This window comes from Diuraphis noxia, unplaced genomic scaffold (genome assembly GCF_037042655.1).
Source record: "Diuraphis noxia isolate RWA-SAM2 unplaced genomic scaffold, SU_Dnox_SAM2 contig0001, whole genome shotgun sequence".
In the NCBI taxonomy this organism is placed as follows: domain Eukaryota; kingdom Metazoa; phylum Arthropoda; class Insecta; order Hemiptera; family Aphididae; genus Diuraphis; species Diuraphis noxia.
Genome location: NW_028301711.1, coordinates 36,706,208 through 36,778,296, shown reverse-complemented (window position 1 = coordinate 36,778,296; position 72,089 = coordinate 36,706,208). Strand labels below are relative to the sequence as shown.

General features: G+C 31.4%; 1 protein-coding gene across 1 annotated transcript; it reads left to right on the top strand.

Annotated features, from left to right (window-relative positions):
* The first annotated feature begins 15,855 nt into the window (after positions 1 to 15,855).
* LOC107165870 (uncharacterized) lies at positions 15,856 to 51,413 on the top strand. The gene is made up of 2 exons (XM_015514300.2): positions 15,856 to 16,290; positions 47,317 to 51,413. Exon 2 carries the CDS (start codon positions 47,357 to 47,359, stop codon positions 49,235 to 49,237), a length of 1,881 nt encoding a protein of 626 aa, XP_015369786.2. The 5' UTR covers positions 15,856 to 16,290; positions 47,317 to 47,356; the 3' UTR covers positions 49,238 to 51,413.
* The last annotated feature ends 20,676 nt before the right edge of the window (positions 51,414 to 72,089 follow it).

Here is a 72,089-nt window from a genome sequence, read left to right as displayed (position 1 = left end):
ATATAATGTTATGTTTTATTATATAGTTCGATTATGGGTTTTATACAGTGTTAAATAATCTTTTTACGCAGACGCAAAGTAGTTAAACTACTTTGTAGTGTCTTTAATAGACTTTAGAAGTAGGTACGTGAAATAGAATATATTGAAGTGGAAAAATGGTAAGTCAATAAACAAATGACAACCAACTGAAACGCATTAATGCCAAAAATCAATTAAGTTTTTTGTGAAATTGTATGCCAAAATTATTATGTCAATTATATAAATCATAATGAACATTTCGTGTACAATATGTTGCGTTCGCAATCCCAAACCCTTCAATTATGATTTTGGTCTTGAGGTTTTATTTTTCCAAAATTTGCGTTGTTACAAAATAGGTATCCAATATTGGGCTGGAGCTAATAACTCCATAAGTTATATTCATATTTCATATATAATGTGTTATCAGCCATATTAAATTATTGAATTTTCTTTCTTTACAAAGTTCAATCTAATATTCGTGGTACACATTGTAATTATTCTATATTTAGATTTTCTCTGGGCTTAAAATATACTTTTGTTAGGATATATTAGTTAATTGTTCTCCTTATTACTATCATATTATAAATTGTTGGATTCGTTTTTTTGTCCGTTATATAATCCTAAATAAAAAGCATACTGAGTACCACAAAGCCTTTCAAACGCATATCGATTTCGTAAGTTTAAAATTATGTTTTCTCAGAATTACTATAATATTAAGGGTGGATATGTTTTTGGTTTTATTAATATTTGCGTTATGCCACGAGCTACGACATATTATCCTCTACACGTGACCGCGTATAATTCCATGTCAAACACAGTATAGTTTAATATTGTATAATAAATGGAACATACAGTGGGTGTACATTACATCACTAATAATAAATATAAATGAAATTGCTTCTATAATCTTAGAGGAAAAAATGTTTTTTTAAATTTTAAATTTTTTGTTTACCCAAACAAAACATTATATATTATTTTGATATTGGTGGATGAATGCAGGTGCATTAAGTGAAGCGCAAACTATGTATCTACAGATAATAATATTTATACAGCGTGTACACGTGAAAACTTCAAGCCCATAGGCCTACTGACACAATATCGTATATACCTACGGCATTGGGTGTTAACGATACATACACATTATACATATATCTACAATATAATATATTATATTATACATAAACAATACATACGCGAATCGTATACACACAACGATGAGAGTGCAGATAAACTGCAAAACACTAATGTATACACACGGGGTCTACCGACGGCGGTGTTCCGTTCAAATAGCGTTTCGATTAATCATTTATACACACACACACACACACATATACGAGCATTTGAACGCACGCTGCAGCACACGTAGCTACGTATAAAAATTATACAACCCCAGCAAAGTACACTTGACTACGGATTAATTTTCTCATACTGTCCGCGCGTGTATACGGAAAATGCTTCAAACCAGTGTAGGTATAATATGATAAAATGAAAATATATAATATAATATATGTGCTCACATCCACACCACCCACTCACTTCGCGGGGCACCGGGTGCATGAGGGTTGTGTGCGATTTTATATTGTGTATCGATTACCACCGATATCCGGACGGACTCTTATATCCGTCGCTCAAGCGTTATTCGAACCGTTAAGATTTAGCGCGACGTGCCCAGCAAAGTACATAATGATGATGACATACAAGCATATAATAAGTGTACCTCAAACTATACTCGTGGCGTAATAAGTAATATTATGACGTATTATATTATGCTGTCATACGGCCACGCGATGTACATTGTTTCATTATTGTTGTACAAAATATGACAATATTATAATAATATACGAGTATGTACGTAGTATACGCTGCTGTTAGTGTAGTTCGAAATCGGAATAGTGCAGGTACAAAATGAAAAACTGTGTTAATTATTTTAGTGTTATGTTAACTTACCATATAGTTAAAACTTTAATTCTTTTTAGTTTTAAATTTTAATCTGTTAGGTTAAATCTCTCTACCCACCTCCCCCGACAATCCCCATTAAAACTCCAAGAAGGTTAAAACGTAAATGATACCGTGACTTGTTTGATTAAAATCACGTTATAAATAAATAAGTATAACCAACAAAATTAAAAATATATATACATATACGTATATCAAAAACAAGTGAAAGTGTCACTAATGAGTGGCTGCTTTCCTCAAACATAACATGTAATTTATTGAAAACTGTTTATTTAATATTAATATTAATATTAACTATGTTTAATACCTTATAATATAGTTATATGTCTATTTTGTATCACATTTACTCATTGTGCCATAAGGTATAGATTGTAAATTACATATAAAAAAAAAATGTGTTGGATAATTATTACTTTAATAAATTAATATATATGTGCATAAATATGCATGTGTGTATATGTGTTTATGTTATACTTTTAATTATTTTATCCTGGTGACGATTTGACAGGTGAAAATTTATGTAGAATTTTTAAATAAAAAAAAATTGTTTTAACTTGTATTTTATTTTTAGAGAAGGAAAACTCATATTAAATCAATTGAAATCATAAAATAGTGTAGTACGAAGTTTCATTTTTTCATTTTTTTTTTTTTTTGTACGATTGTAATGTCAATGTTGTTCGCATAATACATTAATAATGCATGGTTCGTACATATATTCATGATAGTCTAAGCACGGTTTTGAAAAAAAAAAAATCACAAAATCAGAACAAACACAGCACGCACGGACATTTATGTACAATGCGTGAATGTGATTTCGTTTTTATCATTTCTTCGAAAATTATTAGTTATTATACGAAACGATATTTTGTTTATTTATTTTTTACATTATATATATTATTCCCCACTTTCGGTGGAAAAAATCTTCAGTAAACGATTTTCAGGTTTGTCATTATTTGGTTTTTTTTTTCATTTCATGGTGACTTCGCGTTTTCTAGGCATCCCCACGCCGTCTACCAGCCGATAAAAATGCAAAAGTCGTGTCTCGTGTTGAGGATATATATAGGTATCTACATTGAACATATTATTAATATTATACAGGGTGTATAATGCGTGTGGTCATTTTACCGCAGCGAGTATAATATGTTGCAGTGGATGTCACCACTATACCTTTTCTGTAGGTACCTATACGGCAGGATAGTGGCCATATCGCGTTACATTGACGCTAAACGCTGGTGGGTATGCGTGCACATCAGTCAGACAAACCGTAGGACGTGCCAGAATCGAGGACACAAGCACGCCAGAAATTGCCAGAGATATTTTTACCTATGTGAGCTATATACGCGTAGTCATTTAAAATTACGTGTTCGCTTATGTTCATAGTATCACAGATTAAACGGTATAAATGGTCATGAATTTAGGAAAATTATATGTACTTACTTTTAATTTATTTTAAAGCTATGCTGAGCCTATAAGGCATATGTGTGATGGGCTACTGTAAACAATATTTAATATACCTAGAGACGTATTTAGGAATTTTCGCCTCAGGTAAGAAAAAAAACGCCCCCTTCCAATCTTTAACAATAGATGTATTTGTGAAAAAAAAAACATGATAGTATATTAGTATCCGAGTGTCATTACTTTTTTTTATCACCCAAATTACCTAGGTACCGTTTTATATCAAAATGCTCTCCAAAATTTAACGTCTGAGGCCCAAGCCCTCTTGCCCCCTCTAAATACGTCACTGAATATACTTGCGCGTTTTCGATTTCTATATTATTATTATTATTACAATAAAATGTATAGTATTATTATTCTTAATAATCGATAATATTAAGTCACTGAGAAAACGTTAGGATAAATGTGTGCCTGGCGCCTGCAGTATGGGCACCAAGCAAGAGGCTGTCAAACCGTACAGAACACTACCCACGTAATCGTAGCTTTCCGACATTATAAGACGTCACATACTATGAATGGCTTATTGTCGACGTTTGACCTATTATCTGTATATATTGTACTATATTCAAATTTTTTCTGCACCATCGTCAAACAATATTAATTATAATATTATAATATATATTTACGCAGTATAAATCGAACGAGTGCTAGAGAACAGAAGCGATATTATAACGATAGTGGCGGTGACCTAGTGTAAACGATTCACGAGCGCGGTGTATATTAAATAATATAATAATTTTATTTGTAAATGTTTGCGAGAGATAGAGACAGACAGATAGATAGTTAGGAGAGACAGAGAGAGGGAGACAGAAGGAGACAGATACAGAAACAGAAACAGAAATTTCCGTGCTTAATATTTTATTGTATTGTACCTATTATATTGCGCAGACGATGATATTATTAGAATTTCCGCTTCCGAAGTACAATCGTTTTGCGGAAAGACGAGATGTAGGCGGTAGTCAGTCGCTTTGTTGGCGGATCATATAATTATTTTACCTATATATTATTATCATCGTATAATATGCAACAGTACTATAATATTATCACGACTAACCACATATGGTTACCAAAATATTTTAATCATGACCCTGATGAGCATTATATAATAATAATATAATGCAATATAATAATAAATATACAATAATTAATTGTTATCAGACGCGACCAATGAAAATTGTACATGGACACGCACACTGCAGGTTGTCGTCAAAGATATAATTAAGTGCCATGCATTATAATGAACTGGAACAGCTGCAGCCGCACGCGATCTTTTACCGAAATCGTCACTGCTGCTGTTTCAGTGGCGCCCGAGTGTTGGATTTTTCGAGAATTTTTTTGTTGGTAATAAAATCTTTTTCGAGACCGCACTCGTTCATACCTATGCATATACCTATGCAATATTATTCTCTCGATTATTATTATTATTAAGATTGGTCTCGTGGACTGAACTCGACAGCAGCGGTTATATATTATATTATATTATATATTTACATAGAAATTGTTATATTATAAGTTTAGACGTGTTTCATGTATACATATTATTATTATCTTAAATAGGGAACGTGATTTAATTGTAAAAACTAAAAAGTTTGGCATCGAGCTCAACTGTAATAAAGTGAGTTGGAGTGTACCCATATATATATATATACACGTGTGCGAGTTCAGAGCAGGGGTAGGCCTCTTGATCATGGGGGGGGGGGGGGTTGACGGTTAGGTTAGGACGTTGGAAGCACTGATGGCAGAAGAAATTCGTAATTCTACAAGACGCATGCATTACCGGTCGAATTTCCCGTTTGTTCGCGAAACATTCCACAGCCGTCCGATCGGTATACTCTTATTACGTATTTAACACACGACACGACGCAATAATAAAGTTCGTTGTCTCCGCATGTACCTGTCTCGCCGTGTGCGTGTGTGTGTGTATATAAAATATTGTGCGCGGCAAAATTGGATTCCATACACATCGAAAATCGCAAGTCCCGCCAGAGTTGACACAGAAACGTGAGCGTGTTGCGTGTATATATACTTACTTCCTATATTATAAACTACACTGCTCAGGCCTGTTATAAAATGTATAGAAGAATGGAACTCAATCTATAAGCACGTCGTCGTCGCGAGTTTCATTTTGTTTTTTTCAAACGATTCATAAATATTTAAGCCGTTGACATTTTTTCTCTCACCATATTTTGTATTATCCTCCGCGTGAACTCTATAGGTACGTGAAATATCTATGATGTCAGGCATGCAGTAATCGCTGTTATTTTAAAAACATTTTGCAGGCATACCTATATGATATATATTTTCAAAAAATAAAAAATACTACACCACGCCGCCTAGATTAATAAATTATTCTTTCTTTATCATTATTTATTAATTTATCGATGAAAATAACTATAATTTGTTGTAAATATTATAAGTAATTATTACGCTTACATTATAAATGTTAAATTTTCTATTATCTTATCAATAAATTTGATGAACTTGTATGTCAGAAACACGTTATAATAATATATATAATATATCTGTAGGTTTTATGTTATTTTATATATGCAAAAAAAGTTTTGTTACTCACGTTTTTTGTGCGTATAAGTGACAAATAACCCGTAAACGTGACGTGTCTTTGCTAATTGGTTTTCTAAAAGTAAAAAATAAAATTATAAATGTAAAATACAAACCATTTAATAAGTATTAGTGGGGCATAGTGTTTCTCGATGGTTGGCCGCATTCAATAATGAGTTTTGCGGTCAATTATTGACGGCGTCACTTAAAGCTCTAGGATGGGTGTCCACACTGGTTTTTAGTAACGAATCCTCGCCTCCCACATGTTCCTCAACCAACCGTAACTCACTCCAAAATTCTAATGGCCCTATAGTTTCTGATTTTTAATTTCAATAAAAACAAAAATAAATAAGTATTATTTAAACCTACATTCTATAAAGAATAATCACCGAAAAAAATCCGAAAATCACTCTACTGTATGGTGCACTTTTTAAGTGTCAGGTGTCTCAGTTAATGCAACCATCGTTCTGCTCAAAATCTAAAGTGACGAAAATATTGACATTTTTGACACAATATTATTGCCTTATTGGTGCACCAGGGTCCCTAGATGGATTGCGTTGTCATAAAAGCAATCGTCACAAATGTGATGTGTTGACTATTTCGATACTTTATTTCGAGCAAATAATTTAATAAGTAAAGTGAAAATGTAATTTTACTAGTCCAAAGTTTAAAGTTTGCCATTAAATGCCCCAACACATACAATAATATTGATACAACTTTGAGTTATTGCTTTTTAAATATTCAAATGTGGATGGCAAACGTTTTTAATTTAATTATATAATATTTTTCTTTTTAAATACCTGTAATGCTACGATGAATAATATTTGAACAGTTTTCAGAATACAACTATAATATACATAGTTTTAAATCGATATAAAGTTAAATAAATAAACATCATCTCATAACAATCAACGATTTTGTAGTTTGTAAAATGTCATCTGTGGTCTACATTTCCGTCAATAAAATAAGACGTGTCTTTTAAAATGTTGGAACACTATTGTTTGTTCCCAGAAAGTATTTTTAAAGAATAAACAAACTTATTGCAATGAAATAGAATTGATCCAGACTAGAAATCTAAAATGCATTAGATAAAGTTAAAAGATACGAAGATTTCTAAAGTGGTGAAACCTATGAGTAAATATTATATAGAATTTATTCGTTCAAACTTTTCAAGTTTGTGTACCTATACATATGTTTGTCGTATTTTAACAATTTACAATTGTAAATAAGTAAACTTTTATTAAAAAATTTTCAATGATAATAATATATCGTATCCATTATCCAGATCACACTTCATATGGTAGTAAATTAATATATATATATATATATATAACACATGGTTTTGCATTCATTACGTATATTATTGTGTACATATTATTATATAGGAATGCTACAATGGCCTTCTTATTTATTTTTTTTATCTTTACTAAATATCAATAGATTAGTCGTATTTTATATTTTTTTATACTAAACGTAGATATGGTATGATGTAATTTTTAATTCTTTCCTTTCTAGAGGAATATCCTCTTTTTGGTGATATTTGTATCATAAATGGTGGATATTATAATTTTGATTTATTTTTGGATAAATCAAATATTTTAATAAACTATACAATGCATTAACTTAGTGTGAGTATTATTATCATACTCGGTGAGATTAAAATAATTTTATATACCTATTATATTGTTTTGTTTTCAGTATTAAACTAAAGTTTTAGGCTTTAGCTTATAAGCCTGTTTTGTATTTATTATATATTCTTGATTACATTCTTTTTTTTATTCAAATCAATATAACTATTTTAGATTTTTTGCGGGGTAACAATTTTTTTTTATTTAATACATTTTTATTGTATGTCTTGAGGTACTTTTTCTAGTAGGAACAATTTTCCAATCATCAACTTCGAGGAACGTCTGTGATGGTATCTGGCTAGTTTATATTTTGGGTGGCACAAATGTAGAAATTTATCAGTAAGTTTTAAAGTAATTGGAAAATATATTAGTATATAATATTTAAATAAGAAAATTAATTCCAATCTACGCTTGCCGTATATAATATATCTAACTACAGTGTTAAAATACACGTATATATATACGTACTTTAATATTATGTAGAAGTACAGAGGATGTGTTTATGAAGTTCAGAAACCCTAAATGTATATAGAAGGGATCACATATTATGATAACATACAACAATTTAAGATTAATTTGCACGTTATCATATTCTATAATCCCTACCTGCAAGTTAAAGTTTCTACAACTTTATAAACACACTGTATAATATTATGATATGTTTAAAACATGAATATTATTGTGTTTACAGAATGATAATTTTTTTAACTTTTAATTCTATCTACTTTGGTCGATGCATTAAATATAACGTTGTGTGACGTAGTTATTTTTCACATCGCTATATATTTTTCATACTTACGCTTATTGTCTTTGATTCTGAAGTGTCTGTGTCGAACTGGTATTTTATTATTTTTTTTTTTGATAGCTGTGTATGTAACGCATGTCTTGTTGTGTTTTCGTTTTTTTTTTTTTTTACGCATTCGATATAAAAATGTACACACGCTTTATTCTAATAATAATAAGACAAAACAAAAACTTCAACAACCAATTTTCGTATAAAGAGTTGTACCTACGCGAGGTTCGTTTTACGTTCTCGAAACAAACGCGTATTATTAGGTACTTGGTTATACGAATTTCAAATTACATATTTTTACTATAGTCGTTTTGAAAATAATATATATGAACGTATAATTGGTGGAATTTCTATTATACCATATCCGGGTGACCTTTACACAATACAAAACCGTGTGAGAAAAACATATACCTAATATATATATATATATATATTATATATAGTTATGTATGTATAGGTATATAATAATAAATTATATTAAACTATAAGTACCGATGATATTAATATCTGTACAGTGAATGAGAAAAATTACTACTTATCTGGTCCACTGCTTTTAAAACTTACAGTGGCCGTTGTTACATTAAAAATAAATAACAATATATGTGGTATACGGCCGGTAGGTATAGATACCGCGGTAGAATAATGCTGTGTCATCGGTTAAAGTGGCTGTGAAAAAAAAATATAGAAAGGTGATATGGGAACGATATTTTACTCGGCCACGATAGTACAATATATATATATATGGACTTGAGTATAATTATAAAATTGTAAAAGCCGTACGATATTGCTACCATATTTTGTTTTTCGGTATTAATATTCTATTCTATTATAAATTCACAACTATATATATAATTACTACCTAAATTTGTATTTATAATATAATTAATAATCTTTAAATTATTAATCTCAAAATTTGTACGCAATACGCTTATTTGTGTATATTATTTTTGACTTTGAAAAATCGTTAACCACTTAATGCTAATGATTTAATGCATTTCAACAAAGAAGACCTGGAATTAATAATGGCTGTCATTCGAAAATCTATCATTTTTAAACTTAAGCAAATGAAAAAGAAATCAAAATGTGTATCTACCTATCTCTCAATATACGCGAAACCAGACTATAACGAATGTTTCTGTAAATAACCATTATAATAATAAAATGTGTACGAACACAAGACTATCCCGTAGATATAGTTTTTAACCAATTTATGTTTTAGAGATTTTTTTTATTTCAGACGCAACTCATTAATGATGAATATACATCCAATATAAAATGCATTACGTACCTATAACCTATTCAATGAATATTTTTAAATTTAATGAATGAATAAAAACAACAACATAAAAAACTCGTACTATTAAGATTAAGTATACACTGATACGAACGTTTGTGTGAGGTACCATCAAACAAACAATAATTAACAGTACAATAGATGGCTATTGTACGCGCAGATCTAAAGAAAATACCCTTCACAAAAAACTCGTCATTAAAACGCGTTTTTATGCTTATAAAAAGTTTCTTTTTTTAAAAATTAATTTCAGGACAAAATATAACTAATTATAACGCCACAATTGTTTTCTACAATATTATCAATATTTAATTTAATTATTATGCAACTATATAGCATACCTAAAAATATTCAATTTATTTAAAATTTAAAAATGTTGTGCTATTGTCAGTATGATTATACCCATAATAATTTATTTGTTTAAGCCAATAATTACAAATATTAAAATCACAGTTAATAATAAGTATTAATAAGAAGGATATTATAATATTATAATAGTATGTTCAATATGTTTTATACATAATATATTTTGTTGTTTTAATGTTTATAAGCCATAAGCAGTTTGAAAACCATCAAAATAATATTTAGTATGAAAATGAATAACATATAACTTAACTTAAAACATTGGCACATTAACAAGTTTTTTCACGGGAAATTATGTATAACAAATAATCTAATTTTCAGTAAATATGTATCTTCTCAACCGAAAATTGAACCCCTTTTAACCCCCTTCAACTAATACAATGGGTAAGTAAACCCTTGCAGGTTGAAGGTATTTTAACCCTGCAGAAATGACACAAAGGTTAATATGAGAAAAGTTAAGAACAATAAAAATCGTCGTTAAAATAGCTCGATCATCGTGCCAACTGATGACATTTATAATAAATTACTATTTATACGAGATTTTCATCAAATTCCTCCTAAAAGCATTTGAAACAATTCGAAGAATTTATACAACTTAAATTAATTCTCTGTAGGTATATAATATAATTATACCTACTACATATATATTATGTACCAAATTAAACGGCAATTGAATTTTACTTAACTAGCGATTATAACTACTACCTACTTAATTGCCACCCATATGGGTTCCAGTCACAAAAAAAAAAAAAAAAAAAAAAAAAACAAAAAAAAAGTGAATTATATTTCCAATTATCTTATGTGAGAGTTTCTAAACCAGAATTATTTTAAAGTCAATTTGGCGTCTTAGATGTTTCGCAATTGTCGAACCGAGGACGTAATAAAAATATATACATTTTTAATGCTTTACTTAAGTAGCTAATAGCAATAATATTACATTTTATTATCGTCGTTTTCGTACGCTACTACAGCGCGGTGGTATAATAATATTATAACGGTTGCCCGAACAACGCGTCGTAGTAATCAAAGTAGTAGTAGTTTAAAAGTATGACCGTTAAAAAAATAAATACACTGCGCAGTAAATAATGAAATAGACAACAACCCTCGGACGGGTATGCATATGCAATTTATAGGCAAACAACAATAATCTGCAGATATGTGTTTATACATTATAAGTTATAAGTGGTTACATATAGGTAGGTATAATATTATAAACGCATACCTATAATAATAATATATAAATCGCACGAGGCGTAGGTACTTATTATTACGCGTGATTGTCCTAAACCTATATTCTATAAAGCGTCAATGTTTAGAAGAAAAAACTAATAATAATAATAATAATAATAAATTGCAATTTAATACGATTTCTTTGTAGATGTACGCGCCGACGCCCGACACAATGAATATACAGCGTATAACAATTTTATAGTATATAAGTATATATATATTATTTTCTGGATGCGATTCCTTCATAATTATTGTTTCTCGAGTGTTACGGTCACCGACAGAATGCCATTTGCCGACAAATACGGTGCACATTATAAGGCAGGCAGCATGTGCGGTGTCTTTTATAAAGTATATATATATGGTTTTGCAGTTAATTAAGGTACTGTCCAGATAATTCATCGGTAGCAAGGTTATATATTATTATTTTTTTTTTCCTTTGGTGCGATACTATAATATATATTATGACGCCAAAAATACAAAAAAAAATCTTATACAAAATCAATTTTAGACGCATTGCCGTTTTAAATGAGACTATTTTCTCATTAAAAAAAAATATATATGTATGTATATACATACAAGAAATAACAAAATGGTTAATATGTGCTGACGATACTTATATTTTTCATAATACCAATCGGTTCCTATAGCTTTAATAATTGTATGACGGTTCTTGCAAAACGATACGCAATCTTATTGGATACCTATTGGTATAATGTATATTATACCTTCTCATATTATTTTTCATCATTTTTACTAGTATTTTACTATCTAATATATGTATATAAATATATATAATGTAGGCACATTATATGTATATAATATGCGATAACTACAAAAATGCGAAGGAAACTACCGATTTTGTCACACTTTGTTTTATATCGTTCCCGTTGCACGTTAATGTCATCATTATTACTTATTATCGGAGTTAAACGAATCTGAGGGGCCACTTTAAGATTCCTTTATAAGGAAGCATAATATTACGTACGATGGTCTCTGAGGTAAAAAAAAATAATATAACATACTATACATATATACAATGTATGTATGTATATGTGGATTCTGTATATACCTATATAGTATATAATATACTCGTATATTATAATTCTTCGTCCGTGTTCCTCAATTTCGTGGTCTAGTTAATAGTAATTCGAAGGATCGTTGGATGATTAAGTTGTATGCATAATTTATTACAACACATGCGGTAGTGCTGTAGATTATAATATATTATACCGTCAACAAAAACAAACACCGCGCCGAGGACAGTCACGGAGGCGAACAAAAACCCACAATTCGATTTGAATTCGCAAGATAATCTGCCAACGATTTGAAAACGAAAGACCCCATTGTATCTGCTGTACGCTGACTTTTGTTGGCTGGTCGTGGCTTCCGGCAGTCTTATGATCGATCCAACTCAAACACTTCACCCCTTCGCCGGTTCTAAAAAATGCCTTTGCTTGAAATGTATATATATATATATATATATATATATATATATATTTATATACGAAGACAAAGGAATAAACAGCGTTCGCTGAAATCCGGTAGGATTGGCGAATAATATGATGAATTGATGAATATATTTTTCACACTCATTATATTCGTCGTTTGTTCTAATGCACAATTGAATAATATATCATTTCAATTGTTTAAATTTACAATCCGACATAACAACAATTATAAAAGAAAAAATTATAATTAAAAAAAAAATATGTAATGACACAAAAAATTACGATAGTAATTACCATATTATATAACTATTGTCTTGTTAATAATTTTGTATTCAATAATTATTATTAAGGTTCATAGTTTATCTGCACATACATACCTATTTATTTTTTCTAATATACTTAACTTCGAACACCACATAATTAATATCTATAGGTCTCCAAAATGTTAAATTTCGTCGAATTAGATCTGATTAATATAAATCAATAATTGGCACGTAAATCATAAGATTTACAGGTACGATTTGTTGATGAGATAACAAAATATTAAAGTTATCACCTATATAAATATGGTTTGTTATAGCTCAATATAGCTCATGGCCAACTCGTTAATTCAAATTAATAAATTATGTACGAGTAAATAACAACTAATATAATGTTCCAAATCGATTTGTGTAGACTTTGTAAAGATACTTGTATGTTTTTGTTTGCTAAATATTTTGTTGGATCGCATATCCTGAAGTCTTGTTCCGTTATTTGGTAATTACTAATTTTTATGTACTGAATGTGTCAATGTAGAGTAACACATTAATTGTCGATTCATTAATTGCCAATTGAAGTGCAATAAAAATCAAAACGAAACGTCATCAACATAGAAACATTATTTTATAAATTTTTATAACATTTATATAGGTATTAAATTGTAAGCTCAGGGAAAAGAACTATATCTACTTCTACAATTAAACACCGGAAACTAAAATATGTCAACCGAATCGGAATTTCCGGAAAATCTCATTTGACAACTTTTAAATGAATTCAACTATAACGGAGACGCTAATGTAGATAATCAATAGACTATACCCTAAAAATGCGTTTTTTAGCATTATCATATATGTGTATATATGATTAGATTTATAAAGCAATATCATCTTAAAGAACTTCCTTCGCTGTTTTCCAACAACTCACCTGTCAAATCAACTTGTCAATAGGGGTTAAACCAAATTCCGTTACGAACTTTATCGAACCATGCTAAAAAAATAATCTGAATCTGAACTTGACTAAACTTGAAAATAATCCGATCAGATGTTTCTGATCGAAAATTAAAATCCCCTCAAATCGCTACAAGTATATTTACCGGCTGCGTATATATACTTGACTTAACCTAATCCCATTTGTGTATGTTTTATGGGAAATTTTTTGCTGCAACGACGACGGCAATCGGTATGGTTGTGGGCGGGGAATCGTTTGATCACGGCCGCTGCACGGAATCCGCATCGGACGGAAGTTTGATCTGTAATTTTTTTCTTCTCGACGACATGGCGGGCAGACGGCACAGATAGCTGATGAATACGATTGAAGCGATGCTCGTGCTTTAAGCCTTTATCGTACCTATGGAAAGTCTTCCATCGACGGACTCGAAAAAACACAATATTTATTATGATATAATATAAAATATGATATTACAATTATTTAAATATTTATCTATAATATGTTACGCGTATTTATATAGCGTTCACGTTTTAATTTTCATACATTCTGGTCCGCAAATACATATTTTGCCAATAATATATTAAAATAATATAATGCCTATATGCGGGACGGGTATTCCGGGTGTTCTGTACGACATTTTCACACCGACTTTAACCGCAACCGACATCGATAAACGCAAAAGACAAGAAAAAATATTCAAGGGCGACGTAGCTGTAGGCCGGCCGCCTCGTAAGTAGAGTACCTATATATACCTACTGCAGAACAACGCATTATACGGAACGGGCTGGGCATATTGTTATATTATGTCACGACGTTCGGCTTATATTATCGTATATACATCGTATGCACGTGCGTAATAAATTGTTATTCGCTGCGATATTCCAGATAATGGGAACAATAATAACGCAATAATATCGACTACCATCAGCCACCGTTCAGCCGCCATATATAATATATATTATTATGATCTGCAGTGGCGTAACTATATATAATAGGAAGTAGGAGGGATCAAAGGGGAATACAGCGGCACCCAAGTTCCAAACACTTATACAAGGGACCCGTTATTGATATAATATTATTTGTTGATTTTTTCGTCTTGTATTCCGATCAAAAATACTACCGCGTTTCTAAATATTATGCCACCTATATTTTTCAAAGTTCAAAACATTTCAGCACATAACATTACTTTATTTTACTATATACGAACTGAAGGGAAAACGAACTGTTCACTCCGATTTCTTTCATTGTGCAAATCACCTAATGCTCGAGTCTAAAATTTTCACCCCCAGGCCAGAACACTGAAGTTATACATTCGAGTATGTGTGTAGAATAATATGATAATGATAAGAACTACAGCGCAGAGCTCTACACGCGGGCGGCAGAGTGTCGTGGTGCGGCGGCGGTGGTTCTCTCGAGGGGTTCGTGAGTTTTGATGGCTTAGCCGCTTAAGGTCCTTCCCCTTCGTCCACCGCCCCCACATCCGATCGCGTGGGGTCCGGATGCTGCGCCGCCGGAGAGTCGTAATAATGTATTATATCACAGACGACGGGGGCCGACGACCGCCGACGACAACGCGCTCATCCCGTCGTGGCAACACTGCCGGGCGACGGGCTTGCTTAGCCCCCCCGAAGAACGTGCGTTTTTTCCGTACAGCTTCGACGGCGTACTGGTAAGTGGTAACGACGACGGCGACGACGAGCCCAGGAGAAAGGCGTCGGCGGCGGCCGTCGTCTTCAACCGCCGTCGTTACGGCCGCCGCCGCCACCGTCGTGCGCCGTCGTCGTCGTCGTCGTCGTCGTCGTCGTCGTCGTCGTCGTCGTCGTCGTCGTCGTCGTTGCGAGGCAGCTGCTGCCGCTGCACCGACCGCCCGCCCGTCCGTCCGTCCATCTGTCCGCCGCCGCCGCCGCGATTGTGTTGTTGTCGGTAGCCGCCGCCGTCGTACTCTCTCGCGAGCGCCTCGCGCATTACCGCTACGGTACGCTCGACGATCAGTTCAGTCAGCTCGGCCGTACAAGCTCGTCGTCGTCTTCGTCTTCGTTGTCGCACTCGTCATCGTCGTCGTAGTCGTCGTCGACCGGTGTTTTGAATTTTGCCTCTGCTCGCTGAAATCCAATCGAACTTTTTAATTTTTTTTCTCATGGGATTAACAACGTGAAATTTATTCCACATGCGTTTTCCGTCGTATTTTTCGATAACGTAATATTATCCACACGGTATATACCATAATAACCGCTTTCGGCACCGTTATTACATAATATTTTCCGAGAGGAAGCTGTGAAGCACATCGAGGATCACGCGACCAGAGATATTGGCCTCTTGGTGGGCATATTCCGTTTGACTACGGTAAGGCGACTAGCTTCACTGCTATCATTATCATTACAAGAAAGCTATAATTTTTTAGTTATTCGTAGCTAACAATATTGAATGTGGTTGACAAAAACTTACCTAATCTTACATGTATATATCTAGATTTTAAACATTATAATTATTATATGTAATACTGTGTTGATGCGATTATTATTCAATTCAATAATACGATTCGGAAAATAATAAAACCATAAAAATATTATTTATAAGTTTTCTGGACATATATTTTTTTTAATTTACTTAATTTGTAAAAATATGAGATTGGTTTTCCTTGAATATTTTGATGAAATTTCGAGTCATTTTAAATCGAAAGTATATACGTTTTAATATACTTCAAAATAATATACTTGCAAAAGAGCATCCACAATATCCATACATAAATATTATGAATTTATTTAAAATAAACATGTTGGTATTTCGCAATTAAAAGTAATTACAGCATTTCGAAGGAATTTTTAAAATAGTAATAACACAAAAAATATTTAGATGACAACCTACCTACTGACTTTGGTCATTTTTGAATCAATGTTCATGTTCCGGAAAAATAAAATTTGATCAAATAAAAATCTATTCCTATTGTGAAGAAAAAAAATTAAAACGTTGTCTTAACTTTTAATCGTTCAAAATAGTTTTCCGGAAATAAGATTTGATAAATCATTTATGTTATTGATAGTTAACCAATAAATTGAATACAATAATTTAATTAAAAAAATATTCTAAGCATGAATAATTTTTTTCAAAAATATAATATTTTTAAAATCTCGGTTGCAAAATATAATTAAAATAATAAATGGTTTTACTTCTTCTATAAGATAGATTTTAAAACAAAATTAATGTGATTAAAATTTAAAACATCACTGAAACATGTTTTTGCACATAAAGCAATAGTGTAGAACTGTTATTTTAATTATATGAAATTTAAGTATTGATGTTTGTAGTATAATACTCAAAACAGTTATATGAAAGAATGCTCTGAAAAATATGAATATTGTTTTATTTTGTTTAAAGGCGAAGTCCAAAAACCTTTTCTCTGTTAAATCCAAAAAATATATACGTATTCTAATAAATTGCTTTGAAAATACAAATACCTATTTCATAATTTTTAGGTACCTATCTAGTATTTACTATCTAACATTCCAAATTTGTTACGAAATTAAATAACACCCAAGTACAATACAAATAAGTTATTCTTTGTATTTATAGCTAAAGAAACTTTTATTTTCTAACTTTATTATTACAAGTTAGATTTAACACTATTATAGATATAAATTGAATTAGTTAATTCTAAACAGTTTTCCGTTAACAAATACTTGATTAATAATATTTACAAAATGTGTTACGAACTTCAACGGCTTTCATCAAATCTCGTTTTTCTAATAAATACATAGACATTTATCACTATTAATTAAACGTTCTGTATTTTCCACGTTGGATCATATATTTTGTAATCAATTAAAATTCGATCGTTTTCAGTTCAATGTCATGTTTAGTAGGAGTATTTTTATTTTTTGCATTGTTCTTGTACATATTGTATTTCCTGATTGTCACGATTTATTGCGTCAACGGTATTTTATATATTTGTTTTATTATCGCCAACACTAGCACAAAATGTATTTATTTTATTTCATGAGTAAAAATATATATATATTTTTTTTATTGTATAGGAACCTAGTATAAAACCATTGCATATATTTTTTTTGGCTAAACCGATTTTAGTATTTTACTGAACTATCTGTGAGAACGAACGAAAAATTGGGTATCTATGTCCCGGGGATGCGTAAAATGCATATAAACTGCGAATATAGAGGTTTACCTACCCGTACTTTTTTTAAACTTTTTTTTACTTATTTTTATTATTTTTTTTTATTTATTGAAAACGTTCTGAAAGAATTTTACGAAACCTATTTCTTTCGAAAAATCGTTTCCTTTTCCAGTCATAGTCTTCAGTAATAATATATTTTGTTTAATCTATATACAATTCATGTAGCCTTATATAACAACTAGAAGATGATGCTTTCTGATTATGGAACTTCAAATATTATAGTTTTGTGGTTATCTGAAATTGACTCCACATAATAATAATATTCTCGTGCATAATATATAATATTATATACACTACTTGTAGTAAGCATAACGTTTTTTTCGATCTATTCACAGTCATTAAGTTCCTAGCGTTCGATCCAGTGTGTGAAATTATGAGATGATATGGAAGTTGAGAGGCGAGTTCTCTTTAGTTCTCGTCACGTTCGATGTCTTGGAAATCCGGTTATAATACGGGCGATTGACCACAAATTGTAACTAAAAAAAATATGCATACCTATCCAATTAAAAATTAAATTAAAAACATATAGGAACACATTAACGAAAAAAAAATAACGATAGGTAGTATTTTATGATTATTATTATGTAGGTACTTGTTTCTTATTGTTATTATTATTACTGTTGTTGTCTTTAATTTTGGTCGTATATGATACTAAATGGATTATATTCGTCGACAAGTAGATGTCATGAAAAATTCCCTATAACACTTAGGTGTGTTCCCTGGGACTGTATACGTATATAAAGCTAAAACGATATTAATAAACAAAACAAAAAGCACGTATACAGCTATCAGCTGGGAATACGCTAGAGACAGAGTCATTAATGCTATATAGGTTGGGTAGGTATCAAACTATATTTTCTACAACGGTCGTAACATATTAGGTTTTGTTATGTGTATGCCACAGTGGACTTTAGAATATAGCTCATAATATAGTGACCCAGATCCCATGAGGAACAACATGCAGTACTGTTTAATATACGAGTATAGAAGGAATTCGTTAGACTTTAAATACCTTTTTGTGAGATATACTTTGTTGCGAAATGCGCATGAACTATTTTTTCGAAAAACCAATATAGTGTCGATGTGTACAACTTCGGCTCAACACAGTGATCTCAAGGGCATTCTTAGGTAATATAATATCTGTATAAGCTATAATATAGTATATTATACCTACAGTATTACTGACGATATTATTGTTGTGCTATTAGCACCTATATGATAGCATCGAATTAGCAAACCAATGAACTATCTAATTTCCATTAAAATTGATATGACTTTTGCTTATACATGTTTACTATAATCCATTAGGTATACCTACACCGGTGAATAGACTTTTTTTTAAATGAATATATATATATAAGTAATAAGTATAATACTAGTTGTATTTATTATTATTATCATTACTACTGTTTAATCATACCTATCTACAATATTTAAGTATTAAAATTAAATCATTATATGTTATTCTGCAAACCAGTTAGATTTTTGTAAATAAATGACGTTTTTTTGTATTTTTAAAACAGTTTCCGTTCCAAAAACCGACGTTGTAAAGTATAACAGAGTTGACGTATTATCTTTCATTAGGGTGCAATGAAATTATTCAATTTGTATATACAGCAAGAGCAAGTTCAATATTAAACATAATCTGAGAAATTAATTACATCGATATTCGGTTTATGATTATAGCCAGTATATTATAATACATTAATACTGTCATTCCCAACATCACAAACTCGTAATTTAATAACATTTTGGTTATCGAGTCATTTCCATCTGACAGATACAATTACCGTATACATACGCAAGTTTCCTATTATTCAGTAATTCAATGCTATAACATAATAAATCAAATTGTTTCAAGTAACATATATCGATATCGTTAAACATAGGCTAAGCTGTTGAATGCTAATAATATTTGCATATAAATATGTATAGCTTCGTTAAAAAAAAAACTTTTTTATGATTATTATCATTCATTGTATCTTATTTAATAGTTGTTAATTACTTTTAAAATTATGATCTTTTGTGCTTTTTTAGAAAAAAATTAACCTAAGATGTATATTTTTTCATCTTTTCTAGATTGACGGAAAGTTGTAGTTTTTATCTACCTATTAGAGATTACAAGTTTACCAAACAATATATGTATATATCATATATTATGCATAGTAAATTGCTCGTCACTTAAACTTGTTCATATCGAAACTTTGAACTTTCCCTTCCACGCATTCAAAACTAAATTATTCTTGATGTATAAAAACAATACTTCCTACACTCAAAAATATATGTTTTGCTCTGTATTTGACAGACGATATATATAATTAGTATACTCAATGTCAGTAGTTTTTGAGGTTATTATAAGCATACCAATTACGTTAAAACCTAAGTATTTTTTATGTTTGTGGTTGTATAATATTTTATTATGTCACGAATTTTTTAGTTTAAAAAATATAATAATAATAATCGCTACAGTAAACACTATTAATTGCACATTCAACAATGGCCGCGCATTCCATATTAAAATAACAACGTATGTATATATACTTAAAAGTAAAGATTCTAAGTTTTGATTAAAGTCATGATTCAACTTATTTCTATATGTAAATATTTATAAATAAAAACGTGATATTTACAAAATATGGTACAAAACTTGGTATCCCTTCGTGTTTTTAGGGGTAGCTAACTTTATATTACCCTCATTGATTTTTTTTTTCATTATTTCATTCTTTATTTTGAAAAATATTCATTGAAAGTAACCTCGTAGCTTTTGGGTGACGTTTTGCGTACTGGTATTAATGGAGCATGGCAGATCGAATAGCAAAGAGCATATACAATTCACCCGCGACATAATATCCAATAGAATCATGTGTTCAGTGTCCGGAATAGGGGTTTGCTGAAAATCTTAGTCTGCTGTGCCACGCTCCCACTACCGCATAGTATCCAATGGCAACGTGAAATATAAATTATGTCTGTTGCGTGTAATGAAATGCGGGTGTTCTAGAAAATTTTCGAGGACGTCCGAAATCCACCATTTACACCCCCCTTGGCGTGAAAATATAGAAAGAATAATTAAAACTCATTAATTGTATAACAAAAAAATGTGATGTATTATTAAACATTTTAAAAAGGAACATCACATGTTATATTATTTTGTGTGTGTGTGTGTGTGTGTGTATAGCTGCGCAGTACTCTTGAATTATGGAAATATTTTATAATTACCGTAAAATTTAACGATGACTATATATACAATGACAACTTACACACACATATATAAATATAAACATAATCACACACACACACACAGCCGTTTGCCGTCATTTTACTGAGAACGCGTTAAGTGCACAACAAAATAAAAAAAGAAACTAAAAAAATTACACTTGCGTTCCTTCACTTAGAAATAATATATACAAAAGAAGTTCTCGCTGCTGCAGCGTGCGAAGGTAATTAATATAGCAAAAAAAAATGTGAAAAAATTTCAGGAAAAGGCTATGAAAACTCATATTTTACTGCTGTTTCTACACAATAGATATTTTTAGAAAGGCTACCTACTGCATTATATATAAATATATACTTGTGACTTGTGACTTGTGTACCTATATGACGAACAGCTCGCGCACGGTGCTATGATAATATATATTTTATTATTAATATAATAGATATGTGAATTTGATTGTGTATGGGTGTTGTGTGTGTGTGTATTTTTTTAGTTATGAGGGCGTAAATACGATAATTCACGTGATTTAGGGTCGACTAATCCCCTCCGGGGCGATTATTATGTTTTAAATATATTGTGAATTTAAATAGGACAATGCCATATTTTAGCCATTGGTTAATGGTCCGGTTAACAAAACCTTCTGTTTATTATTGATATGCTCTTGGATTTTGCTCGTTTTGGCATTCGATCCCGACGGATTTATTTTCATATTTTACACTATTAATAATACGCATCACTGTCAAATATCATATAATCGATTTCAATACTTACAAAAATATCTATAATATTTTCTACATTGAGCCATAGTTATTACCTATTATATAACTTATATTACAAAACTTTTAGTGAAACAAAAAATACACTTTTAATTTAATTTCACATAAATACATTTAAATTATATATAATACAAATGTGTGTTTTTGAGATAGAATATGTTTTGAAGTTTAACGCCCGTATATACCAGAGAAAAGGTTGTGTAGTGCGAGCTTACTGCAAAGGATGTGTGTGACAGCGGTTAGCTCCAAACTTTCGAACCCAGCTTAGACGTTATTGAGTTTTAAAAGTATTTGACCAAATAAACATTTTACCAAGAATATAGAAAAAAAATTGAAGCTGGCTGCAGATAACTTTTGAGTATTAAAACCAAATGTCTAAAATATTATATTAAGAAAAACACAATCCACCCGGATGTTTTGTGACATGCTTTCAATTCTATCATAATACACATTATATAGTTGACGTGAATTATTTACATTCAGATAAATGTTTGTAAAACAAAATCACATAATTCCAAGGAATGCGTATAGTTCAAACTGTTTAAATATCAACGCCCATATCATATGTATATGCATAATGATTATAACATTATTATACGGATGTGATTACTTCGCGTTATTTTGTAACAGTTTTCGTCCACCGATGCAGTTATTCCAATAATAATTTTTAGTTTATCACGCAATTCGTTCACATTTTTTGTTCTAAAGAAAAATTTTAAGATAATATAATATGTATCGCTACAAAACTGCAGAAATTGCAACAACCGATCTAAATTGGTTCGGCATCACAGCATGCAACCGTCATCGTTCAGTCCTCGGCTGGTATAAAGAAAACATGTGTAATTGTGTAAGTATCGAATTTACCGATAAAAAATGTATAAAGTCCATTAAAAAATAAAAAGATGGCTGCTTTAGTGGCTCTGGGTTAGTGCTGAACGACACCCGAGGGACCGACCATAACGTCGGTGCCGGACCGGCTCTCTATCACTCTCTGTCGTGTTCTTATAACCATGTTCGGGAATCTCATTCGGTAAACACGGAGTTTGGTAAAAAATTATTTTCACATTTCGTAAACGATATTATATGTAGTTACGGTTCCTAGGCAAACCTCACCAACCCCTTTTTCGATCCTTTTGAAAATCCTGCAGAAATAACGTTGTCAACTCAGTTATGGTAACCATGCCACTATATATATTATATATATACAACCCTATATAGAAGCCGTCCGTGTAGATACAGGTTGTACATGAATGTGTAATTTACTTACCATCATCGATGCCAATCCTCAGATCCAATCACCGGTTCGTTTACTGTCGAAATTTTTGCTCGAAGAATATATAGGTACATGAAAACTAATAGGCGTCAATGATGGAGGCGATGACAATAATATGATGCGTTCTTTGTTATAAACGAAATACGGACATAATCCATGAGGCGGTTTGCATTATAATGTACATAAATAAGTAATGCGAAACCTTTGAGTTTGTATTTAAAAAGTTAGACCACCGCTTTATGGTTTTGGGTGGTTGTTGTTTTTTTTTTAATTTTTCCTTTCCACTAAAACTTTTATACTACTGCGTTGTCGTCGCCGTCGCACCTCATTTAACTTAAATTTTTTTTATTCACGTTTCGGGTCGTTTCCACTACGCAGTTGTCTCCATGCGTAAAAACACGATTTTGACGAATATTACTAACGTTTCACGATGGTGGTCGTCGTAGTGCGCCTTCGCATTTATCTCGCTATTACAATATAATATATTTATATTATTATACCACGCCCTAGAGTCGTGGAATTCATGCGAGATATTCCGTTTGGATTATGCGACACTATTACGCGCTTTACCTTATCAATTATCACATTAAGTTATACTATACATCATGATATATTATAGTATAGTGTATAGTATATTTTACTATTATTTTGCATATCATTATATAGTTCGGTATGAACTCATATAGGTATACACGTGCAGCAAGTAGAGAATAAAATAAACTCTTGTTTTTATTGTGTGTATATAGTATTAAAATAGTTACCTAGTGAAAAATGTCACGTGCTGCTGCTGTTAGGAAGCGGAATGAAAGGAGCGGTGATGGAGGGCGAACGACTTAAAAACGACTGACGGAATAAACTCGGTTCTGCGGAAAGCCTTTATGACGTCGCGTGTAATGTTCCACAAAAATGTGTGCGCGCAGGGAACAAATAATTATATACACAGCGTCTATACTCCTACACCGCCTCATTGTCATTCTTCGCTGCAGCTGCTTAAAACTCCCCTCTTACACACACGCGCGCGCTTATATATATAATATATATAGGTAGTAATCAACAACTTGATGATTGTGTGCATATATGCATGAATTGTATATATACACGAGATTATGTAGTGTATACGCGACTGTCCACTAAGTGTGTACAGTGGAGCCTATGATTGGATGTAATAATTCAATACCATATACCATAATATACTATTACACGATACCACAACCCTAGAGGGGGGTGTGGCATTATTTGTATGACAAAAAAAGATTTTTTCCTTGCAAAATAGATCAAAAACTAAAACTGTTAGCCGCACGCACGTTCGAGTAGGTGTAACTATAATTGAATTAATTCTCCGCAGCTCGTCCAATTTCCCATCTCAACCTCCCTCCGCATTGTACTCGGCAGGCTAAAATAAATATCACTTTTAATCAGCGACAACGAACGCGGGAGCGTTTCAAGTAAATCAAATTTGTTGGGACAACGTCGTCTGTTTTCACTATGTTGTACCCACCCCGCACCGTCTAAATTGATTGTTGATTAAATACCTAAAGGTACACCACTGATGCCACCACCATCAAAAAACGACACCATACTAGTTACTGCACTTACAATGAAAAACACACATATATATTAATATAATACCTAAATATGCCCTTTAGTATGATATTACTAAAATTGCCCTGAAAATTGTTTATTGTATTTGTATAATATGATATTTTACCGATATGACGTTAAATTATTATTATTTCGGTTAACGCTTTCGCCAAGATAATTAATTGTGTATACCTCGCTTTTCACGATGAAGCATCGTTCCGAATTAGCGCTAAATTTTTTTTCGCAGTTAATATAATACCGTACAATAATAATTAATAATAACCTGCTTCACGGGATATAAATATAATTAAAGACCAACCGTTCTACTCCCCCACTACCACCAACCGTAAAGTTATAATCGGGTTTATATCGCTTATTTTTGATGGTTGTGACGACGGTCTGTATATATACGAAGTATAATATAAAATATATATATATATATATATGTATATATTATTATTAAAATGTTGTTCTTTCGTACCAAGTCGTATGATTATTAACTATTATTTATTGTTGTTGTCATCGTTATACAATCTCTTAAAACAAACTCCGGATAAAACGGGTGTAGTCCACCTGCCCCTTCAAATAAACCTTTTTTTTTGTACCAATAATACGCTCCTTGCTAAAAAAAAAATCGAACCTCCCAATTGCACTTGAAACGGGTCGACTACCCTTGCGTTTTATCCCTATTTTAATGGTTATAATATATTGAATTATTAACTTCAATAATATTAAAATTCACATCAAACAATACCCGATGTATATTATGTACATTTTTAGGTTATATTAATATAGGTATAATATGTTCATTGTTTTCCCTAAATTTTAATATTGTAAAATGATTCCACAACAATTATAGTTTAGTGAAGTAGTTTATATAGTTAGTATGGTACCTTAATAAAAGGTTAAATAAATACCCAATGTAATCTTAATTTTTTGTATTTTAAAATTTTAAAAACTCTAAATAGGATTCTAATAACGCTCGAAATTAATTTAATAATTAATAATGTTGTTTTAAGACTAAAATATTAAAATAATTGCTCGATATGATAAAATTTTGACGTTGGTGCATCTTCTTTTTCTCTCATTTCTATAGGTTGGTGTTTTGTGTTGTGAATTGTACATTTTAGTTTTAAATGATTCGTCAATAACAAAGCGACATTATTATAACCTCCTCTCACCAAAATGTTTCCAAACTTTTCGTTAGTCATGTGAATGTGTGATATATAATCGTTATTTTCTGTTTATTTTTATTCTTTTTCCTATAAGATTAGAATATTTTCTTGAAAATACAACAAAAATATAAAATATCCTATACACATTCCATATAATTATTATATAGGCATGATTATGTCGACCATATATTTTTGTGGTTTTTACAGAGGTTAATGAACTTTTTTGCTTTAAAAAAGTGAATACTGCAGAGGTGATGGTTACCCAACATCAAAAATGTAAGATTATATTATTATTATAGTATAAAACTATAAACCTACGTAACCCGTAACGTTTAATTTAAAGGATTGACTTACAAAACTCTGAGTACAATTAATATTTAATACATTTCTTATCAATAGAAATTATCTTTTTATTGTTTTACCGTAAACAATTAACACGTTCACCTCAGAGTTTTTAAAATCACCACCGTGGTGAGCAATTATTTTCATTTATAGCTCATGAGTGGGTGATTTGATAAAAACACATACACCGGATATTATAATATGGCCAACATACAGCAGCAATAAGAACGGTTAGTGTGGCACGTGGTTTTACTTTAGTGTTATACTACTTATACTACATCTAGGCCTGCGGGTATATAGAAAAGTTGACGCCGCGAGCAAGAAACAAACTTGCCGTAAAAGTTGTTTTAAATTTTAATAGCACATATACCTAATTAGGATTTTTTATTTTCTTAATTTTGTTTTCTTTGTAATTTGATATACTCATTATATAGATAGGCGATAGGCATTCATTAGGTATATAAATACATCATATTGTACATTATAAATTTTATTACAATAATAATAGTAAAAAATATATATATTGACGCTCCCCGAGAAATGCCGCCGGGGCAAATTGTCATTCCAACACCAAAACCACCTGCCTACCAAACCCAAACACAATTCACTAAATATAGACCTGTTTGAATAATAATAATACAGTAACCGCGTTTATAGTAGAGGCTATCGACATTGGTATCGCGGCGCGCGGCGCATGTGCATACAATATACATATTATGTGTTCATTATATAATATTATAATTATACGCGCATATTATAATATATTGTGATAACCATCGTTGCACATAGAATGAATGACGTTTATCGAAAATCGCCACTCCCTATAACTACGACGGCGGCAACCCGCCACAGCAGTTATTATATTGTTCAGCCCAAGTCTGTCATTATCGCCTTCTATAATGTATTTGTGTATAATATTGTAAATAATCGATTGACCGGTGCCATATTGTTTCATACCTATTTATAATATTTTTGTCCATACGTAATGTCATGCCCTATGACTGTATAGAAATTACAAATGTTCAATGGTAATAATTAGGTATTACGCGTGAAAATCATCGCTTTAACGTCTCGACGAACACGTGCGACGAGCGCTCACGATTTCCTCCTCACGCCCGCGCGACCTATACCCTCCGCGTTTCATGTATTTATGTATGGTTTACATTAGATAACCGTCTTCGGTATACATATTATATACTTACCCGTGAATAGCGCTTATACGAGTTACCCAAAGTATTTACACCGTGTATGAGATACATGTACGATATTATTCTATCGTGTGTTGGTCCGCGTTGTATAAAATATAATATATTATAATATTGTGTGCAGTTATTATATGTACACTAGTCGATCGTTGGTGTCACGAATTTCACCATATTATTATTATAATATGCCCACTACACGCGCCGCATGATGCGTATTTACAGATAAAAAGTGGCTTTTATATTTTGACATGAAGGATTTTCGGGGCACCCCTTCGCAGGGTTAATATTATATATGAAATCGCGTGCGCGGCTCGCCCGTCACACCTATATGTGTATAAAATATTATGGCGTGCATGATAATGTGCGCATCATATTATGTATACATTGTACATTTAATATAACGGCGCAGGATATGTACGGTGCTCGTTTTGACACGGAAAAGCAGAGGCGGAGGACGAGAATTCGGGACGGTTAAAAATGAAACATACCCCCCCTAATAGTAATATAGCCAGAAATATCGCTCGCGAAGGGTTAACACTAAACCGTTCGCTTCTGCGGTGGGTAAACACGTATAATACCTACGTATATAACAATATATTATATTCGATCCGAGTACGAGCTTTTCTGTAGTGTCCGTGTGTGTATATAGTAAGTGCGTGCACGAGAACACAATACTACTCAACCATCATGTACGGATGTCACTTTATATCTGTCATATGTGTAAGACCTACCACCGACCTACCACCGACCGAGCGCCACCTCCCCCCTCCCCAGGATCATTGCATCGTCGGGGCGTTTTGGACGAGAGTGAAAATAACGCTTTCTGTCCGGCAGCGTTGGCTTTCGCACGGCGGTCGACCGTGAAAAGTGTCAGCCAAAGTGAAAATTTCTCTTTCCGTAATGCGGCGCAGCATGCCACCGGTCTGTGGTCGTATACTATAGTGTTATTAAATGTACCTATACTGTATACAATATACACACACAAAAGCTGCCCGACTTTTTGAGTTCAAAAACTTAATTCGTATAATACATTAGGTACCTACTTTAGTTTTATCGAAAAAAACTCGTGTAATATCATTCATGTTTCAATTTATCATATTATTACAATATTTGCAATGTCCGTGGCGGAAAATTCGATTCTGTCGAATTTTCATCGTTTTCGCCCCGGACCGACGGCTGCTGTTTGTAATATTCAATAAGTACGCACCGGTGCGAAACGCGTTATTATTATTATTATTACACGGAACCCGCAATCGTTCGGCCGATTTCTGTAACCGTATATCGCACACTTCCGCGGGGTTGGTTGGTTAGGTTATAGTTATATTCGCTGAGCCCATAACCACTCATCGCACCGTGGTATACGGGTGACGTGGAATATGCGTGCGTGCGTGAGCGTGTGTGTATATAATAATATAATAATATATTATAAACCCGTGTGTATATGTCATGTAAATATATAAAATATGCGAGGACGTCTTCTCTGTACCGCAAATATGTATATATATTAATAATAATACCATACAATATCGATCTGCAGGGCGCGCACGAAACTACCACAAGGGCGGGTGTGCGTGGTGGTAACTGCGGTGGCGTTCGCATGCCTTTCGAGCCGATTCGGTCCTTGCGCCGGAATCGCAATAAAATAATTCGCCACAGATCGTCAACGTGGCATTATACCGTATATTTTGTATTTTTCGTCCGTCCATCATCATTATTATTATTATTTCTATCAGATATCATTACACCGTATTATATAATGTACTTACGTGATTTTTTCTTTCTTTTTTTTTTTTGTCCGTTTGGTACAACGACTGCACGGTCTTTGCAATCATTTTTGCTGTATATTATTATAATAAATAACGTGTACCGCGTAATACCATTCCACGTACACCGCGATCCACTATATAGTCAGCACAACCCGTTTTCGAGAGTCGGGAGACGAAGTTGAGGTATATTACGAGTCACAACAACTTGCAGTGTACCTATAGGATGTACATCTTATACGAGTAGTACAACTGAAACACTGAGGTCGCAGCGTAAGACCGCGATGCAACACCGGTGGAGGTACATAATATAATATTATTTTCAATATACATTTTTTTCTGCGTACGTGGCAATGATATACGGCCGTGTGTAGGTATTATATATCACCGAGACCCGTTTTGGACGATTTATCGGTTTGGCAGCGGCATTTGCGGCCGCGTTAATATAATACAAATAATATAATAATATATTATAGTCTACTGCACACACAGCTCGGGTATAATAATATGCATTATAGCTGTATGTGGAGTGTTCGAGCTAGTTTTAAAAATTGTCCCATGAAGTAATTATTTTCGTAATGTATACAATAGTATAATGTGCACGCTCTAATTGGGTTTTAATCCGTGGTACGCAGTGTACAGCCGCGACGTGGGTATAATGTAATGCCAATTTATTATTATTACTGATTTTTTAATTTTTTTTTTTCAATTAGGTTTTTAATACTTAAATTATTACCATAGTTCTTCGTGCCGATTTATTATTAATCATCGTTTATGATTTGACCCCTCGTAGTATACGGTTAATTGTAACTGGGTCGATTTTAAGCGCGATTTCTTCGAATTCCTCGTGCGCAGCCAGTTATTATAATTATTGTATCTACCTATAATATTATATATTCAAAGAATGAGGTACCTTAAGCAAGTACATTGATTTCGATCTGCGATGATTGAAAATGGTCCGGATTCGATATGCATTCTATAATAATTGAGTATAGTATATTTCATGAATGTTGTTGACCAAATAAGTACAAAAATCGTGTTCTGTTTAATTGATCGCGTTCGTCGAGTTTGATTCTGATCATTGGATAATTATTATACCTACGCCTACATTGCGTGCATATTTTTGATGTGATAGGTATAATAATATTGTTATATCACTAAATTAAAGAAGTTATACATAGGTACTCGCACTACATTACTACTATAAGTAGGTACCTATGAAATGTAATAAATAATAATAGCGTTGCAATATCTGCATGGATACTCGATCGTGTAATGTAGCGTTTATATAATATTATGATAGGTTGTGTACAGCCAATATTCTGCCAAACAGAGTGTCCCTCGATTGGCTTCGAAGATTATTCAGAACATAGCCTACTTCTAACCTTTAAGTGCCTATAATCATCGTTTGAATTAAATAATATCATAATCTATAATAATAAAATGATAAATATTTTTATTATAAAAACAGTAAAAAGGCGAATAAAAACTAAATAATAAAAAAAATAAAGAAAAAATAAGTAAATACATAATAACAATAGTATTATTTATATTGAATTATATAGACTTAAGCATATGCTTAATAATAATAAATATTAAATATTATATATGTATATATTGTTTTTATTTCAATTTTTTTTTGCAGTTGTTTTTCTACATTTATCTGTTTTATTTAATGTAAACAACTTATTAGAAAATAATGTGCTTCAATCAAGTATATTAATTATATATAATAACCAATCATGTGTCATGCAAAAAAATAATAAATTTATGGTGGTTTTCTAGACGTCAATCGTGAATATTATTATTACTAATTCTATAATATATCGGTGCCTAGTGCTTACATTATAGTTTCATATGGATTTTTAATATATTTTACTACGTGTCGTCGACACCACGACGTGGCCATGTAATCGGTATAGGCGGCGTCATTTTAATCGGCGGAAGTTTTTATGCGATCTAAAAAAATATTGACATTGCGGTGTGAGACGATCGTATCACCACACTCGCGTCACGTTGAATTACAATGTCTCAGATTTATTATGTGTCACCAGTTGTAGGCCTCGCGAGATAACGTACAACGAGAAATATATTCACCAAACTACTTATAAATAAAATATAAATTATACTCAGACACAACGTTTTAAAATACCTTATACATGTATAATAATATTTCATATTATATAAAATTAATTAATATATATATATATAAGACATGAACGGTGTGCACATATTATATCTAACTATAATTTATTCACAACGAATATACAGAGTATAATATTGTAGTAGAACCGTATATTCCTTAAAAAATATATTACAATAAATGATATTATAAGACGCGTATCATATAACTGTTATAATAGTAAAGTGTATAATTGTTGAGCTGACAAAAAGCTAGTAAAAAAATATTTAAAAAAATATTACTTACTAATCGTGTGTTTTGTTGTGTTGTAGTGATACACTTGTGTTAATCGGGCAGGGAAATTAGTCAACTGTTCGTTAATGTTCGATATGACCTGTTTTAACATGATGAGTTTATATAATATCTATAAAATGCATTATTATAATATTAAATGCATATAATATTATAATTTTTTTTTTAAATTCGAAGAGCGCACTTGAGTTTTTTTATGCCACTAACGCGATTATGTCGCCATTGTTTTATACGTACCTATGCATATTTGTGTACATTATGATAAAAAAAAAAAAGAAACTATAATGGAGATAATAATAGTAATAAAATATATAATAACGGTAATAATAATAATGATACACATAATACGAGTATATGGATCAACGCAATGGGACGTCGATAAAAATATGCGTTTATTCCGAACGCGTTGTATGCCCATGTATCTAATAAGTGTATTATACAGAACAATAATAATAATAACAACACGAATTGTGAAAAAAAAAATCATCTCTGCAAAATCTTGCAGCTGGTGTTTGGCTGGGTTTTTTTCTATAGGTTTTTATATTCCCATACAAACGCCTACTTGGCATTGGACAACAATGCCTGATATGTGTAATAATATGTGCGAGTGTCTAATGTGTATGTGTGTATATATATATCCAAATGTTATATATTATATACATATAATTGACGAGTCTAAATTTAATTTCGCTCGTAAAGGTGTCGTACACACAAAAGGAAGAGTCTTTTTGTTTGGGCGTTAATTCGGACCGGTGAAAAAAAAATAAACCGCATAGGGGATCGAACATTTGGTAAACGTCCAAGAGAGCAACGCGCCTTAGACGGATTTTGTTTCACGTTGGAACGTTTCAACTGTTTCGAGGGCTTGAGAAAAAAAAACCACAGAGACGAAAGAAAAAAATAAACCAAGAAATTACTTCTTGTCTCAGCAACTATTAGGTGCCTACTTACTTATTTTGGTCGTTTGACACGTATTCTACAAAAATGATAACGACGACCCAGATACGCGTATACAGGGGGTGAAATTGCGTTTTTCTGTTTTTACACATATAAACTCAACAGGGAAACGTATAAACGCAATGCTCGAATAGCACACTCTGTTTATTTATATTATATTCATATTATTCAAGTCGGTCGATCCGCAGCTAAGCTCCGCCAATATAACTAAATTATTGGATAAACGACAGTTTTCTAAAAGTGGTAATCTCCTCTCGAATTTCTGGGTGAAAAGTTTTAAAACTAATATCAGTCAAAAGAAGCAAACTCGCCGAAGTTTTTGCGAGCCAGCAGTTCTATAGATCAATTTAGACAAACGCTTATAAACGCCGCAAAAGTCGTGAACCGTAAAATTCCATTAGGTTTTAATAACCGCATTCTTCGGTACATTCTTTTCGATTGTCTACTCGCTTTTTTTTTTGCGCTGTCGACAAGAAATAAAAATTAAACTAATTTTGTCAATATTTTATTTCAAATCGCTCGTGAAATTGTATTGTAGTCCCGCAGACGTGTCCCCTGTAGTGATTTACTGATTTAGCATTTTGTTTTTCCCTTGAAAGTATATAATATGCACCCGACTTGCTATTTTATTTACGCCTGTAGGTGGTTAATTAAAATAATTTGATTACTGTACCAATAACTGAATACACTGCAATGCGTACGGTTGCGTTGTGGAATTTTTATACTTCTAAAAACGTCATTAACATTGGCGTAGGTATAGAATTTAAAAAAATTAATAAAACATTTTAATATTTACATATTTATTAGAATGTGATGAGATGTGTTTAAATTAAAACTAATCAAAATTCTTAGGAAATATTATTATTCAGAGTGTGTAAAAGTAACACAGTGTAACACGCCGTTTCTTCATTTCGATGACTGAATGTTTAAAAAGTATTATAATTAAAACGTTGTGGAACAAAATGTAAAATATTTTTTTTTCAAACAAAACGAACATCTCATTGACATCGACGTGTTTTGAAGGACAAAACCTACCTAATGTCCTTTCTGAAAAACGCCTATGCAAAATTTACTTGACAACGTGGACAACTTTAAAAAAAAAATGACGTTAGACACATTAATATAATAATGGCGTCGTAATACGATGATGGATATAATATTCATTCATTACATTCATATATTATCATTGCCATCAACATCATCCTCATCATCATATTATTGTTATTATTATTTTCGAGTAGGATGAAAAATAAATAACAAACGGCTTTAACAAAACATTTACGCCGCTCAAACTATTAAATAACAATTAAAAACCATTATTCATCCCGTTTTAAATTCATAGTAATCTCGATTGTTTTTTTAAAACGCTCGGCCCGTCGTTGTCATCGTCGTTTCCTGCCACCACCGTTAAGTGAAAAGAAAACTTTCCTAGCAAGCACGATGTTTTCATGAAAATTATGCCTTGTGTGAAAACCAAACAAAAATAAAAAAATAATAGTAATAATAAAACTGTAAATTGTAAACTTGTAAATGTATAATATGTATTACGATATATTACAATAATATTACATAACCCTGCACTTTTTACGACGCATATTAATTGTATAATTAGACTGTTATTGAATCAGATCGATAAATCAATTACCAAAATTAACATATAATTTTAAAATGTTTATTATTATTGGATAGTTGTTTGATAAAAAAAAAAAAAAAAACATGTAGGTGCCATATAATTTTATAACCTCATCGGTTTTTATCAAACACTCTATTATTGTAATATCATATTACACTACGAAATCATTATTATTATTATTATTATTACCTATAATCTTCAATGTTCACTTTTTCCTCTCACCAACGATAACCGATTTCGAGGTTGACCAATTTCAACGCGTTTACGACAGTTTAACACACCTACAAGGTCGAAACACTTTGGCCCTATCGTTTTTCTCTTTAAATCCGTATATTACGTGTGCTTGCAGTGCCATTAAGTTATCTCGTGTATGTGAATATGTGTACAATGATACACGATATGGCTATCGTAAATTAACAAGAAAGCATAATATCATAAGCTGTTTCGTTAACCCATCACAATCACATAATTGATAATAGTGCTATCTACGAACCGGTGAAATAAGTATTTGGGATCACACTGTAAAATAGCGTTCATTTATAAATCGACGGAGCACTTTTTTCTTCATATTATTACGCAAAACCTGTCGATAATCGTAACATTGCATAAACGCATTGTGCATTATTATATTGGTATACCTCTATATGGCTCGATCGTCGTTTGTTAGTTACCGTTCGTTTCTCCAAAGCTACACCTACCCGCCGACCCCCCAACCGCCCACCCAAATCCCTCGTGGTTTCATCCATTTTGGTTTGTTGTACCGGAGGGATTTCCAAAAGCTCGAAGAGTATATTTCATTTTCGACAAATTTACTGCGCTGTAGTGCCGTCCTAGGAAAAAACATCGGAACTGAAATGCTCCCCTTCGCCATCGTCCGATTCGGTGCAGTTGACGTGGCCCGCGTGGTCGTAAAACTCCGCGCGCATTTCCCGATTGTTCCGATTTCTGGCGTCGTTTAACAGCCGAAATATAAATAATGCACGATAGCGTATTGTAAATTTTAATGCCAACGACATATTATTATTATTATTATTATCATCCCAATGACGACTGCACTGTGTATGGCGGTATTGTTATTGTTATATATATAGTTCCATTGTCAGGCCTATTCCGAATTGTATGACAGCTCGAAAATATTATAATATTATGCACGAGAAACGATCCACAACGACGGGATGATATTATATGCTTATTATGCTTGCAGTCGGGCAAAAGAATTCCAATAACCGCGTGAGTCGGATTTATTTATTTATTTTTTGTCAACAACAAGGCCGATCAAAACACGTGACGGCCACATTTTATTATTATTGTATACAGTACCTATACATCGTGTACACTTTGTATTTTAAACATGCTTAGGTCGTCGCGATTTGGCCAAACACTCCGCGATGTGCACCGTGTATGCACACATTACGATAATAATAATAACACTATGTTTACTATACCAGTGGCTATACATATTATACCATATAATATCATACTCGAATACAATAAAAATATATTTCTGCGAGTATATTATATGTTTCCGCGTGAGTGTGTGTTCTTTCGTCGCCGCGGGGGTGGGGAGCTCCCGGACGCGTACGTACCCTGAATTTAATAATAATGCAGCTGCCGTCCACCCGGCCGGTCGCTTTAACGCTCGTACGCACTTCCTATAGGGTGAAATAGAGTGAGTGAGTGCGAGTGAAAGAGAGTGAGAGAGTGAGAGAAAAGGAGTCGAAGAAAAATAAAAACCCGGTGGCTATACGATGGACGGGTGGGTGAGCGGGTGGGTTCGCGACTCTGCGGCGAAACGCACGCACAAACCATGCTCGGCATTAACCGCGATTCCGCCGCGGCCGTTTGCGCGGATCCGGTCACGCCTACCCTTCTGACCCTGCTGCACCGCTGCCGATGATATCGCCCATACTAGGACCGTGTAAATAGCGTGTGTGTGAGAGTATAATTTATACGGCGGCCAGACCCGAAGAGAATTTCGTATATTATTATTATTGTGCTTTCTGATATTATTCTGACACCCCTCCTCACGACGCCGCAACACCACCACGGTCCGTCGGTCGCCGATATTATCTAATGTATAATGCAATACTGCAGTATAGGTACATTATGTATAATATATACATGTATATATGTACAGTATACGCCAGTTGCACATGCGCTTTTTTCGTGTGACGTCCCAGCCATATACTATATTATATATATTACCTTCATCGTTGATGTTTGTTGTTTATTTCGCGAAAAAATAATTTCGTATGCCCCCCCCCCCCCCCCCAGACCCCTCGACCATTCGCCGAGACGCGAGAGATGCTGACCTCTCGAGTTTACGGAGTACAATATATTTTAATGCGGTATATTATATTGTACGTATGCGCGTAAATATATTATACTTACCTATGTAAAATATGCACATATAATAGGTACGGGTATCTCGTCTGGGCATTCGTCTGGGGAAATCAAAGGCGATAATCGTTCCGTGACCGGATCTAATAATTAATAATATGCGATCCACATAATAGTTTCGCACAATATCGCCGTACATCAGTCGATTCATATTATATACTATTATTATTTACAGACATTTATACGATGTTCATCGGTATTGACTCTAGTGCACGCGAAAGCCGTGTTTTAGTTTCCTGTTTTTCTCCGGCAAATAAGAGTGTGGTATAATTCACACTGCAGCATATATATTATTATGCACAATATATACATTATACACCATCACGCGTATGATGTTTATACAAAATACGGTACGCTTATTAAAACATGCGTGCACAAACACAATTTTTATGGGCCACCCCATCCCCGCCGTCACCACCAATCATAATATTTTCATGACGTTTCTATGCATATATATTTAGGTATGCACCTATTTAGGGCAACACATATGCACTCGATATTATATATATTATATATACTATATGGTCGGAGTAAGCGCTGCAATACTCGTAAAATCCTTCTTACTAGTTCTTATACAATAATTTATGTATATATAAATATATGTGTTTACGAATAGTATATAGGTACGTAAGTATTGTTATACGCACGTGTGTGCATGTGTGTGTGCTTGGTAGTGCAATAATATGCAACCACGCGCGGCCGGCCGTTTATCGTACGTCGTGTTTTTTCTCCTTCGTCCATATATAGACCATAATAATATTAAACCACACAAGTATAGTATGTTGTTCGATCGTTTTGGCAGATATTGTCCCCGCGCCGAGACTGACTCTTCCGATCGACCGTTAAATCATAATATATTTTATTTTATAAATTACACGTCTTCTACGCGATATATTATACCGCCCACATTGTCTTGCATCTATATAATACGAGTATTATGCGCGCACTTCGGTTCTTCGCTCCGCGAAGCAATTGATTGCATAGCCATACAATCGGCATACAGACCTATTAATTTCATTTCATACGGTCAAATTCTTATAAAACTGCGGCACGTTATTTTTTTTTATTAATTTATCGATGGCACTGTAGAACGATGAAATGGTAAAAAAAAAAATAAATCGGTCGCACGATGATCGTTATGACTATATGTGGTTTTATATGATATGAATATTATCATATATATATATATATATATATACAATGGGTGCATTACCTGCAGCAACGTAGCAGGTGAATAGATAGTGCACATGAAACCTAAACTGCAGATGGCCTAGGGCGAAAGCAAGCAAAATAAAATATTCATACTTTGCAGGATTATACGACGACCGACCGAGAGCTTTTTTCGTCCGACCCACAGAATATACGCACACATCATAACACGCGTATAATATTACATAAATGAAAACGGAATAAATTAAAAAGGTATATATATATATATTATATATACGATATTATGACAAACAGACTTGGACAACGCCTCCGGTGCGGATATAACGCAATTACTATATAATATACGTATTATACGACCCCGCCGTCGAGTACCGAAACGCAGCGCGTGTGTCTTGTGCCCTATAATAGTATATAGCTCTATGGCATAGACTTGGGACCACGCCAAACCGTGTGTATTGTCGTCGTCGGTGTGTCGGTATATATACGTCATGATATATATCTATATATATCTATATATATCTATATATATGTGTGTGTGTGTATACGGCCCCGATACGGGCTTCCCCCCCTCCGTCTTGCAGTTCGCGGAGTCCGCATAACCGAATTGAATTTTACTTCGGTTTCTAGAGCTCGTTTAATACATCACACATTATATACCTATATATAATATATACATAAAATAGGGGTCACCGTCACCCCGGCGTATAATGTTATGACTATATGAGTATTATTATTATTATTATTATTATATATAGATTTCTGTTTTTTCGTTAAATTTTTTTCCCTCTTTAAACGACGTGCAGCATTCCACTCTTATTATGCGGACGACAATCGATTTATTCGCGGACCACAGTCTCGTGTGGTTGGCCCGTGCGTGTGTGAATTTTTCGGCCGACGGTCATGTAGTATATTATATAATAGTAATAGCTTCAGACATCGCGTGGTGGTACGCTGTGCCATTTTCAATATACATATTACGCACCTATGATATAACCTAAACCATTTACGAAAAGATATATTATTTTCTTCTGCCGTTTGCATGACGTGCTTTGTTTTTGCTAAACTTGTGTACTACCCTTTTTGGGGTTGAATTGAATATTATATGTATAATTATATATACATACAAACAGCTGAATCCCGGGATTTGTAAACATTTCCGAATTAGAATAATAATTAAGAACAGTAAAACATCATATACAATAATGTAACATAAGTGCATCACGCAAGATAGGATTACAAATAGTCTTAGCAAACTGCAGGATTAGCCTCCGTGTATATTGTTATTATGATAAATTATTATTATTATAATATTATAATTATGATAATTACACGACAAACAAAAAGATATAAAGTTTTGCACATACTTATAAAACTAAATCCTCCAGGAATATTGTATTATTGTCGAAATTCAAAAGTCGGCGTAAGCAGAGGTTTTCTTATGCTGTCGTTATAAGTTATATTGTTTGTATTTCTGTTTAAGCGGAGAGCTTTCAGAAAAATTACAATTCGAAGGAATTCGTGTGACGTCTGGGTGTGTAATTCGAAAACTCCCTAAACGACAAAAGCCGAAAAAGATTTGTTGTTTTATCACCGAACGTATATATATATATATATATTTATGTATATATAATATACCGTATTCAAGTACCTACGAATATATATATTTATATACGAATTGCTGTGTTAAACGTTTGCACCAAAAATATGTCTGACAAAAACAATTTGTCTGGAGAACAATATGTAATTGGCGAAAACAAAACGTCGCCGAGCAATTACCCGTCTGAGATCATATATAAATGTATGAAATTTGTTCGTTTGAGCGTTGTTCTATGCACTGTGTACAGTCTATGAACAAAAGTAGGTCAACTCCATCGTACCCGGAGATCGGTCCAATCACGTACCTCTTTTGACACCTATTAACCAAGTTAAGGAAATCCGCCGACCATGGTCATCATGGTGTACGGTGATCTCTTAAATCCTCACACACAAACACACCTAACACATAAACGCTTATATTGTGTGTATGGAAGTATGAGTGTGTACGTATTGATGTGTATACAACACATACCTATACCCTGTAATATAATACGTAGCGTTATGCGTGTATGCGAGTAAATATATCTACGTATAGTCGCGCATCGAATGCTTTTATCCGGTCGCGCACAGAATTGTTGAGAAAAATAAATAAAATATTTCTGTGACTGTTTTACTGAAGAAATTTACATTCCAAGGCGGTGTATCATCATGCGCGCGTTGGGTATACGTTTTTGCGGAACAGTTAATTATAGCGAGCACCTGTACATACCTAAGAATATGAAATATGAAATGTTTATATAATATATTTATATATTATATGAAGAAATAGGGAGAAAGAGAAAAATAGAGAGATAAAGACTAACGCGTGTATTTGACGTACGTTTCACGGGCTTCTTGACCAGTAGGCGAATGAATAATGATTAAACTTGCAAAAGGTTCTTGTATACTTTTTTTTTTAAATTTCTTGTTATATATGTATATTATACATATAAATTACTTCGTATATTTTCACGAAGACTACGACCACATTGGATTCTGTAGGTATACTTGAACATGCTCGAGAAAATGGTTCAAAGGAACAGGACGATTTACTTATCCTACAAGGAGTGCGAACTCCACCTGCCGGTTAGGCCTCCGTTGAGACCAAACAAAACAAAACCATCAGGCCAACAGACGTATGTGTGTGTGTGTTGTGTATATAAATCGAACGTCTGTTGAATAATAAATCGACTGACGAATGGATTTTGACGGATTTTTGTTTATTTATTTACCTACAACTTCTTTCTTCGTCCCTCCTTGGTCCTCCCCCTTTTATTCGCCATTAATGCTGCAGGCTGCAGCACTTCGTCAACACGACAGACAACCGTTTACCGTTATGCACACAACATTTCCATTGTTGATGATTGATTTCGTACTATCATTGTATAACAATATATGTTTAATGTTTATGTGTAACATACTAATAAAACATTATTCTAAAGACGGTGTATAACAAACATTCAATTCCAACGCGATTTCAAAAATGTTTCCAATTAGCTATTTAGGCACAAAAATTATGCTTAAATAATTAAAACAATAAAAAATGATATTTCTGTAAAACAGTGTCTCGTCATCGCCTAACGTGTATCGCAGAATCGTCCATTGTCACACTGGCAATATTAAATTTGCCTATATTATGTGAAAAATTTGTCTCCTGAAATGAACCCATCACCTACTGTAAAAATGTATAACATATTTACATTATATAAATGAGAATAAAAAATGACAAAAGCAAAGACTGTTAGAACAGCGATAAAAAACTCTCTAAAATAAATAATGACATTATATTGAACAAATAAACACAGAGAGGTTGTATTGAAAAATCCCTCCGTTTGTATGATCTTTATTCAAATCCTTTTTGACACAAATTTTCTACAACAATGCAATTGCTACCCTTAAAATAATATAATAATAGCATCCATCTGATGAACAACTCCTCCCCTCGGTTAGGATTAAAATGATGAAAAAGAAAAAAAGAGAGATTATACAAAGAATTTAAGATAAATAAATAAACAAATATTGATGAAGCTGGCTAATACCGATTTGTATTATGTAATCAACTCAAAAAATTCCTAAAAAAATAGTATCGTATAGAATTAATATAAAAACGTTATCTACTCTACCGAGTTTTCCAACTATCTAATGTGTTTTTACAGTTCACCCGAATAAGCTAAACGGCTTTTATAAATTTAAAAAAACAAACCAGAAAATATTTTTCAAGATAAAACAATAAGTTATTAACAAAACGTTGATAAAAAAAAAAAAAAAAAATAGTAATAAATAAATAACAATAAAAACAAATGGAAAATATTTCGTGTTATCTAAACGAAAATCCTAAAATATTACTAAAATATTATTCAATGACGAACGCGTAACGGTTCAAAATTTATATTATATATAAGTTATCTATACAAAAAAAATTATAATACTATTACGTCGTTATCATTTGCAGTTATACAAACGACGAAATGGATGTACATTATATGACATTATGTAATATTATTATGATACGCGTAATTAGTAATATTTCCATCTCGATAACTGCTATAAGGTTATTTAGGGGAAACAGGAGAACGAACAGTCCACGTATAATAAACAACAATAGTATTAATATAATGATCATAGTTTTCATATGTACACATTATAAGCTATCTATTATTTATTTATCTGTAATATTATATTATATACTGTGATTGGCTTTGTCGTTTTTGGATAGGTACTCATCTCCAACCTCTCTAACACAATTTATATAGTTTTCACCATTGCCGTGTGCTTAAATATTATTATACGACGTTAACCGGGTGCAGGCAATGGCAACACGGCAAAATAGTAATTATTATATTAAATGGACGTATCTCTCGCGTTTTGATCAACAACAACGGCGGTGACCTAAAAATGAAAACAGCGGAATAATATATTAAAATTTATTGTACACTTTTTTTTTTTTTTCAAATTAATATATGCGGGTGCGCCGTAGGATTTATAATGTAATATTTTCGGGAGTCCTACAGAGAGGCTTTTTCGTTTATTTTCCACCCACCCGACGGTGCATCGTTTTCATTTTTTTCACCCAGGGCTGTCCGTATTTAAACAACAAGATGTGTATTTAACATTTAATATGTTTTTATGATCTCCTCGTGCGCACATAACATAATAATGTTATATTATTAATATTGCCTGCACACGGATGACTTAACCACCGATGAGCAGATTTATGCACGTTAATCGTTGGACATGGATGCATAATAATAATTAATAAAGCAGATGACGAATATTGTATACGCCGGGGTTGCTGCGGTAACGTTTGTTAGGCGGCGACCACTGAACAGGTCATCAATGTTTACTAGCGGGCGGCGCTGGTGGAATAAGAAGTAGTATATATAATATGATTTATGTTCGTTAATTTACCACTAGCTTTTAATTCCATGCTTTCTCGGGACGACGACGTTTGAAAGGTGCACGTCTTGCGAGATTCCGTCTTAATCCGTCTCCCTTCATCACACTATTATAAGAACGCCGTCACCCGTCCTCACCGGCGCTCAGTCATTTCAGTATCGGGACGGGAACAAATCGCCCAAATAGGAGGCGTGCTATTGCGACACACAGTCGCTTTTATCACAGCAGCGAATCGCAAAATCACTGCAGTGAGCCTATCTCAGAAAACGACCGCAGCTACGACTATGATAATATTATTATTATTTTTTTCGAGTCGGATAAAAACACAAAATTCAATTTGAAAACAGCACCTACTATCTATTGCAGATAACAATATAATATACATAACGCCGCGCACGATGACTTTTTATCGATAAGCGATCACTATAATATCACTGCAGTGTTTATGCTGTGTATACGTTTACTTGCTGAGTCCGTGGTACGAACTTTTTCGAATGATGATAATATTATCATATCTAATCATAACAATAATATACAATATAGGTGTGCATATAAAATATAATCTGCAGTGCGCAGATGGGACGGAACAGAACGACCGCACTCGTTATAGGTCCTATTATATACGTATAATATTGTACTTATTGCGGTCCTATGTATAATACCTACATACTTATATACTTATGTATATAGGTTTAAAGGTAAACCGTTTAAATGATAAATTCACGAACGAAAGTAAAGACTGCTGTATTTTTCGAATACACGGCCGATTCGTACACGTGTAAAATGCATTGCGGGTATGCAAATCGTACGTGAAACTCGACGAGATGGTGAACTTGTCAATAATTATGTGTTTCAGCTTGGCGGACTGTAGAATAATGGTACCTAAAGCTGTACCGGAAATACGATTCCGTTGTGCGTGTTACGTAGAAAGAGAGAGATAGAGAGAGAAAAAAAGAGTGAGAGAGAGAGAGAGAGTGGGGGGAAAGATGGATGAGGAAACTTTAAAGTTTAAAGTTAGATTTTGGGGACGTCGCGCGTTAAAAAAATAATGGATTAAGCGCAGAATTTCCAGAATACTGCAGGAATGATGTTTTGATGAACTCATAATGAGCCGTGGTCGGCTTTGTATCAAAATTGAATGTAAATCATTTGCGAGTGCTCATCGTTCACATATAATGTATGGGTACTTACTATACTTATAACTTAAACCTATTACGTTCCGTAGCTAATTAAAAACTATTACACATATTATTATATAATATGTAATGAAACATCGGATGAGGCGAACCCCCGAGGAATGGTAATCACCCCTCCAGTTCCATGCTTGATGAAAGCCGATATAAGACTGTTAGGTACTTTTGAATAATTTTAAATTCACTGAAATAGTACAAGTAATAATATTGTTTTCGTCGTCCACGTGCGTGTATACGGAGGAAAACAATTACCAAAAACATGTCGATATACAGTAACATAATTGAAAAAGTAAAAAGTTTATATGGTGTCGTTTAACCGTCGGTTTTGTGCAAGTTTTTAATAACGATATATTATTATAATCAGCCCATTTCGTACTTTACGGTGACGGTCAAGTGGATGGAACCGAATAATTTATATAATATTAAGGTTTCTGCGCGACAGGCACACCGGCAAGTGGCACAATTTTATATTTTTACCATTTCTCGACGATCAAAACGACTTTAATAAACTAAAATTTGTTCAAAAATTCACGGTTCTACGCAGTTATTCATTTTAATTGCTCAAAAGAACTTCAAAAAATATCAAAAAAAAAAAAAAAGTTAACTGGCAATCCAACCTTTATAGTACAACACGAATAATTTTATATAATATTTTATCATCAAAATAAATTGTAGTAACTACGTAATTCAAATACCTTTGAAAAATATATTATTTTCTTTTAGCGAAAAGTGTCTGATACAATTCTGTGGATAGGTTAGGTAATTCTATTTAATTAAAAATATTATTTAAAAAAATGTGATTCTATTGGAAAAAATAAATCAGCAAATGGCATTTTCCTTTGTAAATAAAAATATAAGAAAAATAAAATATCTAAGGAACAACATTTCAAAATACGCACATACGTAAAATAAAAACAAAACGATTTCTCCTACCAAAAACATAACCTAAGAATGTTAAGAAAATATTCGTTTAATGCGCTCGGATTTTCATGTAGCTTACGACACGATCGAGTAGAAAAATATACATGTCCAATTATAGTGATGTAACTTTTATGAACAGTGAAAAATCTAAAAACCTATATTGATGGACACTATCGGAATTAATATCTCTACGACGGACATTAACAAAAATCACTAACCATCAGATTATAATGTTAATACTCGGACGTTTTGTTCTATTTGTATTCGTCTCTTTGTTCGTTCTCGAGTTCTACACAGACACAAGCCCGTTTCACTGTTGCAGTGCACAATATAAAAATATAGTCACGTCTCATTAATGCAGAATAAAAACCACGGTTGAGCATTTTGATAATATTATATTATCGTGTGTGGGTCGATTTATAACGTGCGAACGTGTGAAATAAAAAAAAAAAATGTTTAAAAAACCAAAACATCACTGTTTGTACACATAATATTTGCGATGTGTGTTTCGACCAAAACATTTTTAATACAATCGTTTCGCTTACGAGTCGAAAATAAATACAAAGAATAACAAAAACGTGCTGAAAAAAATAATTAAACCATAATAGTAATAAATCAACGACAACGACAACGGTTAGGTGGCTGTTCCATGCGCGTCGGAATAGTTTCGGTTTCCTACCATCGGTTTGGTCGCGCCTCGGCAGACCACGTTTTTATTTTAAGCGTTTGCAAAATATTATGGTTCAACGCGATATTTTTGAGTCCAAAATCTAACCCAACTTCAACAAATCCCTGCTTTGTCTACATATACTATTATAATTTATCATTATTATTGTTGTTATTATTATTATTATTTTTACTATTAAGTGCATCGCGTATACGTGTTTTAATAATAACGTATATTGTAGTGTACTTTCGTCATACTCTGCAGATGATCGATAAAATAAATATTAAAAAATCTCGGGTTATTTCCCCCATACGTGAGTCATATAATAACATAATCGCTTTTGTTGCTCCTTAAGCGACGTATTCATGTATGAAATTCTGTACAATTTTAAATACAAAAATTTAAATAGCTTTTCACTGCACCTATTTACTTATGGCTCACTTAATCTCACGCATACTGCAGATTGTCATGTGATATATCAATCATGATTAGGGGTCTCGTAATAAATCAACTGTAGTGTTTATTATGTTCAATACCTATTTCGCAGTTTAGCATGCGAACGTATCGATAAAAAAATAAAAAATAAGAAAAACAGACGTGTAAACAATAATTATTTAACTATTATTTCGCCGAAATACTTGTGAATTCGACCTTGGCCGTTCGATAAGTGATTTAGGTGACCACAAAAGGTTAAAGACATTGTGCTTAAGTCCAAAGGTTCATATTTATTATTTATCAACGTGTGCTTTCAATATTATGTATTATATATAGAATAATTCTTGGTAGGTACCTACTTCTGAAGTATGCAAAAACAGGTGTGCATTATTGATTTGTAGCATACACGCCTTGGAATATTTTCCTTCTCATTAGATTTCTTTTTCGTTTTATATAACATGCAATTGCTAACATTACTAGTAACAAAGAAAAACCTTTTAAAAAACGTCATTGCAACAGCCAAACACGACACTATACCCTGACCTTAATGCATTTTAAAACATAATATATTTTATGAAGTCGTTAATATTTGCGGATACAACTGTTATGATTGTTCTACAGATAATACACACATTTTATGTACATTTTACATCACTTATTATATGGCTATACAATCAAATATATATTCGCTCTAACAGTACTTAACAGTCATAAAATCATATTAAAAACTAGCTGTAGGTACCATTAAATAATATGTACATAAGTATTTAGAATTAAAACTATAGCTGTGCTTAAAATTGGGCGCTAAATCATAATACGGTAGTACATTTAATACTACAATATGTATAAATGATGATATTGGAAAGGGCCTGAGTGCAAGTTATTACAAGTGACGGTGCTCATGTATTTAAATCTAAAATAAAGTTGCATTTTTGTATTATGATTTTAATCTTTTACTATTAACTTTTTTTTATCAATTTTTAACAAAAATTGCATTTTTGTATTATGATTTTAATCTTTTACTATTAACTTTTTTTTATCAATTTTTAACAAATTTTGTTATTGTTTTGCAGATGTTACGCGCACGAACCGTGTAAGCCACACCAGACAGAAATGTTTGCGCCCAACCGCGTCTCGGCCACGTGGACCCTCACGATATTGGCCGTGACCGTGATGATTCGGGCCCACTGCCCGTCAAATTGCTCATGCGACGACGACACGCTGGTGGTCCTATGCAAAGAGGGAAACCTAGACGTGATTCCGATCACACTGAACCCGTCTATCCAGAGATTGATGCTCATGTACAACCGCATTAAGATCGTAGATGCATCTTTCCAGTTTTACGGTGCACTGCAGTATGTGGATATATCGCATAACCACCTGGTAAACATACCCAACAAAGGGTTTGAGGCCCAGGAGAAGCTCGTTGAGCTCCACCTGAATCACAATAAGATCTCATCAATCAACAACAAAACGTTCATCGGTTTAGCGTCGCTCACCATTCTGAACCTGCGTGGCAACTATCTAGAAGACCTACCCGATCGGCTGTTTGCAGCGTTGCCCAAACTCGAGGAACTAGATTTGGGCGCCAACCGCATCACCCGAATCGATCCAGCCTCATTCCAGGGCCTAACCAGACTCCGGGTGCTGTACTTAGATGACAACCAGCTCCGAGCTATACCCACACCCGCATTCAAGTTCCTAGGAAATCTGGCTGAGATGCGCATCGGCCTGAACGCGTTCACTACGCTGGACGACGACTGTTTTGCGGGACTCGGTAGGCTGTCCGTGCTCGAACTTACCGGCGCGGCATTGATCAACATCAGTGCCAATGCTTTCAAGGGCCTAACCGTGCTCAGGCGGCTGGTGCTGACGGACAACCGGCTGTCGGCTATACCCACCAAACAGCTATCTGACCTGAATCGGTTGGAAGACCTGTGTGTAGGGCAAAACGACTTTGTTACGATCGAACCAAATGCGTTCAAAGGGCTAGTCAACTTGCGATCGATCGACGTATCAGGCGCGTCCCAACTGTCTGTAATTAAGAAGGGCGTGTTTAACGACAACCTCAACCTAGAAACGATCAACTTTAGTAGCAACAAACAGCTAGCGACCATTGAGAACGGTGCGTTCATGGGGCTACCTAACCTCCGAAACCTGATTATGCGCAACAACGCATTCACTTCGTTTGCCGAAGCGATGGTCACTTGGCAAGAACTGCAGCAGATCGACTTGACCGAGAACCCGCTGGTATGCGAGTGTTCAGTGCTGTGGCTCAAGGAGTTGCTGGCTCGCCGCAACACGAGCCATGTGAACTGCGCCAGCCCGGCACAGCTCAAAGACAAGCCACTGAACTCTCTCGGATCCGATGATCTATCGTGCGCAAAGTACTATACTAGACAGCAAGCCATTGTGGGTGCGGTGTTCGGATGTACCGTGGCATTCATAGCGCTCATGTTGTTGTTGGCGTACCGGTTCCGGAAGCGTCTGCACCATTCCCTGAAGAAGACATTCTGGAACAAGGAGACGGTGAACCGAAAGGACTTGGAATACCAGAAGACATTCTCAGACGACGAATTTATCGTACGTAACACAAACACCCAACATCACACTGGTCCTCATGGACATCAACCACAACAACAGCAACCACACCATCACCACCATCAGCCCACACACCACAATTTGCAGCAGCACAACCAGCACCATGGTGGTGTTCAGCACCACAGTCAGCCCCAGCAGCACAAGCAGCAGCACCACCATCTGCAGAATTTTCAGCAGCACATCCAGCATCAGCAGCATCAGCATCAGCATCATGGCAATGACCATCACATGATAATGATGATGGCACCGGCACCACCACCCCCACCACCGCCTCCACTGCACCACGGCACGTACAGTCATCACAATCAACATATGTATCAGCCACAGCAACCACGTCACCAGAACACGATGCCGCACCGCAACGACAAGCCGATACCGGTCACGGAACTGTAGCTAGAGCTTTTCGCCTCAACGCCGACGGGCGAGAGGCGATACCAGGCCGCCGGAACGTCCGACGGTACTACTAGTGTCACCGGCTTTTCATACATTTCCGGCGAAATCAGCAAATACGGAGGCGGTGGCCAAACGTTAAACAACCGAACTCTACCACCACCCGGCTACCGCGTTTATCATCCACACTCTCTCCGTCGTTTTTGCGACTCTTAAGCCCAGCCACAAATAACACGCACCTACGGACCCTGTTTTACTTGTCCCTCCTAACCTAAACGACCCTGATCGCACCAATAAAATAATCCAACGTACACGATCCTGATCCTCTCGCCATCTTCCTCGACATCATACACCACCAGAAAACCACCATCCCACCACCGACTCAAGTACTACGGAAGCTGTCGTCTCGAGTGTTCTGGAGGATTGTGAGGCGGGTTAGAGTCTAAGAGATTTTCGTAAACCAATTACGCATCTCACCGATCGTGTGACATGTAAAACACGCTTTTTGCATCATTGTGTAGGTACGTGTTGGTGTATAATGTATACCGTTTGATGAAAATTCGAAAGAGTAAAGACTGTAGTCGTTGTGTTTCACGGGATACGTTTCATGATCGAGTCCGGAAAAATATTCAATATAGAAAACCAACACCGTCGTGGTCGCCGTTAACGTATCAACGCATCAACAAGCATCTGTGTTTGGAGAACGTTGGACACACACATTCTGGATTTAGTCATATAGTATTAGTTAAAAAGATAAATTTATAAGAAAAAATTTAAGTTTTTTAAAAAATATGATATAATCATTTTATTTTATTTTTTATATTCTGCACGAACATTCATGTGATCGACCCCTTGTATGAGTCAGGCGTTCTTCAATAAATAAATAAAGATACTGTTGTTGTAATCTAAAACCCAACGATTTTTTTGTGCTAATAATGATCAATTTTAGAAATCGTCACAATTATATAATATGTAGCTGTCTAATTTTTATAATATTATTATTATACTATCATAATATATATGTTATACATTAATATTTAAAATAACTTATTTAACATAATAATTACTCTCTTTTTTATATAATATAATATTATAATATTCAATATGGTTTCATAGTGGACTACGTTATAATATTACAACGGTATTTTTCTAAAAAAAAAAAGCAAAAAAAAATACATTTTGATTATTAGTAGTGTATTTAGGGTCGAAAAATATATTATTACGCAATTATTATAATACGTCTTTGTGCTTGTGAATGTTTTCAATTAAGTAGCCCTAGAAAAAAACTACACATAACAATGTTATCTAATGAAAATCTGTTGCATTTACCCGTAACGAAATGCACGGTAGACGACTATACATCGGTGTCGCATGCACTATGTCGATATGCATTATGTATTTTCTCACATCACACGGCCAGATTTCTTTAAAATGACACACTACGCACTCCGTCGGATATAATATTATTCTAGCTATTATATTATTCTCTCTGCTATCTGTTTCTATCACTGCAATTCAGAAAAAAAAAAAAAATATGTTTAAAACGATCTTCCAGCGTTTATTGGTAAATTAAATTACTATAATTATATTATTTTTTTCGTCGACTTGCTTTCTCTCAAGACTCGACGGCATTCGATACCTACGCGATCCACGACCCCAATTTCTTTTATAATTGTTTTTTATTTAATAATTTATAAATATTTAACAATGTATTTTTATACAACAATATTAGGTAGTGTTATTTATCCACTCGGCCACCTCTTTCTCACCCAAACCACTCTACACTTTTAACTATACTCCCTCGATTGCATACAGTCTACTACAAAGTATTCGAGTACTTCAAATCTGTCCTCACTCGAGTGCACTAAAGTTCCACTATACACACACGCGCGGCCACTGTGAACGCTGTTCAAAAATCTCGTTGCCTTCACGGCTGCGTTTGAAAATTATTAAACGGCCCCACTCGACCGCAGTTATTTATCGATTGACATTCCGGTGTAAATACATCAACGGCTACTTCTTACAAACGGTTTTAAACGAAACTCAACAACCACACCAACTACAGGTAAACATAGGTACTGTAACAGTCGTATATATGTAGTGACTGTTATTAGATGCCGTCTAACATCGATTTTACGGTCGTTTTTTTTTTAAAAAAAGTGCGTTTAACAATTTCAAACGAACGACATCACACGATAAAACAAAATATTATTATGTAAACGAATGGGTCGCGCAGTATTATAATTTAACCACTGTTTGGTGTCATTAAAAAATAAAAAGTTAATATTGACTATAAAACTTTGTGATAATGATATTTTCGCGTGTGCTTGTCATTTCAACAGTATATTATAATGATGATCATTTTGATCAATCATCTATACGTGTCCCTCGACTACGCGTTAAATTCCTACCAAATAATATTATTATGTTCACATATATTATTTGACCTCTTCAAAATTTTTACCTATTTTTAACTTAAACTAATTACACGTAAATGTTGAATTCATTATTTTTAATGTTATTGTTATTATTTTTTTTACGCGTAAAAATAATTAACAGCGACCCTCCTCCCAACACCTTTCTCTTAACGCGTGTCTATGTGTTTTTATTTTTCAACCACTCACAACCTTCGCCGAGATATTTAACAACAAAAGCGATCTATTATTCATGGCCATATGAACTTCATTATCAGTCGTTATCATTTTTTACTTTCGCAAATCTCTGCAAAAACGTCGACACGTCATACTTGGATTACAGTCGACTTATAAGAAATTTACGTTGTTTTCGTCTCAACACATTTCCCTGTCTATTTTGAAGTTTACAAACACAATTAAAAGTTAACGCTCATATTCGGTTAACATTATACATAAATAACAATCACGTTTTAGAGCAGGAGGCTTACAAAAGCAATGATGAAATTCGTTTGTTTTATATTTAAATAACAAAACAATGCTTAATTATATATTTTAATTTTTTACTAGTCAATTGGGTCGTTAATGTAGTAGTTTAGTGCATTGTTGGAAAGTTAAAATAAACTAACAGCCCTTAATGTTATAAACCATATGACTAAAATAAGTATTTATTTTTTGTCTTTTTACCTGTAACAGTTGCTACCTAATAGTCATTCATTGGTGTAGTTATTTTTTTTTAAATAAAAGTTACGTGATTATTACAGAGAATAATAGCGCGTTATCTGTTGCCATAAATAAATAGGTCATACTATAATATATTATATATAACTACGTGTGTTTATCATGTACATAAAAATGTATAATTATAAGTGTGAATATAAGTCCAACCATATGTCAGTTATCTTTATTAACTAAGTTATTGATTTATACCGCATCAGGCCACGGTGCTTTATTATTATGTATTTATTGATTGTATGATAATAATAATATTTAATTATATTAAAACAATCATACAACACACCCAAACGGGTAAACGAACACTCGTGTATAAACTTAGTTATTTTTCTTAATCCTACTTTCATTTAATACTATATAATATAATAATATACTATTCTTATTATATTTACGTAATTATAATAAATTGTTTACACATTCTAAGTGAACATTTTGATTTCCGTGTTTGTTTCGTATAGGTATATTTATATTTATAAATATATACATAAATATAATTATTACCTATATTATTATTATTAATTATTATGTGTATAATATATATTATGTAAAATACATATCATTTGTATTTGATTAGGCCATAGTTGTGAGCGTAATGACTCGAATTATTAATTTGAGTTATGACGTTGTATTATTTTGTACTTATATAATATATTTATAGTGTATAAAAATGTATAATTGTGTACTGTACAGAATGTTAATTATATTTGATGCTCATAAAAATACAAATGCTCGTTGTTTTATGGTACCTAGTCATATGATTTAGTGTTGTGTATATTATACTGGTACAACTATTTGAATACCTGGTAAAACCCCTCCCTTTTCCATTACGGGGACAACCACATAAGTAAATATTAACAGATCAACAGACGGGCACAATGACAAGTAATGAAGAATATTATACAAAAACGAGAATTGTTTTTGACCGTCTACAATTGACTATCTTTAATAGACACTTAGGACTGTGCTTATAATATATTATACGTATTGTATAATAATATATCCTATGTAGATCAAAAGTTCCGGTTTGTTTTTTTGTTCAGCTATTGTTATAAGGATAAATCGATAGCGATGAAACGACTTGTGATTAAATAACAATAATAAACGTAAATAAAGTATAATAGTTTTTTTTTTTTTTATCATTTATCACCACTATTGTTTATTATATAGGTATTAATATATTTAAAGTAAAGTATTAAATAGCGATTGATATTAAACGGTATTTCTTTAAAAGTTATTTAGACTACCACTTTGTTTTATGATCATTTAAAATTTTTTAACGACTTAGGTACTGTGTAAATATTATATTTATACGTATACTATATATACGTATATAATTATTATATTAGAATATTGAAATTAATGACAAAAACATCAACACAGACCAAAAAGGATTATTGTAATAGATAGTCTATTAAGTAATAACCCTAAAGACAATGTTTCCTGCATTAAACTAAATAGTTTACAATAATAACAAATAGATATATGTATAATCCCGGTTGGTAACTACTTATTACTAATATCAACATAAGTTATAACTAATACAACCATGGAGTACAAATTATCCGTAACTAAAATAAAACATTCAAAATAAAAAAATACAAATACAAATTATGGCGATATTATACTACGGAAAACGACTTAATTTTATAACAATAAATGTATAAAACGAAATATGTGTCGTGTTGCACTCATATTATAATTAGAAATAATGAAATGGCCGTCAAGTTGGCACCGGCAAATCATATCAAACATTTTCTAGGGATTCGTTATAATTTGATTGGTCCTTTTGAAAATTATTTAAAGCCCCTAATTTTTGAAAAATTCTCAAAAAAGTAACATCCTAATGGTATCTTTGCAAGTGCGCCAGCACATTGTCTGGTTCCAGAAAAAAAAAAATCAAACAATTATTTTTCAACAAAACACTGTGCAAATGTTGAGTAGGTAATTTTAAAATGAATCCCTAGCATTGTGATTAAAAGTAAACAAATTCACCCTTTTATTGACATGGAATTCGAAATTAACGGTTTGTTGTGTTAAAGTCATAGATCAAGTGAAGACACAGAGGATGATTATCAAAATCAAGCAAATTTGTTGAAATAAATTGTTACAATTGAATAATGTATCGGTGCTGATGTCAACATTTAACCCCCCATCAAAGATAACATGAGTTCTAGAAAAATTCAAAAAAGCCTCATCAAAACCAAGCAACCATATAATAGTTGTTTAGAATTGGTAAAATGATGTGGTGTGCCCGCAATTATGGTAGTAGCATTTTCGTTGGGGATTTTAAAAGTTTAATGGCGATGATTTAATAATATGATAAAACAAAGATGACCTAGAAACATCTATCAAATAGTTGATACTGTTTTTATACGTATTCTTAACATGATGCCAACTTCACAAACATAATCTTGAGTGAACACAATATAATATTGTTATACACGTGTCATTGATTTTATTTTTTTAATATGCTTTTGAAGGTCTTCACGAACGCTTTGATTGAATTAAGTAACTTGTCAGTGCACGAAAAAAAACATAAATGGTAAACGAGTAAGTAAACATTGGGAAAGAATTAAGAGTAAGATAGAGATAAGGATTAAAATTAAATAACGAATGACGAAATTACATTATTACCTATATTTGTGTAATCAAGTGAACCGATATTTACCAATGATTTAGACTAAAATAAAAAAAGGAATTGATTAATGTCGATTAAACAAAAAATGTCATTGTAATAAAGAAAATCAAAGGAAAATGAAAACTTAGTACGATCTATAATAGTTTCATATTTTAGATTATGAAAAGAACGGAAAAATTTAAATATTGATCTTATGACGATTTTATTTATCACATGATTTAAGTTATTTATAATAAAATCTTGTGATATATTAGTCAATAGATATAAGTTTGTTTTATACATTAGATAACACGTGCCCTCCACCCAGATCCGTTTTTCAAATGTGAAATCATTTCAACGCAACGTTTTAGGATTAAAAATAAAATCTTTAAATAACAGCAAAATAAACAAAGAAGTCCACGAGTGTGTGCTAAACAGAAGTACTTCCGGATTTTCATTCGTATTCATAAGAATGTATTATATTAAATTTACGCATTTATATAGGTACATTTCATTAAACCAATGTTACTACATACTCTGACATGAACTGTCGCCGTCTCAATAATGAGTGGAATAGAAAAAAAACATCGCTTCGTATTTTCAACGTACATTTTGCTAGCCCCCCCCCCTCCAAATTTAATTTTTGAAAATGTTTTTGTTAAACATAGAAAAACATGTTTTACATACGCTATTTGTATGATATGGTTTAACCACAAATTCAAAAATTTATCGGGAGGCTTGAGAAATGTTCGATGGTCCCTTCATTAAAAATATTAAAATTCTAAAATTTTTCTTTTGCTAAACATTAGTACTCCATTTGTGTAAATTTTTGCGACAACCGTTATACCCGCAAAAATCGTTTATCGTTTTTCATATTTCCCCAGCACCCCTCAATGAAAAAAATTAAGATTTTGAAATTTTTTTTTGCCATATATTAGTGTGCCATTAATGTGAATTTGTGCGACATTCAAATACTTGTTTTCCATTTATCAAATCTTAATATATTATTTATTCTAGTTACAGAATTTCGATTTTTCTTGAGTTTTTTTTTGTAAAAACGTATGTGTTATTCTACCGTCAACGTAGTTAGATGATTTCCATTATACTCTCCTGTTATTTTAGTCCTTTGTAACGTTTAATGTTATTATTTGAAATTATAAAATTGGTGGAGGTTTGTACCTATTGTTTTGATTAAATTAAAAATTATTCTAATCTAACCTAACTAATTTAATTTCAACTTTGGATGATTAAAATAAAAATATTTCATATCCAGTAATCACCAATAATTTTCATGAATATACATAGATATGAAATAAGACCTATAGATTGTATAATTGTTTAGAAACAATCACATTTTATTGTTTTCTCTATAAGGTTAAATATATTTTATAATTTATGTTAATAATCTTTAATTTATCTGTTTAAAAAAAGCTGATTTAATTTTGTAATTTAAAATTAATAGAATATCGAATATACCTTTTAAAACAAAAACAAATTGATTAATAATTATTTTAAATCTTATATAATACAACTTTAATTTAAATTATATACAATTTGTATGGTATACCAGTATCGGTTACCTTGTTTAATTAAAGATTCATGTCGGAAGACAGTTTCACCAGCGACGATTGGAAAGTACGATTTCACACATTTTACATTTTTCATTATGCGATTTTATAACGATCATATTTTAAATGGACATTATTAGAACATACATTTTGGGAATAATATATGTATAATATCATTTGAAAAGTTTTTTTACGTTAGGCCATTAAGCGTACCTATAATCTATATATAGGAAAACATTTAAGTGTTTTAAAAATATTTAATTTAGTTGGTCTTGGTTGCTATTTGTTGATTATATATGTATATTTTTTTAACAAATTGATTATTTAAAATTATTGATTAGAAATTAAATTTTCTTTCTGAAAAAATAGACCATATGCACTTCGTAGTTCGTTTATTGAGTCCACGATAGTAAATTATATTATTACCGATATAGTGATATTAGTTGGTAACTAAATTACTTACATGAGAGTTCAATTTAAGTGCATATATTATGTGTGATGTATAGATAGGAAAATCAACATTACGATAAAGGATTAGTAAAAATAAGACATTTATCTTAGAATTTTTATTTTTTTTGTTTTCAATTTTTACAGCATTATACAATCGTGCAATCGTATTTAGAGGGGCTGGGGAAATACGAAAAACAAATAAATGGTTTTTGCAGGTATAACGGTTAGGTCACACAAATTCACAAAAATGGAGCACTATAATGTTTTGCAAGAGAAAAATTTCAAAATCTTAATTTTTCAATGAGGGGAGACCATAAAACATTTCTACAGTCCCCCTAAAATTTTTTGAATTTGTGGTTAAACCAGTATCGCCCAAATTCTGGAAATAGTCACACAAATTCACACTAATAGTGCATTAATGTTTAACGAAAAAAAACATTTAAACAATTACATTTGGGGGGAGGGGAGGGGCTGGCAAAATGTACGTGTATTTAAATCATAGTTGATGGAATCTATTATTAGAATAAATGTGCTTAGGTAACATTAATTGAAAAAGAAGAAATTAATCCTTGTTCTTTTACAATATTTTAACATCAAACCAAATTATGTAATACTCATATTGTAGTTTCTTATTTTATACTTTATTCATTTTTGTTATGTTTATCAGCCAGGCGGTAACGTAATTTTAGCGACAAGCCGGTAGGTTTTCATATACCTACTACCCGTCGAATGGATGGAAACGTTGGAAACAGTGACTATTGCATAGCGTCTTCATAAACTTGCACGTTAAGAACTCAAGTAGGTGTAGGCAGTTTTATTGTCAGGTCAATGGGTTTTTTATACTATGTATCTATTTAATGATAAAGTAAGCTAGTCAGTGTGTACACTCTGTAGAGTTCTGGGGGTGACCTTCCGCATTAGAATTTTTTTCTTCCTCACTAATTATAATTTTATTTTCCATCATAATTTATGATTTATTTAAATGTCAGCTCTGAAAATGTATTATTATGAACAGCGAAAAACCTTAATCGTTGACTTACAGTTGCAAAATTAAAATCATATTGTAGGTGCATTTTTGGATAGTATAAATTACGATTGGGATCGCAAAGTAGTAGTCAAACTTTTGTCAGGCATTTATTGCGTATTCGTCTGCAGATAAAATAAAATCAGATATAAGGACCTTAAATCGGGAAAACAATGTAAACCGTAAGTTATACAACACTTACCACGAACAAACAACCGTACCAACAAACATAAAAACGGATGAAAATTCAAATATTATTTAACATAAATATTATTATCGATATACCAGTTATGTTTATGTTTGTAAAAAGGTTTTATATGTACTTCAAGCATCTATATTATGTACAATGTACATAATATTTTGAAGTTGGAAAATCAACTAGGCGTAAAAAAGAGACGAATTGAATGTAGGTATATCCAAGCGTTATTTTATACCGTTTATGACATCTACACAAAATTTTGAATCGTAGAAAGTACGAAATAATATGAATTCAGGGATCAGTGAATATTTTAATGAATTATGCATTGGTATTATTGCTGGATGTATAAATAGCAAAATATGTATGCATATATGTATATACTATATAACATGATATTATGATAAGGTATACAAAAACTCTCATCTGGCAGTCTGTCGGAAAAATAATCAGCTGCATTTATACACAACCAACTCGTGTCATCAAATTTAACGGCGGTATTATTATATTATTATTCTAATGTAAAATATCGTACACTACCAGGTGCGGACTGGCTGGGATGCTGGGATGCTACAGCATCCCTTGCCCTAAAATGTATTCGATCTAAAATTTTATCTAATTTGTTTTTAATCTAATATTGTTCAATTTTGTTTGAACATTTATTGTAACTTGGTACCTATTTACGATTTTTTCTTATTTTCAATATTTTATACATAATCTACATATTTTAAATTTGCTCCACACATTGTTGTTATTTTCCCTTTGAATTATGTAGCATCACATGCCCTTTTCTTACCAGCCCGCGTCTGTACACTACCACTTATAAATATAAATGCCTTAAATGTTCGAAAACAATGCTCAGAAGTTTTTATCTAACGTGGTGTATCATATTGTAGACGTATATAATGGTATATTAGACATAATATAATATGTATATATCCATCGAATGAGTTATAAACCTGACGTAATATAATAAGTCTTCAAAAGTCACGCATTTCACGTTAAATGGGATCGACGGTACTCTAAAAGTCTAAATGCCAAGAGGATAACCGTTCAAGATTTATAACAATGAACTTGTGTTATTCTCGCTTTGTGACTTCCACCAAGAACATTAAAATTAAGTAAAATTACCTAATATTTCATGCTATTATAATAAAAAAAGTGTAAAGAAAACTCAACGTCAACGTTTTTCCATTTAGATTAGAACTTTCGCATTTGAAGACATTTGATTATATTATTTTATGACACGTGAGTATGATTTATAACACAACATTTTCCAGCGTCAAAAACGTTTATGTAGGCATACTGTAATTATGTAGCATTGGGTAACAATGTTTTTGATGTCATGCCAATGAATTTTGTGCTGTTGGTCTGCCACTATGGCCACAAATGCTCCTGAAAATATTATTTTTTAATACCTATCTATCATGCAAATTTAAGGGCCCATTTATAAAATGCATTATGAGAACTAAAGTCAATTTCCTTATATGTTACTATAAATTAAAGTTTAACACGCACGTATAAACCAAAGGACTCAGTTAAATCTAGCGTCTTCATTTCGTTATTTTGAGCTTTGACTTATTTTACGCAGCATGGACTCATTTCATTTTTACCTCGGTTTAAAAAAAAAACTGCACATTATATAGCTAAATTTGGACCATATTATTCTGTATTATAAAAAATAAAATAATAGGAATTCCGTTAACTGAGACGATATGATTAAGATGAAAATTTGAAATTGACAAATAATTCAAACGAATGCAATGCAATAATAATTCAGATATAAAAATCAGTTGATCAATGATAATCATTAGTTTGTCTGGCCTTGAAGCTAAAGTACGTGCTCACTACCGATTGAAGGAAGGGCTTATCAAAACACAAGTACAACATCAAAGTAAAAGGGGAAACTACTTTATTGGAACGTCAATTAATTGAAGAATGGTGGTGATACATGAGTATTGAAAACCCTTTAGAAGAGCTATTTTAAAATAGTGCATATAATACCTACACTAGAAGATGTTTATGAAAGAAAACACAAATTCAAGCATTCTTTTTTTTTTATCAATACGTTGTTTTTTAACTTTCGTGTACTCGTATCTATACTAAGACTAGTAAAACTTTTTGTTTGTGAAACATGGTATTATTAAGTCAGTTAACTGTGATTGGCCTTTTACATAAATACATAGATATTACATTACCCATTTAACTATATAAGTCAATATTTTTTTTAAACATCATATAATTGATGCTATTTGTGTATAATTGATAAAATAATAACAAATAACCTTCGTTTTGTTTTGGTATTATTTATCACAGTCCATATTTTCAATTTAGTAAATAATAATAACATCCACTTTCCACATATTATGGTATTTATTAATAACAGACAAATTTTAATTTCATTTTCACATGATAAATTTTTATAGGTAAAAACTTTTTACTTTTGGAAAACTCTATACTGAACTCTTTATTCACATTTTACCGAATTTAAAAAGTGGCTATCTACTTATTTTCCCCCTGAATGTGATGGATAATATGAATGTAATAGCTATACCTATACTTGATGTTTATTATTTATTACAGGAAAATATACAATTTCGAGTAATTTATTAATTTAATCATACTTTGATTTGTTACATCAATTTATATATCTATACATCCTATTTTTATCTTATTTTTTATCTAAGGTTTTCTTGGCTTAATGTATTTTTACTAAAAAATATTATCAAAATAATAATTTACGAGTATATTTTATAATATTTTATTTTTCATTATATAAAATTGTACTAGAGTATTTTGGTGATTTATATATAGAAGGAGAATGTTTACATTTTTTATGTCTATCAAATTTGGTGTATTTTTATATTGTTTATTACTATATAAACATTATATAATTGTTATAAAAAGTAATAATTGGACCAAACCAAAATTATAATCTATTGTTCGAGAATATATCTAGTTTGTGTATTTACCATTTTTTGTATTTTTAAATGATTTTGATAATTAAGTCATTATTCAATATTTAAAATGAATATACGAAATTATATAATATATATATAATAACAAAATCACATATTTTATTTAAAAGCTTAGAAAAATAAAACAACTTGTAAATAATATTATAAATAAACGCTGATGGTTAATCAGGACATTTTTTTTTTGCTGATTTTATTTTTTGAGAGTTATGCCATTGTCGCAATCTCCTTCTTCATAAATATATATGTATATATTTTTTAGGCTTATTACGGCCCATTTAGAACTATCGCCGCTTTCACTAGTTCTCACCATGCCTCTCTGATCATCCCTGGTTTCTTGGAGTTTCAGATCTTCTTTGACACGATCACTCCACCACTGTCTTGGTCATCCTATTGATGTTTTTCTATCTAGCTTCCACATTGTAACCAACCTCCTTTACTAATCCATCTTTCGCTTTCTACACATGTCCTGATCAGTAAAGTCTTCAGCTTTTTAGAACACCTACTTCGTCGGTTTCATTAAACAGTGTTTCTCAACCTTTTTGATACCACGGAACACCAAATAATAATATTTTTTTCATGCGGAACCCCTTTGAAAATTATCTTTAGAGTACCAGCCGCCAGCGGTCTCTCTCTCTCTCTTGCGATTTTTAGCTTTCGCGGAACCCTAGGGTCCCGCGGAACACAGGTTAAGAACCACTGCATTAAACAGTTCTTTTAGTTCTGTGTTAGTTCTTTTTTCGTATTTATTATTTTCAGTATTCTTTTTGGGATCGAAGATTATTCTTAATATTTTCCACTCAATAATTATTAGCTTCTTCTCATCTGTCTTTATTGAAGGCCATGCTCAATGTGCATATAATAAAATAAGTCTGATTAGGGCATGGATGGCTTAAATTTTATTTTCCTTGAAAGTAATTTTGACTTAAACAACAGAATGTACAATGGATAAATAACAATGATACCCTGCTATTATCCTACGGTTGATTTCTTCATAGCTATTCTCCGCACTTTCATTCATATCTACTTAAAAACATTTAAAGTTAGAAATTTTTTTAAATATCATATCTTCCATTGGAAGTGGATTTTGATGATGCTGTCTCGGTGATACAATCGAGTATTTAGTTGTATCCTCGTGACCTCATTGACGCTAAGCCCTACACTTTTTCTTTCCTCTAATAGTTTTTTTTTTTCAGTGTTTCTCACATGGTTTTCTGTTTCACCCATAATTATTAGATGGTTAGCAAACGCTGCAGCTATCGCTATGTTTTGTTCTCCAATTCTCGGACCTATGTTTTCTTTTTTAACTTTTCTTATTACTGATTCCAGGGCAATGTTGAAAAGTAAGTTCATAAATATTATTATTGTGTAAATATTCTCCATCATATTTATCCTATTTGCTTATTGTACATCATTCTACACATCATAAATTTTCTATTTTAATAAAAAACGAAAAAATATATCATTTGATTAATTAGTAAACACACATTAAACGATAATATTAAAATATTATTTTTTTATTGAAAAAAAATAAAAAGGATACATTATGTCAAAGTGTTTGAAATTTGATCTTTTAATTTTTTTAATTTTTATTAACTTTTTTTTAATATTTAAAATACTAAAAATATGAGAAATATTGTACTCAGTTCAAAAATAATTGATATTTCGATGTTTTAAACAGTTAAAGATCATACTATATTATAACTACACTATATAGAACAAAAGTTTCATGCAAAAAATCATTGCGGACAATTCCAACAGTTGAACATTTAAGATAAATATATGTGATATACAAAATGTATTAATCAAACAAACTTAAACTTCCGATTGAAACTTCTATGTAATTTTCATTCATCACCACATAAACCAATTCTAAACAATGCATCTTAATTCTTAATAAAATATGAACTATATTATATATTATTATTATTATAACTATTTACAACGTTGTTATTGGTTAATTAATATAAGAAAGTTCTAAAGATACCTTTATATTTGTTACAGATATGAACCTATAACTACTACGTCCTACTAATACCACGATATTAAAAAATAATATTTGTAGACAATAGAACAGTATCATTCCGTAAAAAAGAAATAAAAAACATCCTATGCAACACGCCAGTTCCTAATGAGATGATCTAACCTGTATAGCACAAAGCAATTTTCCGTTGAGTAATATACCTAATGGAAATTCAGAGTGCCGGGTACGGTGGCAAATACCTCTCAGTTCTAACACTATAGAGATGCCTCCGGGGCTTTGCTGCTGTAGATTTACGTTGAATCTTGCATAAAACGTAACGAGCATTATTATACGCTTTTGAGTTTCAATCCTTTGGAATAACGCGTTTTTAATCAATTGCATTACACAAGCAAAGTCCATGAACTTATTATAGTGGCCTAAGTTTTTATGGACGGCACACTTAATAGAATATTGTTATTATACTTACTACGAGAGCCAACCCACCCATCATCCATACTACCGCTCGGAGTATTTCGTTTAATTATTTATATATACATTGGCTGACTAAAAAGTTTTTATCAACATTTATTAAAGCAATTATCATTATTAATTCGTAAAAAAATTACTTTAATACAATTTTGTAATTCACGTCAGGGCACTTTCAGTCCCTTTTATTTCTTTAGAAAACGTATCAAAAAAGCACTTCACAAATGCGATGCATTTACATATCATTAAACTATAATAATATACTGAATATGAATATGTCATTATATTTTTTCACGTGTGTGTTTGTATGCGTATAATTTATGTTATGGCATAAAAGTTCAAAATTGGCTAATTTGTACATCAGTCAATATTTTAAAATTTAGCCAGGAAGAAAAACAATAATGAAGTAGATAATGTACACATTGCCCAGTTAAAATAACTAAAGCTATTATGTTATAATATCCCTTAGTAACATTTTTGTTTGTTTTTTAAAACAAAATACAATAAAAATGAACACAATTTTCGTAAAATTATACATTGTTTTGAATTGTATTATTATGTATTGTAATATAATTTATTATTATAAGTATAAATTCGTGTAAATGTGGTAGTTGGACACGTCTGTGAAGTTGCCCCACTCCCAACTTTTCCCGATCTACTCCAAACCTATGCCAATATTTTGCAACTGATTCGCAATTATTTGGAAGTTGCAACTCACTTTCTGAAATTTGTAACTTTATGTTTTAACTATTTTTTTAGTAAGAATTCTCCAATCGGTATTGCTGTCTATAACAGTTTTTTAATAAAATACAATTACTTCAAAGTCTGATCCACTCCCTTATTGCTTACATCATTATGATTCATAATATTATAAGTCAAAATTATTAATTCTGTATATTTGTTCAACATATTATTTACTATCTCATATACTGCTTAATATTTAACTCATATAAGGTAATACTTGTTAGTAAAAAAACATTAAATTAGACATGAATATACCCCTAAAATGTTGGCCAGCAATATTTTATTGCTACCACGCGGTTAGGTTAGGTTAAAACTCGTCATCATCGATCTGATTGTTAATTTGTTTTTAAAGTCAAACAGCATACAATAAAGAGCGATCACATTTTTTTATATACGTAATTAATAATCAGATTCTATATTACTATTTTAGATTCTGAGCGGAGCGATGAATGTATTAATTTTACCATGATGTGTGTTTTAATTTTTTTTTTGTGTCTGTCATTACGTTTTGGGGCAGTAAAAGTGCTTCGATTTTTGACTTCAGAACCTTGTTCGATCAGAAAGTGAATCTAGAGTTGATACTTTTGGGGATCAAAAGTAAAAAATTCTTAGTACTTTTCTAAATAATTGAGAAAAACAAACTAAAAATTAAGGGAAAAACGGGAAATTTACACACAATCAGTTTTCGACAAAATCGATTATGGTTTTTGATGTAACTTTAAAACAAATAACCATAGATACATGAAATTTTCACCGACTGTTTATATAAGTATATTCTATCCACCATACAATTTTCAAAAATTTTCGACTTAAGTTGAACTATTCATAGGTATTTGCAATTATTTTCGATCATTATTAGTTTTTTTTAAATGAATATCAATAAAAATTTATTTGTTACACAAGGCTACAAAACATATTGTTACAATATCAGTTAAAAAAATAAAAGAAATCCATAGTCACAAATTTTTTTTATAAGCATTCAAAGTTTGAATTTTGACAAAATACGTAAAAATCACAAAAATTCACAAATAATTTTAAGCTAGAAATTCATAAAAAAATTTCTTTTTAAATCTATGATTTTAAAATTTAGTACAAGATTCCTTACAAGTTTTTCAATCTTTATTACAAATAAAAAGTCCACCGGAAATTCAAATAAAATTTTTATGAGCATTTGAAATTTAAATTTTTACAACATTGGATTTCCACTGGAATTCATATTTAGCGATTTTCTTATTTTTGTGTAACTCTAAAACAAATGACCACAGATACTTGAAATTTTCACTGAATGTTTATGTAGGCATTTTATATATTTTATAAAATTTTCAAAATATTTTGATTTGTTTTTAGCTGTTTACTGACATTTTAATTTTTCAACTTTTTTAGTTTTTTTTCTATAAAATCGATAAAAATTTATTTGTTTGGTAGAAAAGCTTGAAAATTTAATACAAGGTTTCTAACAAATTTTGACAATAGCGGTTAAAAAATATTAAAAATACATAGTCACAAATTTTTTTTATAAGCATTTAAAGTTCAAATTTTGACTAAATACGTAAAAATTATGGCCATTTTCAAATTATCTTAGATTGAAATTCATAAAGTTTTTCTTTTTAGATCTAAGATTTGAAAATTTAATACAAGGCTCCTAACATATTTTTATAACAACAGTTGAAAAATAAAAGAAATACATAGTCCCAATTTTTTTTTTTTTATGCTAAAAATTCATAAAAAATTTTCTTTTTATATCTAAGATTTGAAAATTTAATACAAGGCTCCTAAAATATTTTTACAATAACAGTTGAAAAATAAAATAAATACATTGTCACAATTTGTTTTTTACAATCATTCAAATTGTAATTTTGACAACATACATAAAAATCACGAAAATTCGCCAATTATTTTAAGCCAGATATTCATAAAAAAATTTTATTTTAAATCTAAGATTTGAAAATTTTTAATAATCTTTAACATATCCTAGACAGATAAACCGTCTTCGCTCAGAATCGTTTTTCGCATACAATGATATAATATCATTGGATTCAAATTTAATTTCATCCATTACAGTAACCCACTTGTAACCTACTGTACAGCAGAGCGACATCCACTTTCCCGCTTTTTTTTTACTAGAAGGAAAAGGATCTTAAAATTTTTAGATTTTATTAAATATCATATATTAAAAAGTATAATATACTTAAAATACATAAAATACAAATGTATATATGTATATATTTTTTATTTATATATTACAATTTGTATGTAAAAATTAATAATCAAAAGTAAGTATCCGTCACGAGGACTTCATCAAAATAATGTGTCGTTAATGTATAACTCATTTATAACAAATATCATAATAATATTATTATTACTATTATAGATCAAATATAACTTTAGTTTTTAGATGAGTAGGTAACATATTAGCAACTCCTATCATAAATTAACAATCTTTTATATATAAATTGAAAATGTTTTTATTATTATTTGTATACCACTTATAGAGGCAATGGAAATTTTTACTAGAAAATGTCCATAGCAATTATTGAATGGAATTGCAAATTTCAAAAAATGTGTTACGGATAATTTAAAAATTGATTAAAAAATATTAGCATAGATTTGGAGTAGATAGTGCAAAGTCTAGATGCCAATTTCACAACCGTTAGTTGAATACATTTTATAAACATTTTCGTATTGTGTAGTTGTATTTTCTACTAGTATTATAAATAAGTCCATCTTATAGCTATAACACTACTGATTTTCGTTTATGAACTCTTGGGACCTGACTCATCGGCCGTATGTGGTTTAATCTGTTTTTATCACTTCGATTGTTATTTTATCCATCTACTAATGGCTAATAAATAAAATAGTCACTAAATCTTTGTGGAACTAATATTCTTATCATCTAGGATGTACTTAATTCAAGTATTTAGTCTTGTATTAGTAATATAAATATAATCCGATCAATAAGTATATAAATTACCATCTTTTGAACTTTAGTCATAATAACATATCCGTTGTATAAAAATAATAATATGTCAATAATCAAGTTAAAAATTATAAACTTACATAATAATTATTTAATAAATTTCAAAAAAAAATATATATATATATATTTTATTCTATTAAGGACAATTTACATGGAATCTTGTATATTACATTTTCTAGTGTTAGAAATTAAAATACAAATTATACAACTTTTATCTACAAAATAATTAAGCAAATTTTCATTATTTTCGCAATTTTAATTAATTTTGTCAAAATGCTCTCCTAAAACACTCCGCAAAAAGTTCATATGGATTTGACGATGTTTTATATGTTAAATTTGTTTATTTTATTTCACTTAGTACAGCATAAAATTAATTACTACTTTATGATTCTGTTATAAAAAATACATTTAACCAAGCATAAACATTTTTATGAAAATTTATTGAAATAAATTGAAAATGTCTAAAATGAAGATTTTAGTATTTTATTTCCGTTTTTAGATTTAGTTTCTAGTGAAATATTTTAAATTTCAATCCCCAACGCCATTAAAAACACCATTGAGGTCATATTCGCTACAAGAAATAACCTTCGAGCATTTTTCTACTATAAAAATTGTTTCCAATCTCAAAAACAAACACTCATCATTGTAAATCTAATACATTAATCGATCTGCTTAGAATCTAATATGATTATCACGGAATCAAGTATAGGTATGTTTACATATTACCCGTTATCTTGGTGTCTTATAACTTATAATTAATATGATCTTTGATCATATTATAGTAACACGGCTTTTAGGATAGGCAATTTAGCTACACCACTGCACAAGTTTATTTTTCAATACTTTTCTTAAAAATATGAATAATAATATTTATGTATTATGTTACGTATATTGTTCTGAATCTTGTTCAAACTCAAATACATTTTTTTAAATTATAATATGTGTAATCCATCAAAAAAGTAAATACTAATGGTATTATGATGTGCCACGACTATTTTAATTATAAACTTCACTTAATATGTTAAATTATTGTTTTACATCGGGATACATAAAAATATGAATAATTACCATTCGAGTTTGCATGCGATAGCAGTTCAAACACAAATAATAAAACTTCATTCAAGGTTTTATCCGGCGTCTGACAGAAATAGATAGTTTACATTTAAACTTTTGTAGATGTTTATTATCATGATAGAAGTATAGTTAATTTCAACTCTAGTTGTCCAACAATACAATATGTTTATCAGATTTCTTATTTGATGATTTTTACTCGAAAGTGTAAATAAGAAAAGTTAAACATAGCATTTTATAACCTATATTGTTAGGCTTTCATTCAATTTTAATAGGTAGTTATGATAATGATTTAATAATGAAAATATTTGAGATATCAATACATTATATTATTATATTATATTAAAATAAACTATTCTAAAAATTTAATATGTAAATGCTTTCAGCATTAATTAGTGGATGTGAAAATAATAATGGGCGTGAATATTTCATATTTGAATGATATAATATGTCTAATATTATGCAGTGCAAATCTTGTACTAGTAAAAAATGAGACCTATAATACAAATCTATTTTCAAAAATTTGTTTGTGAATTTGAAAATATTTCGTATTAGTACAGATACACGTAAGCAATGCCTAGTGTTACATTGACTTTTATTTTTTAATCTATAAAATTACCTATGTAGATGTATCGTCAACTTATGGAAAATTACTAATTATAATGCAATATTTACAGTGCAGAGCCAATGTTCAACATTGTATTTAAAATATAATTGAAAAAAAGTTAGTATCGTTACCAAAATATCAAAATATGTAACGTTTAATTTTTTTTCTCACATTATTGTTACACATCATTTTTCTATATGCCTATCATTGATTAAATATATTTAATCAATGTGCCTATATAATATGAAAATCCACGCACATTTTCGTACATTCAGTGGAACGGATATATTGGTGAACTATTAACTAACTTAATAATGTTTTGATGATGGATTGTTTATCAACATCTACAAAGAAGAATCTTATTTTTAAATCTAATTTGACGGATTTTCTGTCAGACGCAATTTAAGTATACAGATAGAACACGGACTACAGTAGATAGCAACATAATGTTACCTTTATTTTTATTTTTTTAGACACAAATTTCTATTTTCCATGTAGTTTATAACAATGTTATTTTATGATATATTTTCATACTTTCTATGATTTAAAAAATAATTTTGTAATTTATTACTGATTTTTTATACGATGCTCATCAATATAATATTATTATTTAGGTATACTTATGTATAAATGTAAATAATCTGTGAAAGTTATTTTAAATGACCTTAGTCTGGAACTCGTTTAAAAATTATTTCTTTCAAATAAAAATTAATAGAATGCTTTTGAAAAAATGTGTTTTTTTTATTTTGATAATAAAATGTTTTGGCTCTAAATCTGTTTTACATTTTATGATCAATTTGACATGCTTGTTTTTGATACTGAAAATAGACTGTATTAAATTCTCATAATATATAACTAGTAATATAATAGTACCTATAGTTATATACTATTACATTTTCCTTACATAAATATTTGCAACATATAGACATCCCTTAAGGTTTTTATGGTGATGGTGTTTGATAATATAACAAGTCTTTATTGGAAAACAGAAACTATATCAAAAGTTATAAAGATTTTAATTACCTTCACAGAAATGTAAATACCTACTCAATAATTAGGGTACTGTATTAATGATGTATATAGCACGCATAGGTTTTCATGGTTACTATATATTAAGAATTTTTTTTATATAAACTTTAATTATTTAAAAATTGTATATCATTTCTGTATGAAGCAGAAAATAGGCTCGGGAGATAAATTAATCAAATAAAAAAAAAATCCATTTCTTAATATACCTATAAAATTTTATAAGATCCCACATAATTCGTTCTTTTTTGCAATATAAAAATGCACCAGTTAGTTTTAAATAAAACTTGTTTTTTTCATAAGCATTCAAAGATAAAATTATAATACAATTTGTCAAAATCACAAAAATTTGAAAATTATTTTGTATTTAAAAATATTTTATAAAATTCCAATTTCTATACAAATATAATGTAGTCAGATATTTATTTGTATAGATATTTTAAAGTCAGTTTTCGACAAAATTAGATGTTTAAAACTTTAAACGACAAATAATGATTTTAGTTAATTTATTGGAATAAAAATACAGTTGTAGTGACTTTTTACTAACAATTTTATATTTTACAATATACAATAGCATTTTCAAAATACTTTGACTATTTTTTAGCGATTCGTTCAATTTATTTAGTTCACACACCAATTAGCACCATTCTACAAGAATCTCGTAATCAGTATTGATTAAATAGCTTATAATGATAGTATTATCGGGGCTAGGTGTGTCACGGTGGTTGGCTACAGTTACTAACGCATTCCGTAGTGAAGCATCGGCTGGCGTCGCTAGCTCTCGGATGGGTGGGCACTCGAGATTTTACAGGCGAATTCTCGCCCAATGTATGTATTATCTGACTTCCAAAGCAACCCAATGCAATTGCCATATTGTTACTGGAAAATAGTAAAATAAATTAAAACAGTAACAATATAATTGTATAGTTAAATATTTTTAATAATAAAGTACACAAACAATCGCTATCTAGAATTATTTTTCACATGCAGTGATTAATCATTGAATTCAAATTTAAAAAAAAATAATGGCTGCTGAATAATGAGGTACCAGGAGCGTCTCCAGACCTTGGCTTTGGGGTGGGAGTGAAATAATAACAAAATTAATATTTATTTATACGGTAAAGCACAATTGAGCATATACCATTTTAGCAACTCGATTGAGCATAGAATATTTTATTATACATTGATATACATGAATCAATAATAGTTATAAATTATCATATAATATTATATTCATTCTAAGAATCTATGATCGTGAATTCGTGTTTATGATAACAAGATAAAAAGAAATTTGATAATATATTATAATTTTATGTAAAAAACAAAATATCAAGTACTTCATTATAAATTGTAAAATTCACCAATAATTACTATGTAAGTAGGTCCACCTTATGCGGGGGAAGGGTCGCCCCTTCACTCTCCTCACAGGGACACCCCTGTGAGGTACACATAACAACTACGGTACAGCAGAGCTTAACTTATTTGTCTAATTTTTATCATATTGAAGTCTGATTGTTTTTTAATTTTTATTGTATAAACTTAAAAATTATTAAATAAAAAAATACCCGGGTAAGTGGATGTCACTCTGCTGCATAGTAGTTTACAAGTGGATTACTGTATAATGGGTGGTATTAAATTTTAATTCAATGATATAATATCATTGTATACAAAAAACGATTCTGAACGGAGACGATTTGTCACTTAGTCAGTCTAGGATATTTTATACCATATTAATTATTATATTGTTATTTTTTCAAAAAAAAAAAAGTATATAAAAGTTCCCGTTTTCTATATTTTTTTTTTTTTTGTTTACCCAGTGCTTTTGAAAACTACTGAGAATTTAAAAATTTGAACTCTCCAATGCACCAACCAGATTCACTAGCCAACCAAAAAAGCTACTGAAGCTGAAAATTGAAGCATTATTTCGACAACGTATCTTGTGCATAGGCACAAAAAAAAAATTAATTATAAAAGACACATAATTGTAAAATCAAAACATTCATTG

Coding starts and splice junctions, on each gene's coding strand:
- LOC107165870 (XM_015514300.2), top strand. CDS start 47,357: ATGTTTGCGCCCAACCGCGTCTCGGCCACGTGGACCCTCACGATATTG.